At 38.7% G+C, this 70,348-nt stretch overlaps 7 protein-coding genes across 11 annotated transcripts in view; all 7 read left to right on the top strand.

The window, feature by feature from the left end:
- LOC128615744 (TBC1 domain family member 24-like) overlaps positions 1–3,543 on the top strand; it is a 5,994-nt gene extending 2,451 nt beyond the window's left edge. The window contains exons 2-7 of the mRNA XM_053638061.1: positions 1–818; positions 1,186–1,338; positions 1,703–1,766; positions 1,944–2,039; positions 2,226–2,421; positions 2,518–3,543. The exon at positions 1–818 is cut by the window's left edge and continues 209 nt beyond it. Coding sequence (XP_053494036.1) covers positions 1–818; positions 1,186–1,338; positions 1,703–1,766; positions 1,944–2,039; positions 2,226–2,421; positions 2,518–2,669 — 1,479 coding nt within the window. The 3' untranslated portion in view covers positions 2,670–3,543. The remainder of the gene's footprint in view (positions 819–1,185; positions 1,339–1,702; positions 1,767–1,943; positions 2,040–2,225; positions 2,422–2,517) is intronic.
- Positions 3,544–3,821: 278 nt separating this feature from the next.
- cfap52 (cilia and flagella associated protein 52) lies at positions 3,822–13,386 on the top strand. Its single transcript, XM_053638832.1, has 14 exons — positions 3,822–4,021; positions 4,734–4,933; positions 5,436–5,572; positions 7,454–7,582; positions 8,122–8,221; positions 8,544–8,660; positions 8,846–8,946; positions 10,037–10,207; positions 10,341–10,489; positions 10,652–10,797; positions 11,213–11,364; positions 11,691–11,793; positions 11,983–12,094; positions 12,283–13,386. The coding sequence occupies exons 1-14, from the start codon at positions 3,961–3,963 to the stop codon at positions 12,456–12,458; spliced, it is 1,854 nt and encodes a 617-aa protein (XP_053494807.1). The 5' UTR covers positions 3,822–3,960; the 3' UTR covers positions 12,459–13,386.
- Positions 13,387–13,963: 577 nt separating this feature from the next.
- grb2a (growth factor receptor-bound protein 2a) lies at positions 13,964–21,741 on the top strand. 2 transcript variants are annotated; one of them, XM_053638485.1, is made up of 6 exons: positions 13,964–14,204; positions 17,647–17,798; positions 18,999–19,096; positions 19,272–19,394; positions 20,097–20,265; positions 20,626–21,741. In XM_053638485.1, exons 2-6 carry the CDS (start codon positions 17,721–17,723, stop codon positions 20,809–20,811), a joined length of 654 nt encoding a protein of 217 aa, XP_053494460.1. In that variant the 5' UTR covers positions 13,964–14,204; positions 17,647–17,720; the 3' UTR covers positions 20,812–21,741. The 2 variants fall into 2 exon arrangements, with proteins under 2 accessions (XP_053494460.1, XP_053494459.1); XM_053638484.1 differs by having other exon boundaries at positions 13,965–14,204; positions 17,650–17,798.
- Positions 21,742–23,751: 2,010 nt separating this feature from the next.
- On the top strand, positions 23,752–28,220 carry mif4gda (MIF4G domain containing a). Of its 3 annotated transcripts, none has more exons than XM_053638482.1 (6): positions 23,752–23,809; positions 24,078–24,174; positions 24,413–24,522; positions 24,932–25,087; positions 26,684–26,776; positions 27,535–28,220. In XM_053638482.1, exons 2-6 carry the CDS (start codon positions 24,099–24,101, stop codon positions 27,760–27,762), a joined length of 663 nt encoding a protein of 220 aa, XP_053494457.1. In that variant the 5' UTR covers positions 23,752–23,809; positions 24,078–24,098; the 3' UTR covers positions 27,763–28,220. The 3 variants fall into 3 exon arrangements, with proteins under 3 accessions (XP_053494457.1, XP_053494458.1, XP_053494456.1); XM_053638483.1 differs by having other exon boundaries at positions 23,759–23,800; positions 24,932–25,042; XM_053638481.1 differs by having other exon boundaries at positions 23,759–23,800.
- Positions 28,221–37,655: 9,435 nt separating this feature from the next.
- On the top strand, positions 37,656–41,309 carry sumo2a (small ubiquitin like modifier 2a). The gene is made up of 4 exons (XM_053638359.1): positions 37,656–37,755; positions 38,833–38,964; positions 40,213–40,284; positions 40,546–41,309. Exons 1-4 carry the CDS (start codon positions 37,735–37,737, stop codon positions 40,606–40,608), a joined length of 288 nt encoding a protein of 95 aa, XP_053494334.1. The 5' UTR covers positions 37,656–37,734; the 3' UTR covers positions 40,609–41,309.
- A 1,160-nt stretch (positions 41,310–42,469) lies between these two features.
- On the top strand, positions 42,470–50,939 carry jpt1a (Jupiter microtubule associated homolog 1a). The gene is made up of 5 exons (XM_053638358.1): positions 42,470–42,746; positions 45,472–45,614; positions 48,452–48,567; positions 48,799–48,820; positions 50,573–50,939. Exons 1-5 carry the CDS (start codon positions 42,691–42,693, stop codon positions 50,707–50,709), a joined length of 474 nt encoding a protein of 157 aa, XP_053494333.1. The 5' UTR covers positions 42,470–42,690; the 3' UTR covers positions 50,710–50,939.
- Positions 50,940–52,330: 1,391 nt separating this feature from the next.
- Positions 52,331–65,158, top strand: LOC128615947 (uncharacterized). 2 transcript variants are annotated; one of them, XM_053638360.1, is made up of 8 exons: positions 52,331–52,453; positions 56,939–57,018; positions 57,646–57,963; positions 58,107–58,412; positions 58,612–58,737; positions 61,424–61,456; positions 61,875–61,916; positions 63,109–65,158. In XM_053638360.1, exons 2-8 carry the CDS (start codon positions 56,949–56,951, stop codon positions 63,165–63,167), a joined length of 954 nt encoding a protein of 317 aa, XP_053494335.1. In that variant the 5' UTR covers positions 52,331–52,453; positions 56,939–56,948; the 3' UTR covers positions 63,168–65,158. The 2 variants fall into 2 exon arrangements, with proteins under 2 accessions (XP_053494335.1, XP_053494336.1); XM_053638361.1 differs by lacking the exon at positions 61,424–61,456.
- The last annotated feature ends 5,190 nt before the right edge of the window (positions 65,159–70,348 follow it).

Raw genomic sequence — 70,348 nt, 5'->3', positions numbered from 1 at the left:
CACACATTGCAGGCCAAATCTTACCAACACCTCATACACCGCATCGAGTGCACTTCCAGTGCAGAGGACTCCGAGATGTATCACTACCTGGCAGGCAGGATATTCCAGGAGCACGGGAGGAGCACGCATCCTTTCCCCAAATTCATGAAAGATGGTGAGATCCCTCGCTACTGCCTAAACAAATCCGGCCTGAACTCGGTGAAGATGATCCTCCTGTGTGTGAGCGAGAAATTCCCAGAAATGACCTTTTGCCCCATTTTGCCGGCTCTGGTGTCTTTGCTGCTTCACTACAGTGAGGACGAGGCTCAGTGCTTCCACAGCATCTGCTCTCTGGTGAGATACACAGATCCACAAAAGCGCTATATCGATCAGAACTTTGTTACCACCCATGCATCCTGCATGACCTTTGGTGACTTAGCCAACAAGTACTGCCGTGGAATCCGTAAACTAATCGCAAGCTCCCATCAGAGCCTCTTTGAGTTCTACTCAGACTGGATCATGTGGATTTTCGCCGACCTACCTTTCATCTACGCCGTCCGAGTCCTGGATGTCTACCTGGTTGAGGGCTACAAGGTTCTGTACCGCGTAGCTTTAGCGCTGCTCAGCCTCTACAAGGTCTCGGTGAGTTCTCGAGTGGCCCATGTAGAAGATTTCAAGCAGGACATGAAGAGCTTCGTGGAGAACGTGAGCCGTCACAGTAGCACTGATGCTCTGCTTCAGAGAGCCTTTAGCATCCAGCTGCCTACACGCAAGGAGCTTAACTTCCTCTACAACGCTAACAAACAAGCGCTAATACAGAAAGGGATCGAGCACAAGAGGTGAGGAGCTTTTATGTAAATAAAGAATGCCACAACCAAATGTATGGGAACTACATGCTCTAAAGAGCTTATTACTCAACTGATATCATGTATGATACTAAAATACGAGTGACTATGAATTAAATGAGGGATTCTAAACACAGATCTTTTGAGAAGAATAAATAGGAACGGTCACATCCTGTCTAGTTGCATAATTTAGTCTTTTTCAAGACATTTCCTGTTTTTCTCGATTTCCTGGTGGTTTCATGTTCCCAGTTTTTTTGCCCTTGTTTCCGGGTTCTTAGTCCTAGTTTCTAACGTGTGCCATATATTAATAAAGGGCTTTGTGTGTGTGTGTGTGTGTGTGTGTGTGTGTGTTTCTCTCCAGCTGTTTGGGCTGTTTGGATTTGGGACGTGTTCGCTCCACTGTGGTGTCGGAGACAGAGATGCGAGTGGTGTGGGCCTGGATTCCTGAGCGCTTCTCTCTCTTCAGCCCAGAACGCCTCTACAGCACTGAAGAACACGGCGGAGACCTCACAGCGTACGCCACTACCCATCTCCCCTCCTTCTCCATCATGACCAAAAGCTATTTTGAAATAATATATCCATGTAATATGTAGTTTGGCATGTTTGGTTTATATTAAATGAGTTTAATTATATTCCTTTAATCAATAACTGTATATTAGTCATTAAAACAATCAGCTTAGTTTTGAACAGGATAAAAATACAGTGATGTAAAAATGTGGCATGTGTTGCAGCATCAACATCTTATGGCTTTCACAGAAAAAATGAAAATACTACCCCATTTTCTGTATTTTGTGACATTTTCAGTGTTTATATATATATATTATGTACATCTCTCAGACCACTGTAATTTCTTTATTTTAAATGAATTTTATTTTCAGGTTTTATGCTCATGTTGAAGGCCACGAGCCAACGGTGCTGCTCCTGAAAACGGTGGACGAGGAGGTGAGTATCAGATCAGATCAGAAGACACTGTATTTATCACACAGACATGTTTAGTTTTGCTTGGTGTGTTTGGTGCGAGGGAACATTGACAGAGCACCACCATAAGGATGTGTCCCAAACCACACTCCTGTAATATCTTTCTGCCTGTCTGTCTATCTGTCTGTCTGTCTGTCTCAGGTATGTGGAGCATTTTTGTCTTCAGATTGGACTCTGAGGAGGCGTGAGGGGGCGGAGCTGCAGTTTTTTGGCACTGGAGAGTGTTTCGTCTTCACAGTAAGAAACATTAGGAAAACATCTAAACATTAGGATTAAGACTGCACAGTACAGGAAGTGATGTAATAATGAGATGTAAAGTTCTGAGCATAAGTGTGTGTGTGTGTGCGTGCGTGTGTGTGTGTGTGCGTGGGTGTTTATGTGTACAGTATATATATTTAAAAATGACAAACATGACTCTTTCAGCTGAGGCCAGCAATGGAGCGATACCAGAAAACTGTGCTGCACATCTCAGGGATGACAGGAATAAAGGAATCCTCTACATCCTCCCCTTCATCTTCCTCAGCTTCCACTTCCTGTGACGTGATGACATCATACTGCACCACCTGCCCCGCTGTGACCCCTCGCTTCTTGAGCGGAGATGATGAGATGTTATTTATTGGTGAGCTGTCTGTCTGCTTGTCTGTCTGTCTGTCTTCACAGCTACCTGTCTTGTCTAACTTATTTATCATTGTGATGGTGTGTGTGTGTGTGTCAGGTGGAGATGGTGGACATGCCCTGTGTCTCGGCACGGGTCTCACAGCAGGACAGTCTGAACGCTGCAACACTTTCGACAGTCCTGTCCTCTGCAGGGGCAAATTCAAGATCCAGAGTCTGGAAGTTTGGGGAATTCAGTATGGTCCATTTTAAAGAGTGCACACCCACACACATACACACACACACACACGCACGTGCACACGCACACACTCACACTCACAAAAGTTGATGCTAATTTATTCGGAACATGTTTTATGATCTGTGAAGGTCGTGTGTAACTTATTTATAGAGAGTTTGTTTTCTCTAGTGAACATGTAGTGGAGTGGAAATACACCCTGCTATTATCCATCCATCCATCTTCTATACCGCTTAATCTTCAGGGTCACGGGGAACCTGGAGCCTATCCCAGGGTTCGTCGGGCACAAGGCGGGGTACACCCTGGACAGGGTGCCGGCTATTATTATTATCCATCCCATCCATCCATCTTCTACCGCTTATTCTTTCTTCAGGCTCACGGGGAACCTGGAGCCTATCCCAGGGTGCATCAGGCACCCTGGGATAGGCTGATATTATTATTATTATTATTATTATTATTATTATTATTATGGATGGCCTGTGAAATTAATCACTATAACACTGACCATTTCTGTGTTGTTGTTTTCTTTTACTCAGACATCATCTGATTTCATCAATAAAACACAAATGCAATTATATCATAACTGTTTTGTGCAACTGTGCTCGTATTGTATTATTGTGTTGTCTGAGCCTTCTTTTTTACTACTTGTACTGACTTTATACACAATGAATAAAAATAGGGCATTTAAAAACTCTGTGTCTCTGTATATTGTGATGCTTCTGATCACTCTGTGCATTAGTTATGTCTTCCTGCATTTTATTTCCTGTCCCTCTATCTATCTATCTATCTATCTGTTTTTGTTCTTTACAAACAAGTATCTGTCGGTGTCACATTGATTTGTTTGCTTGCTTGCTTTTTAATAATCCAGGTGGTATAAAAACATCATGCTATAATAACATGCTATCATTTATAGACCACATTAGTTTCTTTTTATGATCTTTTTTGTACATAGCTTATATACTAAAAAAACAATGCAGGGAGTATTATTTAGTTTATTGATTGAAAGTAAAATAGACGGTGTAAATAATAAGAATATATATAATATTAATTACTCATTAAAATTAAAATCTTTATCTTTATATCTTCATGTTTTATCTAATAAAGGTTTTCAATTAAATAATTTTTTAAGTTACGTTAATACACTGAAAATGTTTGTCGCGGGTGATGACGTCAACGCCGTCGCGTAGTTACGGCTATAAACACTGTCGTAGTTTTGCTCGGTTGCTGCGGATCCTCGGGTTTATAGACTTTTCCATTTCGTGCATTTTGTTTGTTTGTGAGTTTGTTGTTCTATTGTGAGATTCTCTGATGGCAGCAGAAGCGCAGGAGGTTTTGAAACTACAACTCGAAGCCGTTATTGGGTTCAACGGTAAGCGCTGATATTAGAACTTTACTGGAGAGAGCACACACACACACACGCACACACACGCACACAGTGAAGGTTGTAAGAATTAACTCAATTATTTAAGGTTTTGTGTAGAAGACAATAATAATAATAAAGTGTTTCTTTCTCAAAGAAGGTTCTAGATGGAGTTAACCCTGCTGAATAAGAAACAATAAAACCCATGCAAATGGTTTCCACTACAAATACCATTACAAACCATCAGCTGTTAATCATTAAAACCATTACCAAATGTCAAAGGTGTTCTACTGGTCCTTAATGGTATCCACTACACAACATTCCACCAATAGAAGGCAACATATTACCAGTAGAGACCCACAGGGACCATTACAGTTTCTATTAAAACCAATACAATTCTCATTATAATCATTAAAACCATTATAAATTCTATGAGAGATTCTAGTGGGGTTTTTTTCAGCAAGGAAGATCTTTAACCCAGGGATCTTTTTAAATTTTATTTCATCACCATGCACACACACTTATTCACACCTTGGGGCCAATTTAGAGTCACCGATCTACCCGGATGTCTTTGTGAGGTGGGAGGAAACCGGAGAACTCGGAGGAAACTCCACACGAACATGTGGAGCACACATGACTACCCGGAAAGACAGTAACCCAAGCTCAGGATTGAACCTGAAGCTTTAAAAGCATATCAGCGTGCTTTTGTTTTCTCTTTCAGGTCATGTGTTCTCTGGACTGCAAGTTCACCCGGACCGAGAGCATCTGATCTACCCGCTCGGCTGCACGCTGATCATTAAGAACCTGAGGGACTGGAAGCAGGACTTCCTCCACGGACACACCAACAATGTCTCCTGCGTCTCTGTGTCCAGGAGTGGGACGTACATTGCTTCAGGACAGGTCACCTTCATGGGCTTTAAGGTACACATCTAATCCTTAATAAAACCCTGGAGAAATCCAACTTGGAGTGCAGAATTATTTATTTATTTATGTATTATCTAACATTATTATTATTAGTAGTAGTCATAGTAGTATGATTATTATTATTATTATATAAAAATGAATATTAATTATTAATCCACTATTTGCTTTTTTGATGCTACTTTTTGCTAATGCAATTTTTTCAAATCATGTGTTTGTCGATATTAGATTTAATTTTTGTTTTAAATAATAAAGGTGATATAAAGAAACAAGCATACTGTAATAACACAGAACATTTAGAGACCGCAGTGGTTTTTACTATTACCATTGTCCCTTTCTTAATTTATCAGAAACATGTTCTCAGATTCTCATCTCTCAATGGCTAGCTTTAAACAATTTTTTTGCGTATTTTAAAGGAAGTTTTACTGTGTCAGTGGTGACGCTCCAGCATGACATTAATGCTAAACCTTTTTCAGATTTATTTTAATACATCTTTCCTCAGGCTGATGTAATCATCTGGGATTACGCTAAAAGAGACATTCACGCTCGGCTCATCCTCCACAAAGCCAAAGTCGAAGCGCTTGCTTTCTCTCCGAATGAGAAATACCTGGTGTCTCTGGGAGGACAAGATGACGGCAGGTGAAGTTACATCCTGTGTCTGTTCATCGTAAATTACTGTCTATTGTGTAAATCATTGTATATTGTGTGCAGTCAGGATTTAATTCTGAAATTACACTCATCAGTGTTCAGACCTCAGATTAATATATCCACAATATGTCATGCTGAAATGTATGATTTCACTGTAACTACACTCACACATACACACTACTCAAGGCCAATATTAAATACAGAAATATAACACTATTCATTAATGAATAATATCATTGTCATGTAATCGAGGTGCAGACAGAAGCAAATGCAGGTATGGCAGTTTAATAAAACAACAAGAAGTCCAATAATTTCAAAGGATCAGGCAGAAATTATGGTACATAGGCAGGCAAGGATTAATCGATCAGGCAAACAGTCCAACTATGCAAGGCAAAGAGACAAGGTCATAAACGTGAACAAGGTCAAAACCAGAATAAACAAACACGGTATCAAGGCTTGGGAAACACAACTGAGCGTATACTTCACAAACACTTTGTGTTCGAACAGTCTATTTTATGTGTGGTGTGATTGTGTGTGAGATTGGATGCAGGTGTGAGTGATTACAATGAAGGTGAATGTTCTGGGAATTGCGGTCCATGGCAGCCATATTTGTAGGCCACAGTGCAGGATGGGAAATGTAGTCATTGGTTTACTGTGATATGACAATCATCACTTTAAAGTGCATGAAAAGTTTTTATCTTTTCCACACGGAGGACAAGGGAGGAGACGAGTCTTCATCAGAGACATCACGTATCTGGAGCAGTGAATATTTTATGGATAAAATGATGAATGAAGTTAAAGTTTCCCTGTAAGCGTAGCAGATGAGCGCTCGGTCAGTTTGTCCTTCACACCGTGGACACGTTTTCTTTACAAGACAGCGCATCGAATTTACACACACACACACATACTGGCTTTATTTTATTCATTCAACAAATCAAATATAGTGAATTTCAACACTGACAGTGTCACAGAGTTACTCAGGACATTTCTAGTTGTCAAAATGTAAGTAGTTTTGCTGCTACAGCGAAAATTAGATCCGATGTGGTTATGTAATGACGATGTAATTGGGTTAGTTTTGTAGATTATATACCTCGCACATGTTATGATTTTATGACCTTATGTTAATATCTTGTAGAAAAATCCTCTTAGGTGATTTGAGTTAGCAAACTCCATTAGGAGGCTACAGTCTGGAGATTGCTTAGGATGGTATCTCTTGAACTGCAATTACCACATACAATTTTGCACTCAGCTCTCCTTTAGTGAACAGAGGACTAGTTCAACAAACAAATTTCATGTTAAAACCATAATGAGCTTTTTTTTACTTTCACACTATCCGTTATTACCCAGATGAGGATGGGTTTCCTTCTGAGGCTGGTTCCTCTCAAGCTCTCTTCCTCATATCATCTTACGGAGTTTTTCCTTGCCACCGTCGCCACCGGCTCGCTCAATAGGGATAAATTCACACACTTAAAATCCGTATCCTGTGTTATATGTTTCTGTAAAGCTGCTTTGTGATAATATCCATTGTTAAAAGCGCTATACAAATAAAATTGAATTGAATTGATTAAGCACAGATTTCCTCACGTAAATACTGACGTAACGTTTGGATGTATGTTACTGTCTCTGAATACGACCCACTGTGTATAAGTACAGTATATTGTGTGAATTGACTGTCTGTCGTTGACTCCAACACTAGGACACATCCTTTGTCCACTTGTTGAATAAAACCTTCTCATTCTGAGTGCAATGCAAATTTTTTCCAACATGAAGCTCAATTCTGTAACAAGTATGAAAAGTCATGTGTGTCTAATTGTTGTGGGTGTGTTCTATTATATATAGTATATGATGTGAGTATGTGTGGTGTGTGTTCAGTATCGTGGTGTGGAGCTTGGAGAAGAAGGAGGCGATCTGTGGGAGTCCGGCGTCGGCTCACAGCGCAGGTCACTGTCTCACCATCAGCTACTGCAACCTCAGTGATGACGTCTTCATCTCAGCCGGAGAGTAAGAGTCGTCTACACACACCGACAAGTTCAGAAAAAAAATAACCATAACAATGTGCCATTTGCACATGCGTTCTGGTAGGGGGCGTGGCTTAAAGTCTGTAGGCAGGACTTGCATGTTGATTCGATTGATAAAGTTGATGTTTGATTTGTACCTTTTAGTTTTTCTTAAACACAGTAATTTTTTTTTCTTAAACTGGAGGCTATACAGTGTCATGACTTGTTAGCTACATTAACATCGTAGCTCCAGGGCAGAAACTAAAGAAGCAACACTGAACAAGTCCTGAGTGATCCATTAAATTTCACGTAAGGAGGGAAATTCTTGAGGCGGGAATTTTATTCCTGGCAAAAAGCTCATCCTAAAGACTAATTAAAGAATATAAACATAGTTTTTACAGTTCAGTACATTTGTGTTTGTAATCTCAGATTGATCAGAACTGATTTAATTCACCCAGATGTTGATCATGTGGTCTGTAAAAGTGTCCATTAGTAATGTAAGTGTTGAATTTAAAATTTTGTTTCCCCTGTTTGTCCCTGCAGTGGTACGCTCCGTGTGTGGGAGCTCGACCTCCCCAACAGGAAGATTCGCCCCACTGAGTGTCAGACAGGGCAGTTAAAGAGGGTTATTAAGTACATAGAGGTCAGAGGAGTTTTATTATATTACAACGTGTCCTAATAATTTATTTTAATCATTTATATGAATATATGTTCTTTGGCTGTGTTCCCCAATATTATTGATCCGTTTTATCCATTTGTAGTTATATTATGGAAGTTGTAGAAGTTAGTTCCTGTTAGTTCCAGGGTCTGCTTTACAAGTCACTGTGAGCGAGCTGTTACTATAGAAATGATAAGATATCAGAGCAAGAGCATTAATATAAACCTGCACTACTGTCAGAGCTGCTGTTCTAGAGAATTAATCAACACCTTCTGACGAATCAGAATGCACATTTTGTTCTGTAAAGATCCCAGAGGACGACGCTTTCTTTTACTGCGGCACCACGAGCGGAGACATCCTCAAAGTGAACCTGAAGAGTCGCCTGCTGAACAGCTGTGGTCCAGTGAAGCACAAATTCAGCAAAGTGAGCGTGAAAATAAAGCGCATTAAACGGAATTAACTCGCCCGTGTTAATGCATTTAAACGGCTTTAATGTGATGAATTCATATTGTTCATTTTTATGTTGTTTAATAGATCTCAAACAGTGATGGGGTGTGTGTGTGTGTGTGTGTGTGTGTGTGTGTGTGTGTGTGTGTGTGTGTACTGTAGGGTGTAAATGCTTTAAAGATGTTGAAGACAGGAGATTTGTTGGTGGGATCAGGAGACGGAACTTTCAGCCTCTGCTCCGTGACGAACTTCAAAATCATCAAGTGAGACAGTTAGAGAGTGAAACAGTGAGGCACTGAGGGGTTGAAATTGTGAGACAGTGAGACTGTGAGAAAGAAAGACACTAAGATAGTGAGACTGAGAGAGAGTAAGACACTAAGACAGTGAGACTCGAGAGAATAAGACACTAAGACTGTGAGACTGTGAGAGAGTGAGACAGGGAAACTGTGAGAGAGTAAGACAGTAAGACACTAATACCATGAGACAGGGAGACTGTGAGAGATTAAGAAAGTAAGACACTAAGACAGTGAGACTGTGAGAGAATGAGACAGGGAGACTGTGAGAGAGTAAGACAGTAAGACAGTGAGACTGTGAGAGTAAGATAGTAAGACACTAAGACAGTGAGACTGAGACTGTGAAAGAGGGAGATTGTGAGAGAGTAAGACAGTGAGACTGTGAGATTGTGAGAGAGTAAGACACTAAGACAGTGAGACTGTGAGATTGTGAGAGAGTAAGACACTGAGACAGTGAGACTGTTAGATTGTGTGAGAGTAAGACACTAAGACAGTGAGACTGTGAGTGAGTAAAACACTAAGACAGTGAGACTGTGAGTGAGTAAGACACTAAGACAGTGAGACTGTGAGATTGTGAGAGAGTAAGACACTAAGACAGTGAGACTGTGAGTGAGTAAAACACTAAGACAGTGAGACTGTGAGTGAGTAAGACACTAAGACAGTGAGACTGTGAGTGAGTAAAACACTAAGACAGTGAGACTGTGAGATTGTGAGAGAGTAAGACACTGAGACAGTGAGACTGTTAGATTGTGTGAGAGTAAGACACTAAGACAGTGAGACTGTGAGTGAGTAAAACACTAAGACAGTGAGACTGTGAGTGAGTAAGACACTAAGACAGTGAGACTGTGAGATTGTGAGAGAGTAAGACAGTGGGGCTGTGAGAGAGTAAGACACTAAGACAGTGAGACTGTGAGATTGTGAGAGAGTAAGACACTAAGACAGTGAGACTGTGAGATTGTGAGAGAGTAAGACACTAAGACAGTGAGACAGATGTAACTTATTTTTTTTTATTATTACTGGTTTTGTATATGAATTCTATGTGCTGCTTGTCTGTGTGCAGGAGTGTGATGCTGGAGGGCGGCGTGTCGTCCGTGGCTCTGCGTGGTGAAGGTCAGCAGGTGTATGTTGGCACTGAGGCGTCTCAGATTTACAGGTTCAGCTACACGGACTTCACTCCGGAGCTCATTGCCACCAGCCACAGCAGTGCGGTTTGGGACGCAGCCTTTCCTGTGTAGGACACTGGGATTTACCTGCAGTTCTCACCATCACCACTAGAGCGTGTACTATTACTGTTTCACCATTCTGCTTCATCTGTCTCACTCTCTGTCTCACTCTCTGTCTCACTCTCTGTCTCACTATCTCAGAGGAACGTCGGAACTCTTCGCCTCTTGTTCTCAGGATGATATCCGTGTTTGGCACACAGAGTCTAGTAAAGAGCTGTTACGGATCCGAGTCCCGAACATGACGTGTAACGCGGTGGGTTTCATGAGGGACGGCCGGAGCATCTACAGCGGTGAGAAACACCTCGACTAAACACTTCTAGTTTGATCATGTGCTGGCGTTTATCTCACCTGTCGTGCACACTACCACTGGAAATCAAAAAGTTCAGTATTGTAAGTAAAAAAAAAAATGTGTAAAAGTGTTTAAAGTGTATTTTTTATGTTGAATGGTGTAGCGTGGAACGATGGGAAAATCCGCCTGTTCGCTCCCGAGAGTGGCCGTCTGATGTTGGTGATCCCCAACGCTCACAGTATGGGCGTGACGGCGTTAAAGAGCACCAGCGACTGCAAACGCCTCGTTAGTGGAGGAGGAGAGGGACAGGTGGGGTTAATATAGCTATTATTCCTCATCTATTACTGCTGTAGAAATGCTTTATTACAGCTATGATTGAGTCACTCAGCGTCACCCAAACTCTCATATGTACGTTTCGTCCTGTTGCTGAGGAGAAACATGGCGGAAACAGGAAGTGATGTGATATAATATATGTTTCCACTTTGAATTGTAAATACAGAGCATTACTGCTATTTTACACAGTTCCTTATTAATAAATACCATAACAAGCGCCTAGCTGTCACCTGGAATACCATAACCTAGTGTGCAGTGTGTCCCCCGCCTTGTGCCCTGAGTGTCCTGGGGTAGGCTCCAGGCTCCACGACCCTGTGTAGGATAAGAGTTACAGAAAATGGATGGATGTGTGTATTGGCCTGTGATGTGTTATTGTGCGTTGGTGGTGTAGGTGCGAGTCTGGGAGATCCTGCAGAACACACACAGACTTATTGCCAGCATGAAGGAGCACCAAGCTTCAGTCAACGCCATCAAGATTAAAAGTAATGATGAGGAGTGTGTGACGGCGAGCTCAGACGGAACCTGCATCATCTGGGACCTGGTGTGAGTGCAGCTACACAAATCACACCAAGCTCTCCTGCAGGATGTGTACCATTTATACTCTCTCACCTATCTCTCCCTCTATCTCTCTCTGTCTCTCTTTCTCTATCTGTCTCTCTCACTCTGTCTCTCTCTCACTCTCTCTCTCACTCTGCCTGTCTGTCTCTCTCTCGCGCTGTCACTCTTTCTCTCTCTGTCTGTCTCCCTCTGTCTCTCTCTCTCACTCTGTCTCTCTCTCTCTCACTCTGTCTGTCTCTCTCTCTCTCACTCTGTCTCTCTTTCTCTCTCTCTCACTGTACCTGTATCTCTCTGTCTCTCTCTGTCTCCAGGCGCTTTGTGAGAAATCAGATGGTTTTGGTGAACACACTGTGCAAAAGCGTCTGCTATCATCCTCAAGAATATCAGATTATCACCAGCGGAACGGACCGGAAGGTACCACCCAGAGACAGAGTGTGTGTGTGTGTGAGAGAGAGACAGACAGAGAGAGAGAGAGAGAGAGAGAGAGAGAGAGAGAGAGAAACAGAAGGACATAATAGGACAGGATGGAACAGGATGGGATCATTGGACCATTGAAAGGTTTCTGTCAATGCATAAACCTTTGACCTTTGACCTTTATGTCAGGTTGGCTACTGGGAGGTGTATGATGGAGCAGCCATTAGAGAGCTAGAGGTCTCACAGTCGGGGGCCATTAACGGCATGGACATCAGCGCTGAGGGAGGACATTTCATCACCGGTGAGACAGAGAGAGAAAACATGTCTCATGTCATTGTGTTATTAACATCTATAAAGCAGTAATAACATCACTGTTAATTATTCCAGTTATAATAACAAAACTATTAATCCCGTCTGCTACAACTGCCATTAGGATTTTTTTAAGTGTTTTAGTAAATAAACATTCTTATCTCTTCATGTCTGCTCCAGGTGGTGATGAGAAGCTGGTGAAGGTGTGGCGTTACACTGATGGTGATGTCACTCACGTGGGCGTCGGCCACAGCGGCAGCATCAGCAGTGTCTGTTTGTGTCCCAACAGCAGATTTATCATCAGCACCAGCACAGATGGAGCTGTGCTCAGATGGAGATTCCCACACCTCACATAAACCACACCCACAAACATAAGCACACCTACAAACACATAAACCACACCCACAAACATAAGCACACCTACAAATACATAAACCACACCTACAAACATAAGCACACCCACAAACACATTAACCGCACCCATAAACATAAACCACACCCACAAACATATAAACCACACCTGCAAACATAAACACACCCATGAACATAAGCACACCCACAAACTCATAAACCACACCCATAAACATAAACCACACCCACAAACACATAAGCCACACCCACAAACATACAAACACATAAGGGACACCCACAAACACTGAGACCACACCCAAAAACACAGAAATCGCACACACAACTTTGTCCACAGGACAAAACATGGACATACACACAGTTATGCACTAAAGATAATATTTTCTAATATATTTCTGCAAGGAACTCTTTTTCATTTTCTCCAATCCACCAAATAAGTGCTGCCATTTTGACAATTTAAACCTCCTCAAAAGTAAGTTTAAATTTAATCCCTAACTGAAATTTAAATCTGAGTTTAAAGTGATTGAGCAACAAGATTATATTTAATCCAGGTGAAATGTGATGGTTTAATTGTAAGCCTGCTTATTTTTAAACAAGGTTTAAAGTTTGGTGCAACAGAATTATTAGATAAACCTTGATTTAATCTAGATTTAAGCTTAATCCTTGTTGGTGCAACCCACCCTGAGTTTAATTATTTCTGACTTTTATCATATAATATTAGTTAGTTTAGTGTGAGTTTTGAGTTCCTGTTAGATTTTATTTTTATTTTTATTTGTCTTTTCCATTTTTCTTTATCACCACACACAGTGTCTAATTATCAGAAATCACCTTTATTTGGTTGTCTTTTTTCTTTAAATTCAGGATATTCCCTGAAATGCACAAATGTTGCTTCAATAAATGCAAAAAGAAAATTCACTGTGTTTTTAATTTAATTTCAGTTCATTTCCAGGTTTTCATTTAGTTGTCAGTTTAGTTTGTTTTTAATATCATTTTAGTGTTTTATTTCAGGTCACAGAAATTATTTTGTATTTAAAAAACAGGATTATATCTGTTATTACATCATATAATCTCCAGTTTGTGATTCCTGTTTCTGGTAGTTACTTCCAGATGTCAGTCTGATTCAGTTAAATTTAAAAAAATATTTTCTTATCAAACTATCTATCAAAAATGTTTAAACTGTATTACGATTGACAGAATTAAATAAATTTAAAACAATACAGTTAAGAAATCAAATACATTAAGAGAAAACAATAGGGAGACAACAAAAACAAAGATAGTCAGCTATTATAGGTTCTTTTTAAATAATAATAATATTGTTAACAAGAAGAAGAGGAATAAATAATAATAATAATAATAATAATAATAATAATAATTAGATAATAAAAATAATTTTATTACAAACACATGGGGGGAGAATCACACGGTACAATGCGACCCCGTATTTGCGCATGCGCACTTGTACCCTGGCGACACGCACCGCGCAGGCGCACTGTGTTCACGCACGCGTATTGAGCCTCTCGGGCAGTGACAGGTTCGGAGACAGAAAGAAGCTCGTGCTGTTCCCGAGCACAAAAAAATCCAACACAAACTGTTTGGATAAAAAATATATAGAGAGAGATAAATATTCCATCTTGAAGTGTTCATTACTCGGTGTTTGTCGTCATTCAGTGTTTAAAACACAACCGGAAGTGAATCTAAAGCGCTGTTTGTTTGCGGAGGCTCCTGATTTCAGGGTGAGTGTTTTTCCTTTTCACTCAGTGCTGATGAAGAAACGCGGATTTTTCTGTTTCTTCTGTTACATTTCTACACATTTCTATACATTTCTACACATCTCTACAAGTTTCTATACATTCCTATATATCTCTACACATCTCTATATATTTCTACACATCTCTACAAGTTTCTACACATCCCTATATATCTCTACACGTCTCTATACATTTCTACACATCTCTACAAGTTTCTACACATCCCTATATATCTCTACACGTCTCTATACATTTCTACACATCTCTACAAGTTTCTACACATCCCTATATATCTCTACACGTCTCTATACATTTCTACACATCTCTAGGTTTCTACACATCCCTATACATCTCTATACATTTCTACACATCTCTAGGTTTCTACACATCCCTATACATTTCTACACATCTCTATACATTTCTACACATCTCTACATGTCTCTATACAGCTCTACACATACATATCTCTACACATCTCTGTACATCTCTACACATTTCTACACATCCCTACACTTCTCTATACAGCCCTACACATACATATCCCTACATATCTCTACACATCTCTATAAATCTCTACACATTTCTACAAATCTCTACACATCTCTATACATATCTGCACATTTCCATAACTGAGACATAGAAAAATTTGTCAAGTGAAGTGAAGTCAAATTTATTTATAAAGCACATTTAAAGACAACAGAAGTTGATCCAAAGTGCTGTACAAAACATTAAAATTCATCACATTATAACACAAAGAATAAAACAAAGTTTTAAGAGAAGATTTTATAAATGGCTAAAGATGGACCTCACATGAAAAGGGAGACTGTTCCAAAGTTTGGGACGAACCACAGAAAAGGCTCGATCAACGTTTGTCTTAGTACAACAGGGGACAGATAAAAGAAGTTGATTACATGAGCTCAAAGTAGGAGAGTAAAGGTGAAGAAGGTCAGTGATGTACTGTGGAGCAGAACCAGAAAGAGCTTTCTATACATAAATTACAAATTTAAAATCAATTCTAAACTTGACAGGAAGCCAGTGAAGAGATGCCAGAGTAGGGGAAATATGATCCCTCTTTTTGGTCCCTGATAAAAATCTAGCTGCTGCATTTTGCACAAGCTGCAGGTGTGATAAGGCAGATTGAGGAAGGCCAACATAAAAGAATTACAGTAGTCCAACTGTGATGTAACAAGAGCATGAACCACGGTTTCTAGGTCTTTTCTAGAGAGAAGCTGTTTTAACTTTGCTGTAGATCTTACATGAAAGAAGCTTCCCTGGTTTGTTTCTCAAAGTGCAAATTTGATTAAAAAATAACTCCCAAGATTTTTGAAATATTTTTTAACAGAGAGAGGACCTAACTTGGCCTCAAGAGCAGAAGAAACAGTAGGGGAGCCCAAAGATTTGATTTAACTGCAGACAATTGTTAGCCATCCAACATGTAATATCCTCAAGACATTCAGTGCGTTTACATGGACAACAATAATCCACTATTAACCCGATTAAGACAATACTCTGATTAAGAAACTACCATGTAAACATCAACTTTTAATTACCTTAATCCGATTAAGGTCATTCTCAAAGTAAACACAAATCGAATTAAGACATGTGGAGTACTACTGTTTTAGTCGCATTATGGACGTGTATTACAGACATGTACACACCTTAATCACACTATTAACGTCGTGTGAGAGTTTTCACCACATTTTGCGACAGGACACAATCACACACGGCAGTGCTCAACTGTTTTACGGCAAACAAGAGAGCATGGCTGCGTCCCAAACCGCGTACTTTCCTACTATAGGCCTGTAGTAGGAGAAATACATGTATCTCGGCTACTATACAATAGGTAAATATGTGGTTTGGGATGCAGCCCATGGCTTCAAGCAGTCATTAATTACCACGTACAGAATGACAAATAATTAACCACGCTTGAAGCGTTCGTAAAAAAATTTACATAAAAACACCCAAAACTGTATATGGTACCATAACGAAGACGAACTGTGTGTTGTTACGTGAAATTCTGGAGGGAATGTTGGATGGTGTGGTGCAGTGACGTAATGACGTGTACTGTTCGAACTATGAATCGAACTATGTTCTAGAACATGTAAAACGGGTACATGAAAGGAGTATTCTAAAAGCGACTCATGTAAACACTTTAATCACAATATTATCTTACTCAGAGTAAGGTCAATAATTAGATTCCTGCTGTTCATGTAAATTAGTCATTTTAAAAGGGACCCAAAAGGACTGATGACATTTGACCTAACTGGCAAATATAGTAGGGAATCATCAGCATGTGATGATCCCTTTTTGTCCTGATGCTTTAATGAATGTCTTGTGAAGTGAAGTGATGAAACCTCATCCACTTATTTAATCTGTTTTTTCATTTAGTTTACATTAAATGAATTAAAATTCTGTTTTTCAGAAATAGTAGTAAATTCCAGTTTTAAAGGCTTTATGTGCAGTGTACATGATTATTTATTTAGGAATTACTGTGAAAATTGTGAAAAATATTTCATGTATGTTGTCTAAATATCTAAAACTGGATATTATGGTTAATCTGTCTGTCTGTCTATGTATGTATCTATCTCCTGAGGAATATCTTCACTCTGTACATTTCTGAAATCTTTAGGATATGATCTTTAAACTGTTACTGCAGTATCTCTTTACAGCGTTAAAGCGAATGGAGATATGTCTCCGATTTTACCACACGACCTGCGTCAGTGTATGTGTGTGTGCTTTGATGTTAGCCCCACCCTCATCATTAACCTGAGGTCACAACAAAACTGTATTCCATATTCACTAAATTCATCCGACTGCTTTAAAATGATCCACTGATCAGGAATGAGAAATAATTTAAAGAATTTATTTTGGTTCTGTTTTATTTCTTTAGTGCTTTTAACAGCAGACATTGTTACAGAAATCCGGCTGTAGAGTTATATTTAGATTCCAATAAACAAACCCGAGAGGATGGAAATAAACCTCAGCTGTTAAACACTTCAGAACTCTCATTATCATATTTACTGTAAACAATGCCAACAGATTTGGATCACCATTACTTTAGGACGGAATAAATAAATAAATAAATTCCTGTATACCAAGTTATTTGTTTGTTTGTTAGGATGTACGGGGGTGTGTTTAAAATTGTCCTCGCTTGCTCAGTTTTAGGCCCCAAAATAAAACGACGCATACTAAAACTGTAAATAAATAAACGTTAGTTTTAGTTGAGCTTCTTGTTGGACAAATTGTATACAGTGGACAGAAGGATGCTGCTGTTGCCTAGCAACACATAGAGTCATCTACTTTCAAACAGATGAATAAATGTTTAATGTTGTTATGGCATTAGGAAAGAAACTATTGTCCGACTGCAGCTTTTCAGTGTGTGAAGCGACTCGTCTGTTTTTATTATTTTTTATCTGTTTTCTAACAGCAGCTGCTGAAGCTGAACATTCACTCCTCCAGCACGCGATCAGCACACCAGTGACGTGTGTCTGAGCCTCTGTGATGGAGGCCATCGCCAAGTACGACTTCAATGCCACTGCAGATGATGAGCTGAGCTTCAAACGTGGAGAGATACTGAAGGTGGGAGACACAGGGAGAGGGAGAGAGAGGGTGGGAGAGTAAGGGAGAGAGAGAGGGCAGGAGAGAGATAGCGAGAGGGAGGGAGGGAGGGAGAGAGAGAGAGTAAGGGAGAGAAAGGGCAGGAAAGAGAGAGAGAGAGAGGGAGTGAGAGGGAGGGAGGGAGAGGGGGAGGGAGAGAGGGGGAGGGAGGGAAAGAGGGGGAGTGAGAGAGGGAGGGAAAGAGGGGGAGGGAGAGGGAGGGAAAGAGGGGGAGGGAGAGGGAGGGTGGAGGGAGAGAGAGAGGGGAAGTGAGAGAGGGAGAAAGAGGGGGAGGGAAAGGCTGAGGAGAATTTATGTTTATTCTTCTCTCATTATTCTGTGGTAAAGAAAGCTTGCAGCTCATTGTGAGTGTGTGTGTGTGTGTTTATGTGAGAGTATATATATGTGTGTGCATGTTTGTGTGTATTCATATGAGAGTGTGTATTTGTGTTTGTGTGTGTGGTCATATGAAAGTGTGTGTGTGTGTGTGTGTGTGTGTGTATTCTTTTGAGACTATATGTGTTTGTGTGTTTGTTTGTATGTGATTATGTGAGTGTGTGTGTCTTGTTTGTACAGAAACTGGGTCAGGTTTTGCATAAATCTTTTCCCCATCTCTCTCTCTCTGTCTCTCTCTCTCTCTGTCTCTCTCTCTCTCTCTCTCTCTCTCTCTCTCTCTCTCTGTCTTTCTCCCTCTCTCCCGCATCTCTGTCTCTCTCTCTCCTCCATCTCTCTCTTTCTCATGTAGAAAATGGGATTATGTTAATTGAGGTCTTCTCTCTCAGCTGTTTTTACATGTCATGACGCTAAAAAAATTCGTGCCTCCGACAGCCAGCGCCGCCTAATCCCAAACCACTTCCTGTTCACTACACTCGCTCACTACACAGGTGCACTCTACCTAGTTACTGATCTCAGCCATGTTATTTTTCTTTCTGAATATAGTTAAAGAGAGGTGGAGTGTGTTGGGGGCGTGTTTATAAAATGATTGACAGGTGGCCCATGTAAGCCAAAACAAGAATTCTGGAGCGTTACGCAGTTTTCTGAACGTGTTTTCTCACAAACGTGTGTGTGTGTGTGTGTGTGTGTGTGTGAGAGAGAATTGGTAAAGAGGACGTGAGGGCCAGGTGAATGTTTTTTTGTAAACAATGTGTTTATTCTCGGCTCTTCTCTCTGTTTATGGTTCAGGTGTTAAATGAAGAATGCGATCAGAACTGGTATAAAGCCGAGCTGTACGGGAAAGAAGGCTTTATCCCCAAAAACTACATCGAGATGAAGCCACACCCGTGAGTGCGAGAGGCCCGCTGCACCACTGCAACATTTACTACATCAGTCATTAAACATTAAACAATGAACCTAATCAGTTATCACCGGCAAAATCTCTAAACTCATGTCACGGTGTCTCATTATAACCTCAGTGTGGTTTGTCTGTGGCTTTTTCCCAAACACACACACACGCAGGTGGTTTTATGGGAAGATTCCGCGGGCGAAGGCGGAGGAGATGCTGAACAAACAGAGACACGATGGAGCTTTTCTCATCCGAGAGAGCGAGAGTGCACCGGGAGATTTCTCTCTCTCCGTCAAGTACGCACTTTATTATTCTACTCTCACCTCTATTCTTTACTTCACCGCTATTCCCTTATTCTATTTTCTACGTTCTTTTACTGTTTATTATATTGTAATAGACACAGTATATTACAGTCTTAATTCTGCATTTTATTTCTTACTGAATTCAGTTCTATTTTCATGTCCTAAAATATAAAGCTATTTGGATTATAAAGCTGAGTTATTTGGATTTTCCAAAGTTTGTATTTATTTTAATTTGTGTTTTTATTTTTGTTATTTATTCTGCATTTCTATTTTTTGTTATTATCTTATTATTTTGTTTCTTTTTTAAGTTCTGTTCTATTCTGATATCCTGATTAGAAATGAATCAGAATTACTGACTTTATTTTCTACGTTCAGTCTGAAAATCATTCTACGTTCTAGATTCTACTCCGAGTTTAATGCTTAATTCCCTATTCTTTAATGACTTCAGTTCCCAGCTCTTTCACATCCTAAACACATTTAGTATCAAAGATCTAATTGTATTTCTAGATTCTGTTTTATTTCTAATGATTTTATTCTCCATATTTCATTTTTTAATTTTGTTCCAAATCTATTCCATTTTTATTCCAAAAGTGTTCTCTCTCTCCCTCTCCCCCCATCTTTTTCTCTGTCTCTCTTTCTCTCTTCTCTCTCTCTCTCCCTCTCTGTCTCTCTTCTCTCTCACTCCCTCTCTCTCAGGTTCGGGAACGACGTGCAGCACTTTAAGGTTCTGAGGGACGGGGCAGGGAAGTACTTCCTGTGGGTGGTGAAGTTTAACTCTCTGAACTCTCTGGTGGATTATCACCGTTCCACATCCGTCTCCCGAAACCAGCCCATCTTCCTGCGTGACATCGAACAGGTGCCACAGGTGAGCCGGGCCACGCCCCCTCGTCATCAGATCACATATTGTGGGAGGAGTCGGGAATGGGGACGGTCATGCATAAAAAAACACCATCATCGAGAGCTGGATATTCTAGAATGTTCTGATCAATAATTCTGGAGTTCCGAACTCTAAACTTGACATTCTAGAACGGTCTGTAAGTGCACTGTTTAGTGCCTGAGTGTAGGAAGCAGGGAGGGCATTAGGGATATTCTAACACACAGATGATGCACAGCACATCTCTAATCAGAAGATTGACTAAGGCATCAGTCAGGGTTTTTCTCATATTCCCTTCAGATTAATGGTAATAAATGGTGTTAATAAAGTGTGTGTGTGTGTGTGTTGCAGCACGCATCCTACGTGCAGGCTCTGTTCGATTTCGACCCTCAGGAGGACGGCGAGCTCGGGTTCCGACGCGGAGATCTCGTGCAGGTCCTGGACAACTCTGACCCGAACTGGTGGAAGGGGGCGTGTCACGGGCAGACCGGAATGTTCCCTCGGAACTACGTCACTCCCGTCACACAGCACATGTAAACACGTGTACGTGTAATGACAATAACAATAATCATTTTTTAAAAAATCACACACACAAACACACAAACAGTCAGAGCAGCGGAAATGCAGGAGTGTGAGGAAAGCAAATCAGGACTTCCTACTGGATCACCATGGAAACAGAGTACCTCAGCAGAATTCTGCTGTGTGATTGGTTGGAAGGGAATTGCTGCAACTTTCTGCTACACTACACACTCTGCACTAAACCTAAGAAAAGAAATACACAAAAAAAGGACGTGAAGCGAGCAGTGATTCTGCTCACAACTCCGAATAGTGTGTGTGTGTATGCGCGCGTGTGTGTTTCTCCTGTATAATCACTAATAACATAATTTTTAATGACCGTCTCATCAGCATGCGTCACTTCCTACATCCATCTCTCTGATGATGTCACTGCCATTGAACAGGTGAGTCAGGCCACGCCCACTCATTATTATTACTCCATCACAACACATCACCTGCTGTCAGTGTGGACGTGTCCCAAACCACACACCCTTCTTCACTACAACACATCACATACAGCTGTTTTAATGCCACCGCATCATGACTAATCACTCCTTCGTGGTTCAGGATCAGCAGACGTGTGATGTGTTCGTCTCTTTATCATTCTGTCAGAAAAGAAAAAATGATCTCAGATGATGTCACGAGGCCAATGATGTCGTAATGTTTACTGTACAAATCCTGGCTGATGATCTTGAAGGTACCATCTGACTTGAGATTTTAGTAGTTTAATATTTTGTTTTGTATCAAAGTGAAATATTTATAGCTCAGATACGGAAGTTCTTTTTTTTTTTGCACTGTCATATAGTGGAACAGCAGTATTAAAATACAACAATATACTTTTATTGACTCAAATAAAAAAAGGGAAGAAAAAATAGTAAAAGAAGACTTCACAATAAAAATTTTTTTACTTCTTTTGAGTGTGTTATGACTTTTCAATGGGATGAATTTCTGTTAATCGTTTATTAAATGTAAATATATTGTTGATGTCATATAATTGTATGTATAAATTCCCGTATTTTTAATCCTTAATCACAATCACCCCATGATTATTAATGTTATTTTACTTAACATTAAAGCTCCATTACAGTAATCAATAATAAGAGAAACATAATTTCTGAAATGTCGCCCCCTGCTGGCATTTTATACTTACACTTTAATTTCAGATCCTGAAATGTGCTTTCTTCCGTGAAATAGAGTGAATCTGATGAATTAATTACTCTATTTGACTGTTAATAATCATTTACAAATGATAGAAGATGTGAGTATTATTAAACACTTAACTAGTTCATGTTTACTGAGCACTCACACGACTTATACACCACAATATGATAATATAATTTGTGTCTCATTTAAAAAACATAATAAGAGATAATTGGGGGGAAATAATGATATGTAACAGTGCAGTAATATTTACAGCGGCTCTTCACTCGGTTTCCTGATTTATTTAAGTTTTCTGCCGAGTTCATAGCTGTCTCGAGTTAAATGCCACCAACCAGCCAATCAAAAATTAGAATTAGTCGTTTCCGGGTAAATTACGTAATCCCGCTTCAACCACGTTCGTTACGATCCGATGAATGCTGTAGGTAACCCCTTCATTTATTATTATTATTATTATTATTATTATTATTATAATTATTATTAAAAAGATTTGATAATTTTATAATTCCTGGATGAAATCACTTGCCTGTGATCAAAGAGAGTGAGAGCTGATGTTGGGGAATATAGCCAAATTCGAGCTAAATTATTATTATTTTATGTCATCAGTGAAGAAGAGGGTAAGAGATATATAATTGGCATTTACTTAATCTTAATTTTAAAAAATTGAGAGAGTAATTATGCGTCCTTGGTTCATTATTTTTAAAGGTGACCGGTTTGAGCAAATTTGGAAGGCTGTCTAAGATTACCAGACTGGTTTGAGTTCTTCCCCACTGTAATACGGATGCAGAGAGAGAGTTGGTGGGTTTGAGTAAATCCACAACTAGGAACAGTTTGGCTCTGGACGGAACGCTATCATCCATCATGACGGTGAAAATGGCTGGCCTTGAGCCACAGTGCTTTAAGTGGGAGCCCCTTACCCCTGTCACCAAGGCATCAAAATGTGCAACAAACACTTACAATACCAAACACCATGTGTACACACACACACACACAGACAGTTTGACATACATGCCCAGGGCAAATTCCTGTAATCCCACTGTTTGCTTACATTGAGCACTGCTGATCAGTTGGCTCGTTTGTGGCCAAATTTCTTCTTGTTTTTTATTTTTATTTTTTTTATATACATTTGTATTTTTGAAATATATATATATATATATTAAAAATATATTTTATTTGGATGAATTTATCTGTCTTTTGTCAGATTTACCAATTGTTATCATTTATATTTGTGATGGTTGAACTTTGAACTGCTAGCAAAAATTTGAGAGAATTGGGTGGGCCGAGTGTCTCCTCCCCTAATAGATAATCTCACTCCACACTTTTGATGAAACTTGAGAACCCTGTTAAAAAATCGTTATATATACATCTTTATTCACAAAAATAGTAACTAACTGTTTCATTTTTTATTAGATAAATGGAAGTTTAATAAATAAATGTTTACATACTTAATCGATACGCCACACAAACTATAAGAGAGACCACTGCGCATGCGCAGAACATGTTTGCACCTCTATGCGCTGCCATCCAGTTTAGATAAGTGTTTAGATGCCTGTTTTCGGGCAGCTCGGTATGAAATTATTTACATATATTCCCAAACAACCCAATATATTTCTTCGCAAACAAACACAAAAACATCTATTATTTGACATTCATTAACTTGAATTTAATTAATAAACAATATATTCACGGTAAGTTTCTTAAGTGCGTTTATTTTAAAGCAGGCGATCGTTATAGTTACCTCTAGTTACCTAGGGGTCCTTATGAGCTGCAATACGGTAAAAACGCCGGAGTGGGTAAATAAAGCGGTCTCCAGGTACTTTTAGTGAGTTGTTACATCATTCATAACGTTTTAATCGAACTGTTATAGGTCATTAATTGCCATGTCATACTTTTTGCTGTCTGATGAACCGTGAGGTGTTTTTTTCTGTTAAGTTTGTAACAGAGCAAGTTCGCGCACCTTGTTTATTTGGGAGAAATTGTGTGTGTGTGTGTGTGTGTGTGTGTGTGTGTGTGTGTGTGTGTGAGAGAGTGAGAGAGAGAGAGAACTAAGAATTAATCATGTTTTTGTGTGGGTTTGTTGTGTGTTAAAGGGAAAGTGATTGATTGTCAGGATGGAGCAGACAGAAGAGTGGAAGATTCAGGCTTTAAACCCAGAAACACAGCAGATGCTCAAAACAGCAATGGCAGGTACCTGGGCAACATCACAGTAACCCTAAATTAACATCTGATGGTCAAATAATATCAGATTTACACCTCAGTAACACCTAACTAACATTCAAATAACACCTGAGTGACAGTGTGTCATCATCTTATTGTGTTTTGGTGTGTATGAGATGGTTTGATACTAAATTTGTTTCTGAAGTGCATCAGTATTTATGGGATTTTTATTTATTTGACATATTTGTGTGTGTGTGTTTTCTCACAGACCCCGGTGCAGTAGACTTGGTGAAGCTGTGTGATTTGATAATGGACCAGGCTCTGAAGGACTCGTCCCTGTGCAGAGACATAGGACACGTCTGCTGTACTTTAGTGCAGGTAGGAATCCAGCATCCCACTTTACTGCACTTAAACACTGACATGTTAAGGCCGTGGGCGGAGCTGAGCGATGTGTTCGGGGCGAAGCTTACCTCCAATCAGTAAAGTGTAACTATAGCTTGGACCAGAGTAAGGAGTGAGACCTGCTGCACTTTAAACCACACATTAACCAATTTCATTTTAAATTTTATGACTTAAACACACACACACACACACACACACACACACACATATATATATATATATATATATATATATATATATATATATATATATATATATATATATATATATATATATATATATATAAAATATTGCTGGTTTTAGTCTTGTAGTTTGTACTATCAGCTTTTTATTTCCATGCATCATGTCACCTTCTTCTTATGATGATGTAATGTGTGTATGACAGGTGGAGGCGAAGCGGAGCAGCACGAATGTGTTCAGGAGCAACATGCTGACTCGGCTGCAGCAGGAGTTTATGAGGCGAGAGGAGACGCGGCGGCAGTCGCTGCACAAGTGGGTGGGTGTCGTCTCACTCCTCTGTAACGTCTTCGACAGTCTGAAGGTGTGTTTTCATGGGCACAGTGAGTGTGAGTTGCTGCAGTAGTATTTAATCAGTGAATTCATCATCTTAAATTACTGACCATGATCTTCCTGGTCAAAGCACAAATTTTCTAATTACTGCTATGGCAAACACGTTAATAATAATAAGAAGAAATGCATAAAAAAATACATAAAATCATAAGCAGAGATGGGTGTAACGCGTTACTGTTACTGACGCTTTCTGATAACGAAGTAACACATTACATTTTAAATGCATGTAATTTGATTACAGTTACTGATGCCAATAAAATTACGTTACAAATTTATCGTTAAGAAAACAATATTAAGTAAAATGCATTTTTAAATAAATCACATTTTGTCCCAAAGATTTTTTCTTTAGCCCCGAATAATTCTCCACTGGGAGCGGTTTATCACTACGTAACTGAACGTCAGTAAAAGAAGAGCGCCTGTAATTTTATATCTTCAGTGAACGGAGGCGAGACCAATCAGACAGGGTTTACAGGAAACATTCGTGTCTTGTTGGCTGACAGTCTCTCAATTCTGTCAGCTAGCTCAGTCAGTGTGTGAAAAAATGGATATATGCCGTTTGTTTTTTAAACCAGTAAATAGGTTGAAACTGAAACAGTAACGTCCTCTGATGCTGAGCAGGAAAACAAGGTGTGTAAATGTCTATATGAGTTCCAGTTTATGTGAACATGATATGAGCAGAGCATAAGGAAATATTATGTACTTTGTATGGCTCTGTAGTAGCTAAATCCATACAATGATAGCTTAGCTGTGCCTCCCCTTGACTAGTGACACCAAACTAGCCTAGTTAGAAAAGTTTTCTTTTTTTTTTTTGTCTGGTAGTCCTAATTTTATCGGTCTGGTAGTCCTGCAAACAGTGACTATGTTTACAGACAAGACAATATTGTGATTAAGGTGGTTATATGAGTTGCTTTTAGAATACTCCTTTCATGTTCAGGTTTTACATGTTATAGAGCAATTAACAGCACATGTCATTACGTCACCGCGTTAATAATATGATTAAGGTGTGTACGAGTCTGTAATACACGTCAATAATGCGACTAAAACAGGAGTACTCCACATGTCTTAATTCGATTTGTGTTTACTTCGAGTATGACTTTAATCGGATTAAGGTAATTAAAAATTGCTGTTTACATGGTAGTTTCTTAATCAGAGTATTGTCTTAATTGGGTTAATATTGGATTATTGTTGTCCATGTAAACATACTGAGTGATAACACCCGAGGCAAGTGTTATTATAAATCCAACTTTTTCTGATCATGTCATACATTGACGTGCAATAAAATGACTGAAAGAACTATGAGTTTCACTTTGTAGTGTATTTTTGTAGGTTTGATAGGTTTTGGAAGTAATGTGAAAGTAAAGTAATTAGTAATCTGATTACTTTTTACATGCATTAATCAGTAATGTAATTACAATTTTAAAGTAGTCATTAGTAATCTGTAGTGGATAACTTTTTTTGAGTAACTTGTCTAACACTGATCATAACCAGTACAGGATAATTTATGCATTACCATATTGGTGTGACTAGTGAGTGGTGTGTATTTGTGTGTGTGTGTGTGTGTGTGCAGGTGAATAACAGTCCGATGGCTGCGCTGGTGGATCCGGTGTATGATTGTTTGTTCAGATTGGCTCAGCCTGATGCGCTCGTTAATGAAGTGGAGGTGAGGGATCACACATTTACTCCATGTTCACTACACCTGCTCACTTTTATACACACACACACACACAAATACGACTACACACACCATTTCTCTTCTTTGTAAGTAACATTTTACAATTATGTCTCACTTCCTGTTTATTTACTTTCTATTACATGTCTATTAAACATAGTAGTTTTATGCTATTTGTGCTTTTTAAATCCTAAATCTCGGAAGTGCCGAGTGTCTCAAACGTTATGTGGCTAAACCTGTAATAATAACATCTTTTCAAAGACTCTTTTTCAGACCTGTGAGTTGCAGTATTGCCATGCATCTTATTCAGTTCTTCATTTTACACTTCTGCTTTATATTGTTTCTGGCCCTGAAGTTAGTGGGTGGGCAATGTTTTTATTAATAACAGAGACTCTAAGAAATTACACACTGCTTCATTAATACCATGATAACTAGGAGCCGTGTGACATTGAGAAGTGGAGAATGCAATTGTTAGAGCTTTTATATCACAATAACATGTTCTCCATTTATAGGACACCGTTACATTTGTCCTAATTGAATGTCTAATCTTATTTAAATACATGTGTAATTGCAATAAATAAGTGGTTTAAACATGACGGCGTAATCTGTATATAAAATCGCAGCAACTTAGTTATACAAATTGAAGCTGATCAGTTGAAGTTCTTATTAGTGAGTTCTTGTACAGAAACTCAGGAGCGACACGTAGGATATGAACATTTTTCTAAACATTGCTTTTATTAATTGGACAGGTGGACTGCTTGGCTCTGCAGCTCCACCGTGTTGGCGAACAGCTGGAGAAGCTGAACACCAGGAGGATGGACGAGCTCTTCTTCCTGCTGCGAGATGGTTTCCTCCTGCAGGACGAACTGAGCTCCATGAGCCGCCTGCTGCTGTTGGAGCTGCTCGAGTACCGCGCAGCTGGCTGGAACCTGAGCAAAAACGCTCAACTCTACTACTACAGCGAGGTGGTGGAGTGAGGAAGATGAGGAGCTTGGCTCTGAACGTGATCTAGCTTCAGGAGTAGAAGATCAGGACTGAGGAAGGAGGAGGAGTTCCAGGGATTCACCCTGCTGTCTGGACTGGATGGAGATGTGATGATGTGTGTGTGTGAGTGTTTAGGTGGTGTTTAGAGATGAACACAGTTGTGACTGGTTGTGGTTCAGGTTTAGAGGATTGTGCCAGTGATGTGGATCTGCTGAGAAAGACACGTTAATCATCTTTTTCTGAGTTGCATCCTCGAGGTAGACAGTGTTTGCACTTCTCACTGTTGGATAGTTATTGATTTCCGTTAAAACTTTATAATAAAGTGATTTTTAAAAACGTTTGTTTATACTGTGATACACTGATCATCACCAGCACTGACAAACTGACTGACACATTTCACTCAGATTCAACGTGAAACTGCTGGTTTGTTTAATAAACGGTTTTAACAACAGTTTTGTATATTTGTATTGTTTCAAATAAATACATTCTTATTTACTAACCAAGTGCTTATTGTGAAATTTATCTCAAATGAAGTGTCTTTTCACTTTCCCTCGCGCAGCTAATATGGTGGATTGTGCGAAGTGAGTAAACTGACAGATTAGCATCAATTTACTGATTTTATACCAATCTTGTAACAATTTATTTTCATGATGACAGCTGCTTTGTGTCTGAAATGATTTCGATATCTCGTTGTAGTGTCAATGTGTAGCTAGTTTTGCTAACATAACTACCTGGACCATAACTACCTAGTCCTTCCTTGGGGCTTTTCCTCACATTTATTCATAAAATTTTTGCATTTTGAGTCGTGATTGGCTAGTAGCTCATACGATCAATTGGTAGCCAATTGTAGCACAGCTCCAAATCCTATTAGCCAATCCGTATTCGGGAGGCGGGATTTGTCTGGAAAAGTAGTTATTGTATTTTAAAGAATCTTTTTAAGAAGATTTTTTAAGCCTATCGATATTAATTTGTCAAATTCACTTAAATTCGGAGGTTTATCATTATTTCGTTAAGGTAATATCTAAATAAGTTGCATATAGCTACCAAATTGTGGTTCATTATTTTAGTAATTCCACTGGCAGGCAGCAGAGGGCGCTGAGATTACAGAAACACTGATAGATTTTTGATTATTTCCACTTTCCCCATTATAATATACAACTATTATATCAAAATCTTCACTTCAGAATATAACCATTATTCCCCTACTCCAAAAAGCAGTTTGGCTACATAGTACAGCCATTTTTGCCTTTTGTTGGTGTTGGATGGGGACAAAGTGGACTTTAATTTCTTTATTTGGATATAAGTTATTAAGTCATATTAGATCAGTCTCTAACACAAATGATGAAACAGGTATACCTTCAACAAAAATAGCCTTATTTCTATAGGTTTTACACCCATTGTTACTTTAAAATATACATGGCTAGAAATATATTTTGGTGCCTTTAAAAAATGTTGGGGGGAGTATGCCCAGACCCTAAAAGAGGCTTAGCACCCCATTCATAAATCTCTGGTGACGTCCCTGGTCCCCTTTATCCGTGTGGGAACAGGCTGTCTTGCTGTTCTGGACAAAATAGCAAACAGAACTGCTAAATATATTAAAACATATTGTCATGCTGCTGTTATGAACAAGATCAAATGTTCATACATTACTGAGAAATGAAAGTTTTATATCAGTACATTTAATCAATCATTTATTTAGTTATATTGATTCATGATGAATGAGCCTGTATATTTATATATAAACAATGAAATCATGTGGATTTTAACAGTTAATTACTGTCAGCTGATATAAATGTGATCAAATGTGATACAAATGTGACAGCTGAGCATTATGTAAGACACGTTTCCTGTTTTTCCTGAACTTTCTTTGGCTTGAACATAGTTATTGTGAAATGAAAGTGCAATACCAGTATGTGTCCATTTCATTAAGTTGATTTGGGGCAATGATTTGAGTAGCACTGATTCATTAAGAAAGAACCTTTAATATAAAAACTTGTGATTTAGACGTAGATTTATTGTCACATGACATTTACCGTTTATAAAAAGTATAAAAAGACATTTTTAAGTCTTACAAGTTTTACAGCTCCAGAAACCAAACAGGAAGTTACATAGAATAAATAAAATACAAAAAAATATAAAAGTACAAAGTAAATAAATTAGTATTAGCACTGCATAGTGAAGGGTGCAGCATGGTATAATAATCCACTATATACATGGCATAATATCAGAATTGATTTTTGAAAACATTTGCGATCAGCTGATGATGTAATAAGTGTGACAGGTCTTGGTGAGACATGACCTTGTGAATGAGCTTTATGTAGGCCTGTTCTACTTTCTTTCAGAGAAGAAGGAGGTGTAATGACAGGAAAACTAAAAATACTTTAACGGTTGTATAAACGACAACCATTTGTAAACAGAGTTCTGGCCTGACCTGATGAACAGGTTTACTGTGATGGAAAAACACCGAAATGCAGAGAGAGATACTTTATAAAAAGAAACTAAACAAACACTTTACAATCCTTCAGTTAAACCTCTACTGGTTTTTATCATGTAACAGCTGAAGGTTTGTTGTTTGGGATTTTCACTCGTTCTTCCTGGCAGACTTGCTCCAGCTTCTTCAGGTTGATTGGATCTTGTTTGTTGCCTGCAATTTTCTAACAGTGCCACAGATTCTCAGTGGGATTCAGATCTGGACTTTGACTTGACCACTGTAGAACATGTGCCTTTTTTTTTTATTTTTTTTTTATTTTTTTTTTTATAAATATTTAGTCTGAAGCAGGTTCCATTGTAATATCCTCCAGAATTTTTCTCCATCCGGGCGCACGGTGGCTTAGTGGTTAGCATGTTCCCCTCACACCTCCAGGGTCCAGGGTTCGTGTCCTGTCCGTAGTGTATGAATGATATGTGAGTGTGTATGTGATTGTGCCCTGTGATAGACTGGCACCCTGTCCAGGGTGTACCTTGCCTTGTGCCTGATGCTCCCTGGGATAGGCTCCAGGTTTCCCTGTGACCCTGAAGAAGGAGTAAGTGGTAGAAGATGGATGGATGGATTTTTCTCCCTTCAAGTAAAAGTAGCCCAGGTTCTGAGGATGAAAACCATCCCAAGAGCATGAAGCTAACACCAATATGTTTCACTATAGGGATGGTGTTAATTGAAGTATGGCCTGCATTAGGTTTGCACCATGCATAGCACTTTAAAACTTGTCTTGAACAAATATCTCGATCTTAGTCTCACCAAAGAAAAAGCCCACATATTCACTGGGACATTATTGTGCTTTCATATAGCTCTTTATGAGAAATGTTTTCCTTTTTGTGGAATAAACCAGAAGGTGCATAAGTGCTCTCCCTTTCATCAGGAGTAGAGGTTGGCATCAGAGAAATGATGAAAGTTATGATCAGAGAAATGATGGTGTTGAATGCATTTGGCCAAATATCTTCGGTTTCATGCATCTGTTGGTGTGTACGCTGGATAATTCACTGAGGTCCAAAAGCCACCTTTGGCAGGGTTTCAGTAAGAGTTTTAAAACAGTCTCATCCCATCCATAATTCGTTTTACAAAGCTCTTGAAGGATGTGTTGTATATTCGGGACAAGTGGAGCAAGAATGCCAAGTGGACCATACCCAGATTGTACAATTGAGAGAATGCCTCTTCTAGTAAAACCTCTGTCTTTCATGAGAACTAAAGTTAAAGGTATCCCTTTCTGTGTTCCACTGCATACCTAGTACTCTTTCAATAGGCAACTTTTCTCTGTCCAAACTCAGATCTTTTACTACATCAGCCCTATCATCTTCTGGAACTGATGTCATTACTGCTTTGCTATTGCTCACAAGGGCAAGCCACAAGGGCAAGCAACACAAACCAAACAATCTCCTAACAACAAATCACACATTCTCACTCCGTCTTCCTCTTTCAGTATGGCTGCTAATCAGTGAGGTCATCCTGGAGGCCGGAGCAGGCTGGAAGGTCTGGGAGGGAGTTCGGACCTGCACACAAAATGTCACAGCACAAAATAAACTTCCCTTCCCAAGATAGCGGGTTGTAACAGTATGGATAATCTTCTCATCATACTTGTCACAATTATCTTTGCTGTCTTTCTCTATGCAAAGTTGGTACAACTCGGAGATAATACATTTCCAATCAAACGTAAAGTTATTCTGTATTCTTCCATTTCTTTATTGATGTCTCCATCTGGCCACCACAGAAATCACAGAGCATAAAAATACTGACACATGCTTTTGCAATGTACCCGATAAAGCGTTCTGCCAAAACTGAAATAGCTTCAGGTGCATCATTCCCAATTTGACCTCTCAGTTTGCTGCTGTCACCATCAGCAAAGAAAGATGGCATAAAGAAAGATGAGTGTGGCCACTCAATTTTCAACCTCTCTGTATGATCAAATCAGTTTTGTCTTGTTTCATAAAGGCTTGCATAGTCCATGAGTTGAGCTTCATAATCAGTTTGTGTATATGTCAAAAGTCCTTGGTGATTCATTCCTAGAGCCTCAACATGTGAGCTCATGAGCTTAGCCCAGCTTGGCCAAGAGTCTGGGGGGTTCTGAATCCAGGCTTTTTTTTTTTTTAACTGAAGAGGCACAACTTTCAGCTGCCTAAGAGCAGCTGGATTATCTGGCAGCTAAAGTGTGCTTGCAAGCATCAGTCTATCCCCAAAGGAACAGTCTTCATTTCCAGTGGATGTTTTTGGAGAAAGGGGGCCAGCCATTTACATTCACCCACTCAAACTGGAAAAATTGAGATACAATTGTCAATTCTAAAGGCACATTATGCTTTTCCACACTGCTGATAACCTCATGACAGTCCACTTGGGATGGATAAAACACTACTGCTCATATGAATTTAATTTATGATGTCCAATCTTTATTGAACTACTACTGCCACATATTACACATGCCTCTGCAGATTTTGGTGACCACGTACTAATGATTGTGAGGGCAGTACTAAGGCAAGGCAGCCTTACAGCAAACCTGGACAAGTGTGCGGATGTTACAACTTGTGAGTGTACAGAATTAAGTGAGCAGATAACAAAAGCCAATTAATATTTTTCTGCCACTATATTCAGATGGAGTTACTTTACAGATGAACTGTCCACCACTTGCAGGCATTGGTAAAACATCCCTATATTTGTCTAGGAGCATGGTTCAATAAAAATTCCATTACTTTTCAATTTTTGTAATTTCAAACTAAAGAATGCTGTTCCTAATCCATGAATTCATACAATAGAATTTTTCCAGATCAACTTTAAGGGAATATATTCACATAAAACCTTAAGTACAAAGACTCCATTGCACATGTCTAAAGGTTGTGTGCTTGCTGTACATTTCTTTAGATGAAAGGCTGGCATTTCCACCATTCCCACCCCAATCCCAGTACTTTTAGTATTACAAGAGACCCAAAATTTAACAGTCAGACTTTATTATGCATTGTGTAGCAACAGAGGCACAGATCAAGCATTTAAGCCTTCGTTTTATCAGCTTTGTCCCAGAAGAGCTCCAATTCGGCATAATTCAGGACTTCTGCCCTTGATTTCTGTGTGGGTTGGTCACTCTTAACCTCCCAGGCACTGCTGGAGACTGCCTCCACACTCACTACATCAGAAGTTAAACAGGAATAACAGTGAGGGGAAAAAAAAGCCAGGGTTCAACTACTCAACAAATAAATCATACTTCATCCCCATTTAAGTGGGGAAAAGGACAAAATGGGATAATGACCAACCTGAGGGATCTGGGGCAGGACAGGAAGCATCACAGCAGGCACAAACCGAGTCGTTTCCATACAACTCAGACCACCTAAAAGCACAACAGGTCATTTAATATTTGTGCAAATCAAAGAAAGTTTGTTCCATAATGCAACACCATGAACCTCACCCTTGTGCATCTGCCATGTAGGAACATGATTTTGTGCTTAAAGTTGGTATTTCTGGTCCCAGAAGCATTTCACAATGAATGAACATTTCCTGGGGGTGGAGTAGAAGAATGAATAAAATCACAGGTCTAAATTGTACGAAAAGTTATCTGCAGTACATTTTAAGTTGTTTTAGCATTACTGTTTTGGAAGTAGCATGTGCTAAAAAATCTCTATGCCACACAAACATACAGCATGTTATTTAAATTCCATACTAGGAGGTTATGGAGACAGTCTCAGCTTATTACGCACGTTTACCTTCTTGTCTGTAGGATGGGAGACCATGTCCTTAAACATGAGGGCTCCCACAGAGAACCTTAATGTGGCCTTATCCTCACTAGGGTAAAACTTGCTTTGAGGAGTGTTCTTCCCATCCACCATGCATCTGCACAGAAGGATTATTTAAAGCTGCCAAGTACACCACATGGAACTACATATTAAAGCAAAGGCTAGCATTATCCAATTATTTACCCATAGTTGTCAATCACTGTGTATTTAGATGTAGTGTCAGGGTTCTGAGAAGCAGTGATGTAGCACTTGCTTAAGTAGAGCCTCTTTCCAGCATGACCATGGGGAGTCATGGCCTCAAAGTACATTGGCTGGCCAATCACATAAGTCTGCCAACTAGCAAGAGGTTCCCAATTCTCTGTAAGAGAATTCATCTTTAGAATGAAGCACGTCTCCCCTAAAGCATCAGTTCTTCCACAAGACAACTCTTTAAATGTACTCTAGTTTGGTTTTCTGATGACCATAAGACAAAATGGTCTCTTACACAAAGTTATCCAGACACCCAGTTCACCAGCCAACATGGTCACTTGCCATTTTTATCTTACTGGGCTTGAATTATGTTCACATCCACAGATGACCAGTAGCTTTCCAGAATGGAAGCATGTGGGAAAGAATGGTCAGGCAATGCTAACAAGGCTAATGTTTCTAACCACACTAACATTGTTAAACCAGTCCAACAAGTTTAGGCTCAGCTCATCACTGCACTGAAAGCAGCTTCACAGTTCAACCAAATGACACAAAGTGAAAGTTGAACTGGTTTAACATACACGTTTGAATGAATCCAGAAGGATTAACACGAGCACTGCCCAACACTGATTTATTACTAGGCTTATGAGATCTGGCCTTACATATAGGGAAGGTTGAGTGGATTTACCATCTACAGCTGTGAGGGAGACGCCACCTTGTAAGCTCAAGAAAACAGTCCCTGCTTCCACTTGAGGATGATAGCCAACATTGTAGGAGCGGAAATGCCTATAAAGCAAGCATTAACATTTAGCCATATCAGAAGGAGCACATTCAATTATACATGCTGAAAGAGAAGAGTTCTAACTTGTTGTAACGACACTCCAGTGGCACAGAAAATGGTAGCTCACGAATAACTGGTTCATTGGTCAGAGGCTCATAGAACAATGTGTTTGAATACAGGACACGGTTTTCATTTTCCTGTAAAGATATAGAAAATTGTTTAATTGTGGCAAATACACAGTTCTTAAAAAGAATACTTTGAGCACAACATACAACACAATTTCTCCCCCAAAATTTAACCAATTAGAAATACATACATGGCGTTGTACATTACAGCTGTTGATGGGATATAGGAAGTAGTAATACTTAGGGGTGTCTTTATTCACAGGACATGTTCCCACTTTGAGATAGTTCCCAGCATCTGGACTGGTAAAGAGACTCTTCATAACCCTCACATAAATCCGGTCAATGTGGCACAAAAGCTCTATATTTCTTGTTTTAGAAGGCAAGGGAGCTGCTGTTGCAGGAGGTGGTGATGGCAGCAATATAGACTTCATCAAAGCAGGTACTGGCCTAAGGTTTCGTGCAGGTTTAAAAATAAGCTTATGGACATCTGAAGAGCGGATTTGCTGAAATTGTGGTAATTTCAAGGGGGGACACGGAGTATTAAGAGTTGGGTTTACTGGAGTCTGAGCCTTGTATTTGGGCAATGATTCCTCCAGATCAGGCCATAGGTCATCTGATGCAGCTTCATCAATCATAGAAGGATAAGCACTCACCATGTAAGTTGGCACCACAACAAATAACACCACTTTCAATAACATTTTTCAAGAGTTGTTTTTGTTGTTGTTTTTTTTTTTTTTTTTTTTTAAAAAAAAAAAAAAAACCCTCCAGGACTGCCTTCCAAACCAAACTTAGCCTATTTATAGCAGCTCATGAGGTGGCAGAGGCGTGGTTATGGTGTGATTGGGTGTGCTCTGCACCTGGTGTTAATTGGCTCAACCAAATTATGATTGGCTTTAAAAGGACTATTTATTCTATACAACGTATGATCTCTGCTGGTTAACTTGCTAGTGTGCTGTGTGTAACTTTACATACAGTATGTTCTGCACTATTTACTATAGATAGATTTTAGTTAGTAATGTATTTAAGGCCATCCATCCATCCATCTTCTTGGGATTTCAGCAGCACTGTGGTATAATATTCATATAAGGTGCTAGTACGTTCATCCATCCATCTTCAACCGCTTATCCTTTTCAGGGTCATGGGGAACCTGGAGCCTATCCCAGGGAGCATCGGGCACAAAGCGGGGTACACCCTGGACAGGCTGCCAGTCCATCGCAGGGCACACTCACATACACATTCACACACCCATTCATACACTATGGACACTTTGGACATGCCAATCAGCCTACCATGCATGTCTTTGGACTGGGGGAGGAAACCCCTGCAGCACGGGGAGAACATGCAAACTCTGCACAGAGGCGAACGTGCTAACCACTAAGCCACTGTGCGCTATTTAAGGCCATTAAGTTATTTAATCACTTTGAGGGATTTCTAAGAAAAATTACAGCAACATTGTCAATAAAAGCAACAGATTCTTGAGGCAAATAGAGAAGTTTTCTTTTTATTTCACATTATGGCTGCTAGTATATTTAATGCAGAATGTAGGGTTTGTCTTGGCAGGAGGTCCCCCAAACCTACCGAAGACACAGTGACCACTCCAACTCAGCATTAATGACGGGTCCAGTTATAGTCATGCATTTTCTAAAGCCAATGAGTACTTCTAGAACAGAGGATCTCAACCTTTTCTAACTAAAGCCCCCCTAGCCTCCCCTATCATGTGGCATGCCCCCCCATATATATATATATATATATATATATATATGTCAGCTAAGTTTTAAGATGATTCCTCATCATGCTGTACGAGATCCTGTACAATAAAGTGTGTAGTGAATTCTATAACAGACTGTGTGATAGCGTGTCTCAGTGTCAGATTATATGATGAAGATCCTCTAATGATAGACCTGCGATTAAAGACAACACTATGTTCTGCTCATGTCTTCAATCTGCGTTATCCAAAAACCAGCTGGTGCAGAAATCGGGCTGAAACATCTTAAATATGTTCAGCAATAAAAACTCTGGTAATAATTTATGATGTCAAATTTGCTGCCGAAATGTGACATGACAGCATTTTTACTATAATTGTACAATTTTTTTCTGTAAAATATTTAATTTTCTATATGTGCAAAGTCTTCAGAGCTTATACTTGTTTAAATGAAAAAGAACATTTTTTACAAACTTTTATTGACTATTTAGAACTATTCATTGTCCATTTATTTTTATAGTATTTTTGATCAAATGCATTAATGATTTATAATTAGAATTATAAACGTTTAAGAATGATTTACAAATATTTTAAAAAGTCATTATAAGTAACTAAGTAACCAAATAAATAAATTAATATTTTAATGTCAAAATCAATACATTAAACTATTATTAAATTGTACTGTAACACTATCCAGAAGTTTACGTCATTTCCTGCGACTTTTCGCGCAAGGTTTTGAGGCGTATTATTTTTCCCCTACCCGTTTTCCGACAAGTCCCGCCTTCTCTTCGTTTCAATTAGTCAAGTGCACGCTCCATTCATAGAATATGCACGTATAACCAATCAGAGTGCTGGAGGCGGGAAACTCTCAGTCAATCGCAGTGCAGGGACTGGGCGATTTATTAAAATATAGGCGGGAAAAGAAGCGAGCTGTGAGAAAGAGCGACGCAGAGACACAACAGCAATGGCGGACGAGAAACCCAAGGTGAGGTGAATAAAAAGAAGGCGGAAAAAAACACGACATCGTGTGTGTGGATTTATTTCTGATTATTATTATTATTATTATTATTATTGTACAGTTATGCCTTTGCAACACGTCTCTCATTTAGCCGCATTGCAGACAAAATAAAAAGAAATAATAATACTTTTACAATTGCTATAATGCTAAGTGGCTAACAAGCTAACGGTCCGGCTAGCATCCATGCTAGCATCCATGCTAGCTTCCATGCTAGCTTCCATGCTAGCTTTTGTGGCTAGATACAATATAAATCAGGTTTATTTTAGCAAACTCTTTAAAACATATCAGAGCTAAAGTTTTATTCATTGTTAAGCGTTTTTCTATTATTACAAGGTGCACGTATTTTAATATTCTAGCGAACATTAATGTATTTAAGAAATATATATAATTTTAAAGGCTAATGCTACTAATACTACAGCTAACTGGGTTTAATGGCTTAGCATGCAATATATAGAATTTGTTTATATTTCAATATTTTCCGCATATTTATGTATTAAATAAAACAGAAGCTTGTAATATGCAAATGAGCTCATTAATAAACTTGATTTATTAATAATTTATTCAAATATTACTCATTGTGTGCATTGTTATTACTTATTAATATTATATTTATTAATTACTTATCTATTATCTGTATTTATTGTGTATATATTATAAGTGTATTACATGTTCTATTTTTTGTGCGTATATTGTTTATTATATTCTGAGTCACAGCGTCAACAGTTATTTAAAATAAATTATACTATTTCGTCTTGGCTTGTGATCATTTTGTCTATTGAGTTGAGATGTTTAAATGTAAAAGCTGATTTATTTAGAGGATTTATTTGACTTTGGGTTGTCGTTAGAGCTTTCAGTAGAGTTCTACTTTATTTGCAGTAAAGTCTATAGAAATGTTATTGTGTACTGAAAGGTGTAAATTCTCCAGTGTTTTTATGGTTTCAGTTTGACTCGTGCTCTTGGCAGAATCGTACGCAGCGATATTTCCGTTTTAGTAACCCAGTGACGGCCTTCTTCATCGCTCTGTCTAACTGTACCCCTCTTTAGGAAGGTGTGAAGACTGAAAATAACGAACACATCAACCTGAAGGTTGCGGGACAGGACGGCTCGGTGGTGCAGTTCAAAATCAAGAGGCACACGCCGCTCAGTAAACTGATGAAGGCCTACTGTGAACGACAGGTGAAAAAAAAACCCCACTACTTCATCCTCTTCATCATCATCAGCATCTCTGTGGTCCATTTCCTCAGGAGTTAAACAGAAAGCAGGGTGAAGATGGAGTTTGTTTTAGAGGGGTTTAGAGTGCTGCTCTGAGGAAACGATCGCAGGGGTGTGTCGGGGGCGTGACCTAGCACACATTTTACACCAGTATGTGAAACAAGTGTTGAGAGAAAATTCTGCAGTTTTATCTTAGTGGTTAGCACGTTTGCCTCACACCTCCAGGGTTGGGGGTTCGATTCCCACCGTAGCCCTGTGTGTGCGGAGTTTGCATGTTCTCCCTGTGCCGCGTGGGTTTACTCTGTGTACTCTGGTTTCCTCCCCCAGTCCAAAGACATGCCTCCTAGGCTGATTGGCATGTGCAAAGTGTCCATAGTGTATGAATGGGTATGTGAATGTGCCCTCCGATGGAATGGCACCCTGTCCAGGGTGTTCCCCGCCTCGTGCCCGATGCTCCTTGGGATAGGCTACAGGTTCCCCGTGACCCTGAAAAGGATAAGCGGTATAGAAGATGGATGGATGGATGGATGGATTAATTGTCGTTGTTCACAAAGCGTTAATGTTACTCGGACAACTAATAAAACTGCGAGGAGTGTCTTCTTGTAATGATAATCAGTCAATCTTCTCGATATGTTAGTGGTTTCATATTTGTACTAAATCTTTGGACAATTTTTTTCCAAGTATTTTTATTGTGTGAATATTTACTTTCTTCAGCAAGATTTAATTTGATTTGCTGATCACATTGTACCTGTAGCATGAATCCGTTTCCCTTAAAATACAATTAAATATTTAATTAAGCATACAGAGGAAAGAGCTGTGTACCCTCTTCCACATACATGCACTCAGACTTCCACGATTGGTTAGTTGTCTCTGTGATTGACAGCAGGGGGTGGGGGTGCCCCTCCCTCCCTGAGTGCACGGCCAGTTTGGTTTTGCTCTCTAAACTTGAATTTAACATTTTAAAATTTCTGAAATTTAAACATTACTCACACGTGTGTTTCACTGGACGTGGGATAAAACAGTGCGATATGTCGCTTTGAGGTGATGTTTAGTAATCAAGAGCGTCAAATTTGGTGAATATGAGGAGTACAGGAATAATTGTGGGCAGAGTTTACTTAACTAAACACTGCTGATTGGCTTGCTGCCAGCTTCACAGAATGGTCAATGTTCATCTTGTGATGTAAAATCTTTGTTTTGTTTTGTTTTGTGCAGGGACTCACGATGAGGCAGATCCGCTTCCGGTTTGATGGACAGCCCATTAACGAGACGGACACACCTGCTCAGGTACGAACAAGAATGTTCACTGAGAACAATAAGTAGCGATAAACGGATGAAATGCACTATATTGTGATTCTGAAATTATAAACAGCAGACTGCTGTGGTATAAGAGGAATAAAACACTTGGGAAAGTGCTGTTGTGGGGGTGGAGAAGGGCAGAGCCTTATATTGCCTTAATAAGGGCACTAGGTAGTGATCAGCAGCAGCTGTAATATTATAGACAAGGCAGATTTTACTGTACTGGTTCTTTGCGCTTGCTTTTTGCAGTTGGAAATGGAGGACGAGGACACGATCGATGTGTTCCAGCAGCAGACAGGGGGCGTGATGTAAAGCAGAGTCGAGTTCCGTTCCTCCACCGTTCCCTCCATCAGTTGTTCATGCTTACGTTTGAAGCGTCACGGCAAAACCACAGACTGAAACATGGCTGCTCAGATCCTCACAGACAGTGTTTAATTTCTCTCTCACACACTCCCCCCCTCTCTTTCTCGCTCTTTCCCTCTTTATAGTTGTTATATGGAACATTTTTCACCCTCTGTTCTGACCCACGTGGACCTGTGACCAAGAAACCCTAAAACCATGTTGATCAGGGCGTTGTATGTTTATTTTTGTTTTATTTTTCTTTTGTCGTCATTGTTGTTGTTTTCCACTATGAATGACCTTCACAGTTTTTGTTTTATTCACGTTTCAGCTTTTATATCTTTTATAAATGTAGTAGTTCTCTTTTTTGTACCTTCTCAGTTTTATTCAGCCACATATACAATGTGCAGTGTTGAGAAAGTAGATTTTTTTTTGTGTCCTAATAAAACAGTTGTATAAAATTAACCACGGCCTGAGGTTTGAGTCCTGCACGTTAAGGTGGGGGGGGGGGGGGGTGTTAATTGTCCATAATGTTAATTGTCCATGATTTACACCACAGTGTTGTTAAATTGTGGATTGTGATTGGTCAGATGTCACCTAGTTACAAAATGTAGCAAAGAACTGTTTTTTTTTTTTAACCGTTACATTAAAAAAAATTTTGATTCAATATTAAATCTTTTTCAAGAGTTTTACATAACAATATAAACTTCTCCTGCACTGTAAACTGTATATTTCATACCATACATAGTGCATTCCTGCACACCTTACAGTGCTGAAACTCTAAAATCCTCCTAATAGACATAACCTGTCCACTATGTAATGTCTAGCCTACTAGGGTGTGTAAGATTTGGAAGCTATTTTATGGAATAAAAAGCTGACTTGGTCATAATAGTGCACTACACGGGCTGTGTATGAGACATTATGTACCGATGTAGTGCACTTACATAAGGATGTATGGCTCTCAATGCCAAAGTGAACACTGTAGTGCACACTTGTCATTGTTATTCCCTATTTAGAATGTTTATAAGGTTAAGAGGGAGCAAAATAATCAACTGGATGTATAGTGGCCTATGTAGTGTGTAGAAGCCATTCTATTCACCATAAGTAGTGTGTTAATATAGGAAGAAGGGATCTAGTCGATATGAAATAGGCTACATAAGGTGTAGAAGTTATTATAGGGAGTAAAGAGCTGACTTGGTCACAGTAGTGCACTACACAGGATCCATGATACATTATGTACACTATGTAGTGCAATTACATAAGGATGTATGGCTCTCAATGCAAAATGGAACCTCTGGAGGTAAGTGCTCTAAATTGTCAACTGGACGTATAGTGCCCTATGTAGTGTGTCAAAATAGGAAGTAGGGTTAGAGTGGATATAGAGTAGTCTACATAAGTGTAGAAGTTATCATAGGGAGTAGAGCTGACTTGGTCACAATAGTGTACTACACAGGTTGTATAAGACCTAATGTACACTATGTAGTAAGGATGTAGCCCTAAGCACCTAAGATTTAGTGCAAAATGGAACACTACATAGTGTGCATTTACCATAGTTGTACCATGTTTAGTGTATTTATAAAGGTAATAGGGCGCTAAATCGTCAATTGGATGTGTAGTGTGTAGAAGCCATTCTACATGCCCTATGTAGTGCACTTTAATAGGGACTAAGACCAGCCATTTCTGAATGTCCCTAGTTTACCTCAGAACTAGCGGCTTCCTTCTTCCTCTCTCAACGGCAGTCATGACGCTGGCAGATATATTATTTCAGCCAATCACAGCGAGGATATGAACCGTCTCGACCAATCAGAGCTCAGAAAACGGATCATAAGGCGTCTCCGCAGTCAGAATGGAGAGGTTTGGACCTCAGTCGCCTGCGGTGGGGTATTTTTTTTTTTTTGGTGAGGCGCTGATGGTGGGTTTTAATCGATAAAATGAGACTGTGAGGTTGTTAGGGAGCTAGCTGGATAGTTGTGGCGATTTCTAATTTTGTAATCAGTGCGTGATTTTGTGTTAAAAGTCGTTCAGGAATTTAAAAAAGAAAAGAATAGAAAAAAGATGACGACCACTACCACGTTTCAAGGCATGGACCCGGATGCCAAAAGCAGCTCCAGGTAAAAAAAAAAATGATAATAATAATTAATTAACTGTAATACATGACTAAATAAGATGATTGTCTTGATTAATATGGTACAAAGCTTATTATCTAAGCCAATTTTGTATTTTTTATGAATTTGTCAGATATTTGCAGGTGCAGCTCATTAAGTCATTAGATCCCAGAGATCTGCAGTGATCTCTATTGTTCCTCAAAGCCACCTCGGTGTACACTATAAACCCAGTTCTTTCTAAAACTACATATAAAATCAGCTTTTATTGTCTAGATGGGTTGCTGCAGGTGTTACTTTAGCTTCTCCATTGTTTCCTGAGAGACTGCTGCATTGCTTTCACTCTCCTCCATCCATCCATCCATCATGTTCCTCTTACTCTTTTAAAACCGTCATAACATAAGTGCATTCATCTCCTGGCTTTTAAACTCAGTAATATTCCTGTCTGTTTAGCTGAACTGCAGTAAGCAGCCGCTTTGCACAGGATGTGGTTTGTGTGTTTGGTTCTGTCCTGACTGGGTGGGGTTCCGCCTTTGTCTACATCATGATGTTCTTTTGCAAACCTGAATTTGCCTTGAATTTTAGTCATAATATGTCGCAGTGTTTGCTGAGGGATGTGTATTCAGGTGTGTGTGTGTATATGTGTGTATTTCACAGGTTTATAGTGGTTTATTCACTGACGGGTGATCAGACATCAAACCTGGATCTGCATTAACCCCTGTGCTCTCACACACACCCACACACGTGCTCCATCCAGTGATTTTCATAGCCTTATTCAGACAGGGTTAGTTTTCCCATGTAGAGGAATGGTAATGTGAGCATTCCCGAAGTATCTCTGTATCAGTCACTTTCATTCGATCGGTGTTGGTACATGTGGGTAAAGACTTATATCTTGTAAAGAGGTTTTATGCTTTTTCTTCAGTATAAAGATTCTCCAGGAAACACTTGCTCTTTTTTTTTTTTTTTTTTTTTTTTTCCCCCCCTCCAAAGCAAAAAGTTGAGCGTTAATAAAACACAGATGAGATGTGAAAGGGTGTGTCAGAGAAGTGCCACTTTTTAGGGACGTTATTGAGTTCATTGCACTAGTACACTACAGCCGTTATGGTCATGTGACCCGCTAATGATCAAGCTTGGCCACACCTCCTACAACAAGCATTATGATGTAATAAAGGTCACAGAAAAACAATTGGTGTGTTTGAATGAGGGGTGTGTGTAGAACAATCTTAAGTATGCCATGTGAACAAAATGAGAACTCCTATCTTTTGTGGGGGGAAAAAACAACCCCAGAACCTTAATCCCATCCAATAATAACGTCTGATCTTTGTGTTGCTGTGTTCAACAAGCAATTTGAGTTTCATTTCATTACACACGAGCTCATGGAGAAATCTGTCCTGGGATCAGGTCATGACCTGCTGCTGCTTTTCTAATCATGTTTGAAATGATTTATTGTGACATTTGTGTGGATCATACTTTGATACTCTATTTCCTTTGTGAAGTATGGTTTTCACTTCACTTTGAAATGCCCAAAGGTCATTCCTAGCGCACACACACACACCTGTAGCACACCTGTCAGCCACAGAAAGCACTAAACAATTCAATCATAAAGGCTTATAGGGTTGGGTTGTGTCGTATAATATGATGAAAATAGATGTGTATATGCAGTATATTGTGAAATTCTGCTTCTCATAATTATAGTTAGTGCTGTTATAATACTGACAAACCTGTTATTTACACCGGTGAGTATTTTAACTGATTAGATTGAGTCATTTCTGGTCTTTGTGAAGAAAGGGGGAAAAAAAAAGAAATCTGTTTGTATATTTAAAATAAAAAATGCAGCGCTACACTAAAATGTGACCGTACCTATGACACATTTCTTAAAGCATGCCATGTTTTGTCCATGAGCAGGGAGCAGAGGGTTATAAGGTGCTGAGTCAGGGTAGCAGTAATTCAGTATCTGTACTCTTGAGTTACTTAATGACTTTTAGTACAGTCATACAGCATTAAAAATTGTTCATGTCTACTAAAGTAAATAATTTAACACTGAAGAAGAAGGAACAGAATAGTAATCTTGCTAAGTGAGCATTGTGTATGGCCACGCCCACACAAGATGAAACGAAAGCAACATCGACACCAATGACTTCAGCGAAACCAGCGTTTCTGCAGTCATTCTGTTACTGTCACTGCAGTTATCTTGCTGCTCTCAGCTGTGTTGTCAGTTCATGAGCTACTCTGACTTCCCCAATGCTTAGAGTACTTGGAGGTTGATTCTAGTTTCAAAGTTCTAAAAAGTCCCAACACTGTTCCAGCGTTAACCTAATATATGGGTTCTAAGGAAAAGAATCTGTACACACTCTTTAACCCACTGAGATTCTTATTCAAGTCACTCAAAGTCTAAAGTTCAAAGATTCTCTTTAGAATCTTTTATAGGCTATAGAACCATTCAACAGAGAGTGTCTTCCCAATAGATCCCCTTTTTAGGAAGCTTGGAAAACTCTAAATTATTGCTCGAGTTTCTTCTTAATACCTAGGACATTGGGAAATGGTTCAAGGGTTCATTAAGAGTTCATTGGATAATTAAGGATTCAGTTATAATTGGAACCCATTTTCCTAGGGAAGCGTTCTGTTGTAGGATTCTACAACCTCTATGGATTCCCCTAGAGAAACAACTGACAGACTGTGTAGCTGTGACATCACTGATCTCTTTGTCCGAACATCTTTGTGTCTGTGTGTTCAGGGTTCTCCGTCCACCAGGTGGAGGCTCCAACATCTCCTTTGGTTCTGACGAGGAGAAACCCACCACTCGCAAAAACAAAATGGCTTCCAGCATTTTCGCAGAACCTGAGGATCCACATGCTCATCGAAGGAACAACCCTCCAGGTGAGCTTATACAGGAAGTACATGTATACAGGAACATGTAGGTTCTCTCTACACATGTAGGTGTAGTATCAAAGATTCTCTCGTTATGATGTGGGTGGTTTTTTTTTAATTTTTTATTTATTTTTATTTTTTTATAAATATATAAAAGTGGCAGGTTTTTGATGTAAAACCAAGATAAATGTCGAATGTTTTTCTACCTTTTATTGTTTAACCTATTAAAGGGAAAAACAATCAATTTTTTAATCTTTTTAAAAAATTCTTTATTTTTTAGTTTTTTTATTTACAAAAACCTGGTTGCATAAGTGTGCACACCCCTACACTAGTACTTAGTTGAAGCACCTTTAGATTTTATCACAGCTTTCAATATTTTTGGGTTTGAGTCAGTGTGACACATCTTGACTTGGCAATATTTTGCCATCCTTCCTTGCAAAAGCATTCTGACCATCAGATTGGCTGGACATCTCCTGTGCACTGCCCTCTTCAGGTCACCATACAGTTTTCTGATTGGATTTACGTCTGGACTCCGGCTGGGCCTTTCCAAAACCTTGAACTTGTTTTGGTGAAGCCATTCCTTTGGTGATGTGGAGGTTTGCTTTGGTTTGTTGAAATGCTGAAAGGTGAAGATCCTCTTCATCTTAAGTGTTTTTAGCAGAAGCCTTAAGGTTTTGTGCCACAATTGACTGGTATTTGGAGCTATTCATTATTCCCTCCAACCTAAATAAAGCCCCAGTTCCAGCTGATGAAAAACAGCCACAAAGTATGATGCCGCCACCACCATGCTTCCTCATGGGGATGGTGTTCTTTTTATCTTCATTTTGGTTTTTTTGTGCCAAATGTATCTTGTGGTATTATCAGACTATAACACATAATTCCACATCGTTTTTGGGAGTCAGGATGTTTATTTTTTTTTGGTTAAAGGTTTCCGTCTTGCGACCCTACCCATAGTCCGGAGATATGAAGAATTCAGGAGATCGTTACGTGTAGGGAGCAACCAGTACTTGCTGCAATTCCTTTTAATGTTGCTGTAATCCTCTTGACAGCCTCCCATTCCCTTTTAGAGGGATGTCCTGTTAGTGTCACTGTCGTGCCATATTTTCTCCACTTGTTGATTTGTCTTCAGTGTTCCATGGTATATCGAATGCCTTGAATCTTTTATTTTTTGCAATCCTCTCCTGATATTTTTCAACAATGAGATCCCGTGCCTTTTCTGGGGCCCATGGCTTTTATGGTTGGAGGTTACCAAGATGTCAGGAAAATCCTATAGGAACAGCTGTATTTTATTTGGGGTTAACCAGTTGCTTTGGCCGGTGTATACTACTTAGTATTTAACATGAGTTTGAATGTGATTGGGTGATTCTGAGCACTCTTGGGTGTTTGACTTGATATAAATATTTTTAAAAATTTACATTGCAAAAACCTGCCATTTTAAAAGGTCATGAAACACTAAACTACATTTTCTGTGACTTTTACAGAGGTCTTATGATGCGTGACAGAAACACAATGTTAGTATACATTAATTTTAATTGTAGGAGAAATCTGGTTAATTTTGAGCTTTTTTCCACTATTTTCATCTTCCGGGTTTAAAATCTGCATTGTCTGCGTCACTGGCAGTGATGTACTATAGTACGTTGATGACTCGTCAGTGTCTGATAATTATTCGTGAGACTGTGTTCTTATTGTGTGAGAAGATGCTGTCTCTGAATTATTCATGACAGCATGCTGTGCTTTCTTATGATAGTTGCTCCCCCCCACCACCACCTTGCCATGCCATGCCATATATAATATAATATAATATAATATAACATAATATAACATAATATAATACAATACAATACAATACAAAACCGCTGTGCTCAGAGGGAGAACCTAAGAAAACCATCAAGGTGCTTCTTTGCCCTGTACCAGATGTTTGGAGAAGGTTCTAGAACCAGCTTCTAAAAGCCTGGGATGTGTTTGGGAACATTAAGTGGTGGATAAATTGGACTCTGCACAGAAGAGAATCTCTGGTCCTTCTAGTGTTCGAGTGTAAACAGTCATCCAACCAGTCAGGATGGCTGTATATGTGGGGGTGTGGCCTTTTTATCATATGAATCTTTTAAAAAATCTTTTCTTTTTTTTTGATGGGTTCTTTGGGTGATTTTAATGCTTTTTTTTTTTTATCTTCCTGAAAATGCACACAAATGAGAACTGAAGAACCTTTTAAGTGTTCTAGATTTTGTTTTTCTAAGAATGTATCTTTAATCTGATTTCCTGTTCTTAAAAAAAAAATAATGTTCTGGTTAAAGAATGACATTAACGAGGAAACAGACAATGTTTTATTCTGGGTTCCAGTGCTTCCTTGTTCCAGTTCCCCTTTTCACTTAAATGTCCTGAAAGAGGCAGATCAGTTTGTTCTTTCCGTCTGTTTTTCTGTCTCTTCTCATTTGTCCATCTGTATGTCTCTTTTTGTCTCCATTTTGTCTGTATGTCTCTTTCCATCTCTTTGCTTTTGTCTTTTTGTCTGTCTATCTGAGTTGGTATAGTGTGTTGAGTATTCTGAAAGCTGGATTGTGTTCAGATTAAGCAGGGAGAGCAGCATTCCTTTATGTGTGTTCAGGGTTTAGAAATGCACATCGATGTCTCCTGATTGCTTTATTTTCTTAGAGATGGTATGCAGATGTTCAGGTTGACCAGAGATTTACATGTGTGTAATCTTCACCCATCCAGTAGTAATGGAAGAAACATCACTACCAGTAGAACCTTTCTTGATTTAAGGGTTTTACTCTCCTTGCCTGTACTGTACAGAGTTTTTTGTTCCTCCAGAGGTGTGTCCATAACTTTCGTTCTCTGTCCTGTAGGTGGGAAGCCCACAGGTGTGCTATGTGGAGAACCTTCAGCGCCACTCAGGAGGTGTGTCCAACAACCTGCTAATCAAACCAGTGATGCACAAGATGAGCCTTCATCTTCAGTTGTGGTGAGACCACACAGTGTGTATATATACACATGTATGCACATATGTACACGTGCATACGTGCGCGCATGAACATGTACACATGCATACACATATGCGCACGTATATGTACATGCATACACACACGTGTGCGCACATGCATGCACACAATCTCTATACTGTACACACACTCCTCAGCACCACGGTGTGATCATTTGTTCTTCTAATGTCACTTTCTTCCACTTATCTTTACAGAACGGAGATGACAGAAAGAACGGTGAGTGAAGAGCAAAACTTTCTTCCGCCATCTGTCCATTTCTTTCTCGTCTACTTTCTCCATCTTCATTCTCATCTTCTCTTCCTTCACCTGTTCCTTTTTCTTTCTCCATCTATTCATTTCTCATCCGTTTTCATTATTGTTCCTTGCATTTCTGTTCCTTCATTATCTTCTTTTTTCTCCCTCCTTCATCTTTGTCCCTCATTTTCTTTTGTCTTCATCACTCTCTCCCTGTTTGGTTTTTTTATTTTATTTTTTTATCTTTCCATCTTTTTTCATCTTATTCTTTGTCCCTTGTTTTCTTCTTCTTAACTCTTATTCATCTCTTTTGTTCTTCTCCTCTTGTCATTTTGGTCCCTCATTTTTCCTTCCATCTTTTTTCCCCTGTGTTCTTCTTTCTTCCTGTTTGTTGCTTGATATCTTCATCTTATGTAGGGTGGGGTTATTATTTTTTTTTATTATTATTTTTTTTAGGTCCTTGGTTTTTCTTTCATCTTTGTCCATAGTTTTCTTTTTTCCCCATCATTTTCATCTCCCCCTCCCCCCTTCCTGAACATTTCATCCCTTTCTTTTTCTTCCTTAGTTTTTTTTTTATTGTTTTCATCCTCTTCATCCCTTGCTGTCTTCTATTATCTCTTGTTCTTAATTTTCTTCCTTTCTCCTCTTTGCCTCATTTTTTTTCTTCATCCTCCTTCCATCAACTCTCTCTCCTAATCTTCTTTCCTTGTGCTTGTCTGTTTTACTTGTCGACGTCCCCCCTCCACCTCTGTCCTTCATTTTCCTCCATGTTTCTCGGGTACTCCTCTCCCTCCATCGTGGTCTGTTTGTTTTATCTGAGTGATGTCTTGTGGTGATGGATGGAGCTGCACATGAGCTGCAGGTGGCGCTGTTCACGGGCCGATCCTCAGTCCTCTTGCTAAAGCCACAGCTGTGTTCTTACCCTGAAACCAGATGTGTGGCTGGGAAATGGGTAGATGTAATGTGATACATGTGTGTAAGCAGTGTACTTTGTCCCTGCTTGGGGGGTGTGTGTGTTCTATATTTGCAAGAATGTAAACGATCAGTGACTGTTTACCGATCCCCCCCCCCCCCCCCCCCCACTCTCACTTTCACACAGTCTCTTGTGCCCTTCAAGTTGAGAAAACTCTCATGCATTTTTTTTTTTTTTATAGCTGGGGTTTTAGATTTTAATCCAAACTTCCGCTCCAGTTAGAAACACTGCTGCACTGAAGCGGATTTAGATGAATAAGCAGCATCACTTTGTTTTATTATTATTATTATTATTATTATTATTATTATTAAAATTATATAGTACTATAGACAGATTAATAGAAGGGGAAGGAAAGAGGGGAGAGACAGAAGGAAAGAGGGAGATGAGGAGGGTGAGAGAAACAGGAGAGTGAGATGGAGGGTGAGAGACTGAAGAAGGGTGAAATACAAGAGTGTGAGATGGAGAGAAGGATGGTGTGTGTTTGCGTGCTCAAACATGCAAGAGAGTAGGAGGCAAACAGAAGGAGGGTGAGAAAGACCAAACATGGAGTAATAAGAGACTGAGAGTAGGAGAGGGAGTTTGGACAGAGAGAGGAAGTGGACATTAGAAGAGAGAAGGAGTGGTGTGCATGAGAGGAAGTGTCATGGGGTTTTGTGTGGGGGTTGTTTTTTTTTTTTTTGTTTTTTTTTGCATTGTATTCCTGATCCACCGACTCACAGCTGCATGAATGTTTTGTGTAATTGATCACTTCCTGTCCATAGAGTCTGTGGAGGCGGTTGAGGCAGTGGAAGAGGCAGAGGCGACTCAGACGGAGAAGTCTGCACCGAATGCCTTGTCTGAGAAATCATCAGGACGCAGAAACCCTCCTGGTGGCAAATCCTCCCTCATCCTGGGCTGAATCTCTCTCTCTCTCTCTCTCTCTCTCTCTCTCTCTCTCTCTCTCTCTCTCTCGTCACATCCAGAGCAAAGTTTACAAGCATCTGGTCTGCAGTGACCAAACTGTGTGTGCTCTCACGCATCTGTGTTTGTGTGTTGATGCCTTGTAAATCCAGGCCTTGGTCCTGATTGTTGTCTGTTATTCCTGCTCCCTGTTTTTTCTCTTGTCATTACAGAAGTGGATGAATTGAGTCTCTTTTCCACTTCCTGTCTTTGTTACTCCTGTGTGCGTGTGGTTGTGTTTGGTCCTGCACACACCTTGTCTGATCATGTTTCATTTCAACAATGTATTTCTCCAAAGCGGTGTAAAGCTGCAGGTTCCTGCCTCATCTGTCTCATTCCTGGGTTTATACAGATTTCAAATGTTTGTGTGCATTTCTACGTATAATAAAATATTGCTATGAAACTAATAACTGGTGTGTGTGTGTGGGTGGGGTGGGGTGGGGGGGGGGGTTATCTGGTGTGATTAGAAAAAACAACAAACCAACTGGAATCCTCAGAGTTGTTGTTATTATTATTATTATTATTATTATTATTATTATTATTATTATTATTATTATTATTTAAAAAAATACACTGCCACCTGAACAAGGACTTTATCCGGGGGGTTGGGCTTTAGACCCAACTGAGCCTCATTTCACCTCCTGAGGAGGAGACTGAAGGGGGAAACCACCTGAAACAAACAACTGAAAGATGCTGCAGTGAAAGCCTGGAAAAGCAACACAAAAGAAGAAACCAAGTTTGATGTCAGTGAGTCACAGGCTTCATGCAGTTATTGCAAGCAAGGGATATGCGACTAAATATTTACTTCAAGATTTCAATGTCTGTTCCTATACTTTTGCTCACCTTAAAATTGGGAGGTCTGATGCAATAAGTGCCATGTTGTAACTTGTTGAACACGTCTAGATGTAAATCTCATAAAATGAAAGCAAAAATGCTGATCTATTGTCTGATAGTCATCTTTCCATCTCAATCTTTACTATATAGCCCAAATAATAGCATTAGCCTTGCTGTTCCAGTACTTTCAGAGGGGACTGTATTATGTTAGCATTATTGTACATGATCATGTTGTGTATGAGCTTAACTCTGTTCTACTGAACTGAAAGTAGAATAAAGCAGAGGACGCACTCCTCCTGTGTGTGGTAGTGAGGATGAGATGGCATTTAGTGATGAAAATGATGAAAAGCTACATGGGGGAAAATGATGAGGGGAAGATTGAGGTGCAGTGAGGGTATTAAATCTACAAAGTGAAAGTGAGGATCAGTGGTTGGTTTAAATGGAGTAATGGAGAAAGTTTGTGTAAGGGAAAGTACAGGGAGAAAGTGAGTGTTGTGGATGATGAAGGTGAATAAGGAGTTCGAGTAGCAGGTGTGAATTTCTATTAGTCTTATTTTAATCCCAGTTATTATTCACGTTTGTAATGGTTGAAATAAATCTCTCTCTGAATGAAAAACTGTGGGAAAATAATAAATCAAACCCGCCAGACTGGGTTTGTGTGCACTATTCTTGTCAGTATGAATGCGGGCGTGGTTTAATCTGATCTGGCAAACCAGAAGAAAATCTCATAATTATAGCTCTTCACTCATACTCATACTGAAACCGAAAGTGTTGTTGCACTCCTGAAGTAGTTCAGCTCTCACACACTCTCTCACACACACTGCCGATCAGCCACGAGAGAGCCTGGATCTCCTGTCTAAACTTACTCAGTAAGTATCTGTCTCTCTCTCACACACACAAACAAACACACACACACACACACACACAATTTCAATCGACGCAGTTGTTGTTTTGCTGTTGTTCAGATCTCACCATAACGAGACTTATTGCCCTTCAACTGGAACTGGACCTGGACCTGATCCTGAGCCGTGACGTCACAGCTGTTAGTTATTAACCTGTAGTTTAACCTGATTCACTTCATGCCATATTTCACTTTTTACAAGCAGCCTGTTTTCTTTCTTTCTTTCCTACTTTCTTTCTTTCTTTCATTTGCATTTTCGTTCATTTCCATTCCTTTCAAACACGTAGACATGTGACTGGATTGCAAATGAGATGGAAATCCTAGCAGGATGGCGTTATCAAATGGCTTGTGTATTTTTGTTTTAAAGAAACGACCAGAGCATTGTGTGTGTGTGTGTGTGTGTGTGTGTGTGTGTGTATGGGGGGAGCTGGAAAAACTGGACTTTTGTTTATGGTCCTGTGATCAATAGCTGTGAATGAATATATAATGGATGTAATACGGGTTGATTTTTGAATGTATCTGTATCCTCTTGGTTTTATTTTGGATTTAAAAAAATTGCGTGAATTACAATTAATGTGAAATATGAGAAGTCGTGAGTTGTGTTACATCCCTTGACTAGAACTCAGAGCAGTTTCAGTTAATAGCGAGAGTCAGTAACACCAAAGCAGATAAATAAAAGCACTAAAATAATTAAGATAAGAAATGACCATGGAAAAGGTCAAGCGAAAGAAGAAAAGTATGAGCATTAAAAACGTGGCAGCGTCATCGTAATAGGTACTCTCCAATCTAGAGATGGCACGATAGAGCTATTTTTTTTTTCCTGGAGCAGATACTTAAATTTTGAGTATCAACTGATATTTACATCACTTACTTTGTAAATAGTTTAAAGTATAAATATAATGAAATCAATTCTAACAAATGAAAAAAACTGTCAAGTCTCTTAATATGAAAGCATTTCCAGTTCCAAAAAAATCAGTTTCTTTACCAAATCCAATTCCATTTTTTTGTCATTTGTTACAGGATCCAATATCTGATGTGTCTCCGATATGTGATCCACCATTTTTAAAAACGATTTTTGATTATCAGATTTTCAGGTTATCAGACCTCTCTGCTCAAATGTCTTTTAATTGAGTCTCAAATCTTGTGACTGAGTCTAACAATGAATGTTAAACATCTAGTTTGTAAAAAAGTCCCCCTAGCTGGGAACTTGACCACACGCTGAGTTTCTAGCAGAGATGGAGCAAGGCAGGAAATAAACCAAAGAAATAATAATAGTGTTTACAGCTCAGAGTAATCAGATTGCTCTTTGTGCAGTGTTTTGTTCTTGAGCAAGGCCCATTATTAATGCTCTGAAAAGTGAGCTGGAGAACTCTAATAGTAAAAGTTTGTGTAGATGTCTTTGTTGTTATCTTTCCAGGAAGAAATACATTCACCCTGCTAAAGTGACCATATCCGGGTTAGCTCCAGGAAGCTGAAATGTGTTATTTGTTTAATTCTGTGCATACGTAGCAGAGAGAGAGAGAGAGAGAGAGAGAGAGAGAAGAAGAAGAAGAAGAAGAAGAGAAGAAGAAGAGAAGGGCAGAGCTTAGGCACTCATTGTGGCTTAAAAGTGTTTAAGGTTTTTACAGGTCTGAGAATGATTTGTTCTGGTTGAAGCTACTGAAGTGTGTGTGCTTGTTCCACTGCAGTATGTGGATTAGATGTGAGTGATAAGAGTGAGCGCTGGACTATTACTTACATGCTCTCTGTAATAGCCTCTACTATGGAGCAGAATACAAAGCCAGAACACCTGCATTACACATGTTTATTATATTTCAGACCCTTATACACATAAACTCTGACTCTTATCTAACACATCCCTGTCTGATTAGTGTTTGTTAATCTGTTAATCAACATCACCTACATCTCCTACATCGTCTAAATAATCACAAATTTATACATTAACTTAAACACGTATAAAAAAAACAAGTGAAGACTGGCCTTGTTGTGAAAACTTGATCTCCTGAAATAAAACATTACAATGTGTTCACTACTGTAATACAATATTATGAATTCTTTATGCTTTAGTTATTCACTGTCCGTGTTTTAGCGCATTGTTATGGGAAGAGCGTATTCACAACGTGACTTACCATTCCACCCATCGCCTTACTTAAGTTCAAGTTCATTTGTGCATTCACGTCATTTTGTGCATAGGATATGTGTGGGTGAGTTAATTAACCCATTAGTAAGGCACTTCAGTTTACACACCTTAAGTGGCTCAATCCCCCACATTTTGGATTATCCCTCCTTTTGCTGTCTGCTGATTGCCTGACCTCTGCTTGTGTTCTATTTGCTGATTATGATTCACGGTTTGGATTTGTCCGCCTGACTCTCAAATAAAATGCTTAAACTGCATTTGCGTCCCTCTCTTCTTACATGACCAAACGCGCATGTAAACACAATGGGCGATATCGAGATCAGCAAAAATGTCTAGATATCGTACAATAGGTTGATGATAGCTACATCATGTACGTCATCTACATCACCTTTATCGTCTACATCACCTACATCACTTACATCACCTACATCATTTACATCTACATCACCTATATCATCTACATCATCTACATCACCTACATCAGTGGTTTTCAAAGTGGGGGCCGCCAGTGGGGGCCCGGGGTGCCTCAACAATTTTGTGTGAAAAATAAATAAATGTATGCTTTCTCTTTCTCACTCTCTCTCTCTCTCTCTCTCTCTCTCACACACACACACACACAGTCAATCCCTAATGTAATGTAAAGATGTAAGATGTAATTATTAATAAAAAAAAAAGGGGGATATATTGTTTAAAGATATATGTTATATGTAAATGTTTTAAAGACATCTTGCAAAAGGGGGGCCTTGGTCAAATTTTAATGCCATTTGGGGGGCCTTACCCTGAAAAAGTTTGGGAACCACTGGCCTACATCATCTACATCACCTACATCATCTACATCATCTACATCACCTAAATCTACATCACCTACATCACCTACATCATCTACATCACTCACATCATCTACATCATCTACATCACCTACATCACCTAAATCTACATCACCTACATCACCTACATCATGTACATCACTCACATCATCTACATCACCTACATCACCTACATCATCTACATCACTCACATCACCTACATCATCTACATCACTTAAATCTACATTACCTACATCACCTAGATCATCTACATCACTCACATCATCTACATCACCTACATCACCTAAATCTACATCACCTACATCACCTACATCATCTACATCACCTAAATCTACATCACCTACATTACCTACATCATCTACATCACCTAAATCTACATCACCTACATCATCTATATCACCTACAGTCCTGTGGTCATGTAGTACTCATAAAAAAAGAGTAAAGACAAACATGAAGGTAAATTCAACATCATGAGGTTGAAAGACTGAGAGAGAATGAAAGAAAGAAGGAATAAAAATGAGGAGGTAAAAAGAGAAAAAGACGTGCAAGAAAGAAAAACAGAAAAATGAAGGACAGGCGAAAGAAAGAAGGAACAAAAATGGTGCTACAGGTTCTTAAAGATTAAGTTTAAATGAAAAGGAAATGTTATGGGGGAAAAGAAACAAAGAGAAGAGAAGTGAGAGAGAAAAATGAAAAAAGATACTTCAAAGCTGCTGATTGGTCGGCTGCAGCCAATCAGTGTGTTTCAATGAGAAACCACTCTCAAAGATGTTTGAGTGATAAATGAAAGGAAAAGCTGTACAGGAAAAGAAAGAAAGCGAAGAAGTGTGTTCCCCCCTTATGTGCACTTCACTGTAATAAAGATTTCGTACACAGTAAAAATAGCATGTTCGTCTGAAGTTTCCAGAGAAATAGCAAGTTTCAGACTTCCTCCTTTATCTGTTGTATAGGATTAAACATCCCTGAAAGCTTTTTCTAATGTATTTATCTATCTGTCCTGTCTATCTGTTTATCTTTCTGTCCATGCATCAATCTGTAGAAGAGGCTGTGAGACTGATGTGATATTTGAGTCATTCTGAAACTCACTGAGATACAATAACATGACTGTGACTCCTGATCTTGGGCGTATTTGCAGCTGTAGACACAATGTGGCCTTTATAACCGTCCAGAACACAGAAAGATAAATGCTGTTGACCTTCTTCATTCCCAAGAAAAAAAAGAGAAAGAATTTAGAGACTCAATTCAAATACTCAATTCAAATACCTAAGAAGTGCTATACTACAAAATTTCAATGACATGACATGCAGAGTTGAACAAAGAACATGTGGTGTCATGACCTGATGAATTGTGTAACACTTTGTGGTTATCTTTCTGCTCTGTCCCTGAAATCAGGGAAATAAAACATTTTTCTTCCTCTTTTTCTTCCTCTTCAGCCAGATCACTGTGACGTTAATTCCTCTTTTTTTTCTTTTTCTTTTTTTTTTTACAGAAACAGAGACATGGCTTCAACGACTCTCCTGTTCTTTGTGCTGATATTGTCGTCTGTACGTGTTGGAAAGTCGGCTGAGAGTAAGTGGAATTTGATTCCGATTTGTTGTGAAAACAGCAAATCTTCACTAAAGTGTTGAACAAATAGAAGAGTTTAATTCAAGCTAATGGTAAAACATCAAAAAATAATGCAAAAGCCCATGAGTAATGATTTAGGGGTTAGAGGTTAGGGTTCAGACTTTAGGGGTTTCAAAGTTCAACCGGAAACAAAACACAAGAGAATAAAATAAATAAGCCAAAAGACCATATGATTTACACACACAGACATTCTTAAGCTCTATTCAGACTGCATTAGTTTTACATGTAGGGGTGGCTAATGTAATTATTAGGGATTAGTGATTTGTCAGAGAAACATCCAAGAGCACAAGGAGAACTTTGAAGGAGCTGGAGAGAACCACAGCTCAGAGTGGCAAGAAGAAATTACTGAAACAAAATACACAGAAATAGTTCTGAGGTCAGATCAGATGACAATGTAACATTTTTGCCAGGCACTGTTCATTAAACACCATCCTCACTGTGAAGCATGATGGTGGTAGCATCATGTTGAGAGTGAATGCCCTCCTTCTGCCCTGTGTGATTTACATCTCTGGTGTATTTATCAGTTTTTTTAAATCATATTTGTTTTTGCTGTTTTTTTTTGTTCAACAGGTCTGTTTAAACTGAAATGCCAGCCTGCAGTAGGAGTCATCGGTCAGACCACTCACATCTCCTGCAGTATCGAGTTCCTCACTGATTCTAAGCTTATCAGCATTAACACAGTGGTTTTAACTAGGAGTGGAGAGAATAAACCCTGTTTCACTTTTCAACCATATGTGAACAAAGTGACAGGAGACTCTCGATTTAAAGTTGAAAACGGGCCATCGTTACAGCTTCATAACACCGCGATCTCAGATGAAGGTGGATATTGGTATTTCATCAGGACCAACCTGGGTAATGAGGAAGTAAAATTCACCATCAATGTCACAGGTAAGAGAAAAATGTCCTCTTGTTCACATTATCTCAATATTACAGAGTCTAATCTGCACCATTATTTCTGTGACTTTCTGAGATTATTTGTATTTTCCTAGCATGTGACCCTGTGATCTTTTAACGAGAATCTTTTTTTTTAGCCAAGTACAGCAACCCGCTCATAACCACCGTGCAGAAAGAGATAGTGAATGGTGAACATGCTGATCTGTACTGTAGTGCTAGTGGTGGATATCCAGCAGGAACCATCCACTGGTTTGATCAAAGCAACACAAACTGGACAAAAAGCGCCACACTTCAAAGCACGCAGGGAAATGACGGTCTCTTCACTCTGACCAGCAAACTGAGCTTCCAGACGTTCGACACACTCTGGGCACCTTTCAGGTGCATCGTCCTCAACAACAAATATGAAGAAGAAGGCGGGACCATGTCAACTCTGGAGATAAAGGGTAATTATTGTCTAGTATTATACAAATAAATGTCAGAACAGTGCTATTTCAGCAAAGTAAAAAAAAAACTTAATTTGTATCAAACTGTGATTTTTGGTTATCAGTGTACACAAATATAACATCAACAAACACAATATATTAGAGAGTATTTCTGTTCACATTTTCAAAAAAAGTAAATATCTCTCGCTCTCTCTCCAAGATAACCCGGCGAATTCCCCAGCTAGTGACAGCACGGTGAAGAACATCATTGCTCCTGTGATAGTTATCGGGTCTCTCATCATCGGGCTCCTGATTGTTCTCTTGTTCAAGCGAAGACGCGCTCAGCGTAAGTAATAAAGTTCATTTAAAGACAAAACAAACAAGTGTGCAAAAATGCAAAGAAATACAAACTCGTAATGTTTACATACAAATAACAATAGAGGAAGATAATTAAATGGTCATGAATGATAAATACAGTATGTACTGGTAATTAAGCAAAACCAGAGAAAGGCTAAAGATTCTAATTTCAGATTGAATAATTAATTATAATGTTGTATATAGTATATAGTCAGCAGTGTGCAAGTAAACCGTTGAACAAGTTTTAAAGATGTGTAATTAGGGAACTAGTAACTGGAAAAAAAAAGGAAATGTTAAAATGCCAAAACAGCAAAGTTCTGTATTTTATGTTTTTCTTTTTTTATCTGCTTTAATGCTGAATTCCTGTATGTTCTTGTCTGACCCACATCATTACACATAAAAGCTTTTTCCACACTAAAACAAGCACTAACACACCTAACATTTAGAGTCACACTCTTTATAGCCATGACCTTTTTTTTAAAAACTTTTATTTCACACAAGCATGATGAGAACCGTTGCTCAATTACAGTGGAGCAGTGACTTATCATTCCTTCAACAAATGTTAATCTTCAAAAAGTCCTCATTCACAACTTATACAATCAGTACATATTAAATTCTGTTGAAATGCCAGTGACATCTTTTGAGTGACCACTGATCATTCTCTGACAGACAGATATAACAGGACGTTCTGTTGATTTGTTGGTCTTTCAGGATGGTGTGTGATGGTGGTGCAGCGCTCTCACTGCCCCATTTAGCTTTATAAAGTTTTTACTACACCTAGTGGTCAAACATGGGAACTGCAACAAGCTCTAATAGAAGCTCATTGGGGCAGGAATCATTTAAATCTAAAAGATCTCTACAAAATGTCAGAGTGTAAATGCCTACAGTGTGTGTATGACGTACAGAAGCATCTCTATTGTAAAATATATTGTAAAGATTGAGTAATGATTATGGAGTGGATAATGTATGTACATTAGAAATGCGTGCGCACAACGGTGACCTCATTTCCCAATGCAAAGGCTGAGAAAAAGAAGAAAAGTGTAGCTTGCTGAAAACTAGCAACACTGGTTAATGATCACAGGAATTTTAATGAACTCAGGAATGTACGCTGGATAACTGCATGCTGTCGACTCCCAACTGACTATTACAGATTTACTCTTTTACTCATTCTGTCATGCGTAATAGACTCTTCAGTTCTCTGTTCTTGCTTAAGTCCTTATACTGTAAATGTCATCCTGCTCCAAAAAAAATCTGTGTTCATGTGCCACAGGGGCATAAAAGAGATAAATAGAGAAATTTTTTTATATGTATGAACATGTTTTTTTTTTTTTTTATGTGTGAATGCATAGATAAAGATCCACAATCCAAAACAGAGAAAATCTGAAGGAGATCCAAGAGCAACAAAGCCACCATGTAATAGCATGAAAAAGAAACAAAGGATTCGCAACATGAATATAATCTCTATTCTCTAATCAAAATCTAACTTGTAGCCTTCTCAGGCAGAGATGTTTTACACAATCCCACTTTTTTTTATCACAAGTTTAGCAGTTTGGTGTGTTTGGTCAAGAGCGAAAGCCGGGATTCACTTTAACTTGTGGCTTGGCATTAAATAATGGGAACGTTTGAGGTTGTTAGGTTCCTTTTTTAGGTCTCGCAGTGGTGAAAAACAAGTTGATGTCTACATCAAAGACACGATAAAGCACCAGAGAGCATGAGTTACAGTGATTTTATCAGGGGTAAGGGCGTTCCTGGCACAACGCAAAGTGTAATCAAACTCCCTTAACTGTGATTAGATCACATTTCTTCCTCCATGGCACAATGTAGTCTGTTAACACTAAACAAAGTTTGCTAAGCAACATAATGGACAAAGATTAGAGTATCTATGGGCTGTTGTTAAACACTTTTATGGTGCATTTATACAGAATTCAGTTATTGAGATGCACTCACTGGTGTGTGTATATCAAGGATTTTAAAAATGGCCTTGAACGCAGCTCATCCAATCAGATTTTAGAAACAGAATAAAGATAAGAATTCAAACGTAAGTGTATACAATTCAAAACTGCATAAAAATATAACATCACTAGCAGAGGTGTCAGCATTGTGGATTCATAAGTCAGTGACGCAATATTTGATGATACCACTGATATCTGCTACAATATGATACGATTTAAAAGCCTGCAATCGATATGTTTATTGTAATAAAAAGAACCGATTTATAATCAGTTATAATAGATTTATGATTGCCGTATTGATTCGGTTTCATCGTTGCCTTTTAAATCAAACTACAGATTCACGTTGATTCACTTCTAATTTTTATTCTTTTTACACAAAGGAAAAAATAACTGCCCAGTCCTCGTGCACAAGGAAATTCCACTCATCCTTCATTAACCGTCGTTCCTAGCCACCTCACTGATGGTAATGGAAACAAGGGAGACAATAGGAGTGTTACTTAGAATAATAAAGAGATATATCTCATTATAATCACAGAAAAAACAGCAGTGATGCATTCAGTCTGCGGTTTGGCACTCATTACATAAGATGATGATAACATTCTTTCCAAACAAAATCACCAAACAAGTCCAGACTTGATGCTGGGTGTGCACTTAAATACTCAGATCAAAGATTTCCATTCTGAGAGATGGGTAATAATTAAAAATAATTTTGTTTTTTCACAGAGCAAAGAAGAGCATCGACTCTTCCCTTTCTGAGTATGTCCACTATTCAGATTTGGTGTGTTTATGGTCTAGTTATGATGCTGGTTTTATTCAGTAACTTTACAGATCTCAGTGCATGGGCACTCATATTTACATGGGAAAGCCGTGCTCTTTACTCTCTATGCTGCTGCTTGGTTCTGATTAACTGAATACTCTGTGTGAATTAGTTTATGAGAAAATTCCAACATTTTACAAAACACTCTTTGTTTTCTTTTCTTTTCTTTTCTTTTTTATTTACATTTGGACTTTCCACTTTCCATTTTTTTTTTTACTGGACTTTCCACTCGTCAGCTTTCTTTGGGAATTTTTCCTCGGTCATAGAGTAGTCCAAAACTGAAAGCTGTTCTTGTATCCTGTTACAGATTGCACACTGACAATGGAATGTGTCATTTCCTTTCTTTATTTTTTTCAGACTCCAATTCCACAGAGCACACTTATCCTGAAGAGGGAGAAGGTAATGTTCATGATCCTAATGTTACACTAATACTAGAAATCTTAGCAGCTCCTTCACACACACACACACACACACACACACACACACACACACACACACACACACACATGGTTTGACCTCAGTGTGCGGTAATTTTTAACAACTTACATTCCACTGAAGCTGTACTCCCAACGAGTGGGTTATAAAATAGAAACCATAACATGCATGGCTTGCAATGTTTACTATAATGGTAGCTTGTGGGTTGCCATGTTTGCTAAAATGCTAGTTTGTGTGTTAGCATGTTTAAGAAAACCCTGTGAGGTCCCACCAACATGATTTCACCAAAATCAGTCATCTAATCGTTACAAAACATGGGCTGAAGCTTCAATGGTTAAGACTCTGGGTCAGTGATCAGAAAGTCAGGGGTTCAAGCCCAGCACTGCCAAACTGCCACTGTTGGACCCTTCCTTTTCCTTTTGTTGCTCTGAGTTTAACAGGAAGTCTAAAATAAACATCTGAAAATAATGTACTGTGTTATATGTAATAATAATAGAAAGTACATGTCACATAATGATATTTTTTCAGTATCACTATACTACATGGTGATTTAATTTTATTACATTAGAAGTTTGTAGAGATGAAATATCAACTAGAAAGTATATCATTTAATCATACGCTATAATCACAGTATATTATACTATAGTAATATTAGTACCTACTAACACTATACTAATAATATACTGTAGCATTAATACAATACTATATCATTTAGTAATAATAGTAATTTTAATATTAGTACAGACTCCTACTAATACTATAGTAATATTACATCCATTGTATAATAAACTATAATAATATTAATAATATTAATATATTATACTATAGAAATATTACCTACACTATAATATGCTGCAGTAATATTATTAATATTAATATAATAGTAAATTTTAATTCTATACTATACTAATATTACATACTCTATATAACTATATAATATACTCTAATAATAATAATAGCAATTACATATACACATTTATACACACATAATATTATTTATAAAGCACACATTAGTTTGTGTAAATTGTATTTTATATATAATATGTATTGTGTATTGTATTATTATTGTATGATTGTACAGTAGAATATTATTACAGTATAAAAATGGTTATAATATGTGATTTGTAAAGTTTTATATTATTGTTGTTTTTTTCAGCCCTGAATGAACCTGTTTATAAGAAAGCAGCTGATGCTGAAGAGAAGATCGCAGTGTAATGTCATTAATTACTCTGTAAATATTTAATCACATGATGGTAATTTAACAGACACAGCCATCAGGACATTCTACAAAATGGATTCTTTCTCCATTACTGACTCAACGAACGAGTTTGTGTTCAGTCCCATGTGACACTGAGTGTGATTTTAAATGATGTAAGATACAAGACCAGGCATTTAGGGGAAAGTTCCTGATTGTGGAAAGTCCCAGGCTGGTGGGACATTTAAAAAAAAGAAATCAGCCAGTCTGACAAAAGAGAAAAGTGAAAGATAATTGTATCTTTAATGCAGTTATATGTGTATAATTTGTCTTTCACTCTTTTTTTATTTTCACAAAATTATCTGTCAGAATTATCTAGCATGTCTGAGTGTGCTGAATTCACGAATAACAAATCTTTTTATATAACAATACCAATCTAGTTTCCAGGATCTGTCAGCTAGTTAATTCTACTCACATTTTTTATTATTCTCTTGGGTAAATAATAAGCCAGGATGTTAAGAGCTAGTATCCGTGTCTCACAGCTCCAAAGGTGGAGGTTCAGTCCTGATCCTGAGTGCCCATGTTTTGCTGTGCAAGTGCTAATCTTTATTATTGACATTCTCTACAGGGATTTACTTCTCCATGGACACCAGAGGGTTTTTTTTTTAGCACCATCTGTCATGGTTACTTCAAAATAAACCTCAGTTGCTCCACAAGACTCAGGTTGAATTACATGTGTTTAATTATGTGTGCAAAATATGAACACGTCAGCCAGTACGTTTACATGGACAACAATAATCCGATATTAACCCGATTAAGACGATACTCTGATTAAGAAACTATCATGTAAACAGCAATTATTGATGACCTTAATCTGGCTAAAGTCATACAATTAAGATGTGTGGAGTACTCCTATTTTAGTTGCATTATCCACATGCATTATAGACATGTACACACCTTAATCACACTATTAACGTCATGTGGGAGTTTTCACCGCATTTTGCGACAGGACACATACACAAAAATTTTCTTTCCATTCGCCATCATCAAATTCCATTAAAACAACTCTCTCCCACCAGTCCTTACTCTCATCCAGTACCTCCGAGTTTGTTGCAGTGGCATGAATGAAATGTTGCCGAATGAAAGTACAGAGGAGGCCTGTTGCTGGAGAATTTGTATCCGCCGTCGTTTATTTGCACATATTGCATGACAAATATTTAACTGCACTTAAAGCTTTCGTAAAGTTAAAAATGAAAAACCCAAAACTGTATACGGTACCATAACGAAGACACACTGTATGTTGATACGTGAAATTCTGGAGGGCACGTTGGATTGTGGGGCGCGGTGACGTGATGACTTGTGCCGTTAATCGATCTATGTCCTATAACATATAAAATATGAACATGAAAGGAATATTCTAAAAGCGACTCATGTAAACACCTTAATCAGAATATTGTTTTATTCAGAATAAGGTCAATAATTAGATTATTGCTGTCCATGTAAATGTAGTGAGTGTGAGGGAAATCCTCTGAGTTTAATCAGGAACTTTCTGTTTTAATCAGGAATATTCCAGAGAAAGTTATTTATCACTAAAATTATTTAACTCCTGGAGTAAAAATATCCATTTTTAAGATTTTATATTTTGGGGAAAATTCTTTCAGTAATAGCGGTCTAAATATGTGCTCCTTTTAAAGGAATTTTAAAGCAAAAAATCTGAAAAAAAATCCTTTTTGTATATAAAGACACTGCATTGAAAAATATGCATGTTATACTTATTTCTGAGTGACTTTTAAGTCTTTTTTGCACTTTAATAATATTTAACAGACTTTATTATGTAGCAAGGCCTAATCACATTAAGCATCTACATGATCAGGTGTGTATTTTACTGGCTGTCATTATTACTTACAGATTTTTTGTGTGAGTTATTTTGTGTATTGATCATTCTGTTTTCTTGAATGTAAATAGAAAATATTAATAAATAATTACCGAACAGAATTGAGTTGGAGATTTGTAAATGTCAAAGTGGATCACACAACCAAGTATCACAGTAACCATAGAAACACTGAGTGCATTTGAACAGTGTTCGTTTGTTCCAAGACGAGACAGAACAACACGGAATATTAATGCACGCACGCAGAACTTCACAAACACACAGGGTTTAAACATACAAAGTAAAAAGCAGAGACACGCAACAGCTGGAAAGTCAATTAACAAAGACAGGAAGCTGTGATCTATATAAGGAAGGTGCAGCACAACCTGGACAGATGGACACACAAATTATATAATCATGGTATAAGAACAATATAGTAATTTTATATGAAATATACTATATTATGCAATGTGATACTATACTACATTAAGCTATACTATACCATACTATACTATACTGCATAATATAATAATAACAACCAGATTGTAGTGCATCACTGGTTTTAAAAGTGGATAAACTTCACTGTACTGTACTCTACCACATAATATAATAATAACAACAAGATGATAACGTAGTGTCTCAGTGTGTTTATGAGTAGATGAACTATACTATACTACCATTCCATACCATGCTACATAATATAATAGAAACAACCAGATTGTTGTGTGTCACTGTTTCTATTAATAGATGGACTATCCTGTACTATAGTATACTACATTATACTATACTACACAACGTAATATAAAAATAACCTTGCTTGTAGCATGTCAGTGTTTTTATGAGGTCTTTTTATGTACTATACTATACTATACTATATTATGCAGTGCTAGGATATACTACACTATACTGTGCTATGTTGTGCATTAATTCACGGTACAATTAAACCAACACTTTGAGTCGTATGTTGTATGATACTATAATATACTACACACTATAATAACTGTTTAATAAATATATAGATTATCTTACGCTATACTATACTTTACTATAATATACTATACTATAATAATAATTAGGCTAAGCTGTACTATGCTGTAACACACTATACTGTGCTATGCACTGCTATAATACACACTAAATATACACTTAATGAACACTTTATTAGGAACACCTGTACACTTATTCCTTCATGCAATGATCTAATCAGCCAATCGTGTGGCAGCAGTGCAGTGCATAAAATCATGCAGATACAGGTAAGCAGCTTCACGTAATGTTCACATCAACCATCAGAATGGGGAAAAATTGTGATTGCAGTGATTTTGAGCGTGGCATGATTGTTGGTTCCAGACCGGCTGGTCTGAGTATTTCTATAACTGCTGATCTCCTGGGATTTTCACACACAACAATCTCTAGAATTTACACAGCATGATGGAATAAAAAAAACATTCAGTGAGAGGCAGTTCTGCAGATGAAAACGCCTTGTTGATGAGAGTAGTCAACGAGAGTGTGTGAGTGAGAGAGTGAGTGAGCGAGTGTGTGAGTGAGAGAGTGAGTGAGTGAGAGAGTGAGTGAGTGAGAGAGTAAGTGAATGAATGAGAGAGTGAGTGAGTGAATGAGAGACTGAGTGAGAGAGTGGGTGAGTGAATGAGAGACTGAGTGAGAGAGTGGGTGAGTGAGTGAGTGAGAAAGTGAGAGAGTGAGTGAGTGAGTGTGTGAGTGAGTGAGAGAGTAAGTGTGTGAGTGAGTGAGAGAGTGAGTGTGTGAGTGAGAGAGTGTGTGAGTGAGAGAGTGAGTGTGTGTGTGACTGAGAGTGTGTGTGTGTGAGAGAGAGAATGAGTGAGAGAGTGAGTGTGTGAGTGAGTGTGTGAGTGAGAGAGTGAGTGTATGAGTGAGTGATTCAGTGAGTGAGTGAGTGAGTGTGTGAGTGAGTGATTCAGTGAGTGAGTGAGTGAGTGTGTGAGTGAGTGAGTGTGTGAGAGAGTGAGTGTGTGTGTGAGTGAGTGAGTGTGTGAGTGAGTGTTTGAGTGAGTGTGAGTGAGAGAGTGAGTGTATGAGTGAGTGAGTGTGGGTGGGTGTGTGTGAGTGAGAGAGTGAGTGAGTGATTGAGTGATAGTGTGAGTGAGAGAGTGAGAGTGTGTGTGAGTGAGTGAGAGTGTGTGTGAGAGAGTGAGTGAGAGAGAGAGTGTCTGTGTGTGAGTGAGTGAGTGTGTGAGTGAGTGTGTGTGTGAGTGTGTGAGTGAGTGTGTGAGTGAGAGAGTGAGTGTGTGTGTGAGTGAGTGTGTGAGAGAGTGAGTGTGTGATTGAGAGAGTGTGTGTGTGAGTGAGTGAGAGAGTAAGTGAGTGAATGAGAGACTGAGTGAGAGAGTGAGTGAGAGAGTGAGTGTGTGAGTGAGTGAGTGAGAGTGTGTGCGTGAGTGAGTGTGTTAGTGAGAGAGTGAGTGAGAGAGTGAGTGTGTGAGTGAGTGATTGATTGAGAGAGAGTGTGTGTGTGTGAGTGAGTGTGTGAGTGAGAGAGTGAGTGAGAGAGTGTGTGTGTGAGTGAGTGAGTGTGTGTGTGTGAGTGAGAGAGTGAGTGTGTGTGAGTGAGTGTGTGAGTGAGTGTGTGAGTGAGTGAGTGAGAGAGTGAGTGTGTGAGTGAGTGTGTGAGTGAGAGAGTGAGTGTGTGTGAGTGTGTGAGTGAGTGAGTGTGTGAGTGAGTGAGAGAGTGAGTGAGTGAGTGTGTGAGTGAGAGAGTGAGTGTGTGAGTGAGTGAGAGAGTGAGTGATTATTATAATAATAATAATAATAATAATAATAATAACAACAACAACAACAACAACAATAATAATAGTTAATTTAGCGGCAATTCGGGTCGGCAATTGCTTGAATGAGCAGAGCAGCAGTGATCAGTGATTGTTGTTGAGAGCAGCAGTGATCAGTGATTGGTTGTTGAGAGCAGCAGTGATCAGTGATTGGTGTTGAGAGCAGCAGTGATCAGTGATTGGTGTTGGGAGCAGCAGTGATCAGTGATTGTTGTTGAGAGCAGCAGTGATCAGTGATTGGTTGTTGAGAGCAGCAGTGATCAGTGATTGGTTGTTGAGAGCAGCAGTGATCAGTGATTGGTTGTTGAGAGCAGCAGTGATCAGTGATGGGTTGATTGTTAAAAATATTTTTAAAAATTACTTTAAGAAGTAGTTTATGACTTGTTTTATGGCTCCACAACTCCACAATTGTTTTGAATCTGATGTTTTATTTCCATAAATGCCTTCATAAATATTTTATAATCAGTGTTTTATATGTGTTTTACTCTAAATATTTGCCTATGGGGATGCATAAATAACTTATCCTGTTTACAGAATAGCATACATCATATATATGTATGTATATAAGTGTTGTTGTGTGTAGATGGTGATGGCTGTTGTGTACGCCTGTTTGTGCGCGTTGGGGAAAAAGCCACCAACAAGCGCAGCATCACAAACCCAGATCAGGACGGAGTTTTCATGCACAGACAGCCAGAGGAGAAGTAAGCTGTGTGTTTTTCTTACTACATAAAGAGTAAGAATGATCTAACACATCTAGAAGGCCACACACACACACACTCCTACATTAAGGTATAAGAACAGTCCATTTTTACTTTCATTCATATTCTACTACAGTACAACTAACTCAGGACACTTCAGGATCTTGAATTTTAGCCCCAAATTGAATGTCTGTTTCTGGAAGACATCACCCAACACATAACAGCCGTGACAAAAAAAGAAAATGTCTTTTTTTAATTATATAAAAAGGGTAAAAAATGTTTTTTTAAAATATATTTGTACATATAGACTGTAGATATATATTTTTAAAAACAGGAGTGATTCAGTGCCATCATAACTGAAACTGTTTATAATTTTTTAAATAGCTTAGTCATGATAGTATGTCCAAGTGGAGTCTCTTACACTTTTAACACAGGATCTAAATGATCTCAATCCTTCTTCAACTTCTACAGCAGCAGAGAGGAGTCGATGTTGTACTATTACAAAGACGGAAGCTTGACTATTGAGGAACCCATAAGAGGCTGAGTGGAGACGAACAAGAACTTCAGAGATTTCTCAGTGTCTATCAGCAACGTGAGCGAGCACGACGACGGAGTTTACTGGTGCAGATTTAACAGACGTGACGTATATATCATCAGTGAGAGGACGTGTCTGATAGTCCTGCTGGGTAAGCATGTTTATATTTTAACTTTATCTTGAAAAGCATGGATTCAAGCGGAACACATTTACTAGCAGTATATTCAGTATGTCTAATGTGGGTAAGGTCTGTAACGGTGTCTGGCATGTTTTTGTTACTTGCTAATTTAAAGGCTAAAATTTCATGAGTGTAAAGGTGAGTCGCATGGACAAACCCATCACAAAGCTGCGTAGTAGAAGTGAGAATTTTTGCCATTAGTGCGTCACCAGTTCTGCTAGTACTGGACCATCAGGTCTGTCATTAGTGGAATACCAGTTTTGCTGTCACTGGGCCACCAGTTTTATCATTACTGGGCCACCAGTTTTGCCATTAGTGGACCACCAATTTTATCAGTAATGGACTACCAGTTCTGCCATTAGTGGACTACAAGTTTGGCTGTCACTGGGCCACCAGTTTGTCATTATTTTGTCTCCATCTTTACCACCAGAAAGCTACTGTTTTTGCAATGTTTGTTTTAAGATGGCATTAGATGATTGTGTTAACTTAGCGTGTAACACACACCACTGATCATTGAACTGACCGGCACTGTGTGCATGTGTATGTGTGTGTGTGTGTTTTTACAGGAATCATACCGATATGTACAGAGAAAACTGAATGGAACCTGTTCATCTACCTGAGTGTGATTGGTGGGCTGTCATTCATCATTCTGTTCCTCGTGGTTGTACTGGTATACACACACACACACACACACACACACACACACACACACACACTGTGCAGTTACTGAACTTTTTTCTTCTTCTTGCATTTGAGTGATCTTCCCTCTCTGTGCAGGTGAAGCTGTACTGTAATCGTGGTAACAACACAGCCAGAGATGCGAATGTTCTGATTTAAGCTGATGGACGTAAGATTTGGAAATTTGTCCAAATCACACAGTGTGCACTAAGTACAATAACTAAATGACACCAACTGTGTACTGACATATTTAGTACAGTACTTCACTGCTTTGAGATTTGTTGCTGTTATCACATGTTACGGAGTATGTTAATTAGCTTGTTAGCAATTGATGCTAAGTGTATTTAGAGTGTAATTTTATTCAAACTAAGTGTTTTTAGTAATTATCAACATACCTGCAATAAATGTAAATTTTCCGGATGGTTCTGTCTTGTTTCCACT

This window comes from Ictalurus furcatus, chromosome 12 (assembly GCF_023375685.1).
Source record: "Ictalurus furcatus strain D&B chromosome 12, Billie_1.0, whole genome shotgun sequence".
Taxonomy (NCBI): domain Eukaryota; kingdom Metazoa; phylum Chordata; class Actinopteri; order Siluriformes; family Ictaluridae; genus Ictalurus; species Ictalurus furcatus.
Note: the sequence above shows the minus strand (reverse complement) of the source record. Positions and strands in the feature narration are given on the sequence as shown.

Bases quoted from the DNA above. Each gene is read 5' to 3' on its own strand.
- cfap52 (XM_053638832.1), top strand. From the start codon at position 3,961: ATGGCAGCAGAAGCGCAGGAGGTTTTGAAACTACAACTCGAAGCCGTT. The intron at 7,583-8,121 runs GTAAGAGTCGTC...TTGTCCCTGCAG, and splicing joins GTCTTCATCTCAGCCGGAGA to TGGTACGCTCCGTGTGTGGG. The intron at 8,222-8,543 runs GTCAGAGGAGTT...TGTTCTGTAAAG, and splicing joins GGGTTATTAAGTACATAGAG to ATCCCAGAGGACGACGCTTT.
- LOC128615947 (XM_053638360.1), top strand. From the start codon at position 56,949: ATGGCTTCAACGACTCTCCTGTTCTTTGTGCTGATATTGTCGTCTGTA. The intron at 57,964-58,106 runs GTAAGAGAAAAA...CTTTTTTTTTAG, and splicing joins ATTCACCATCAATGTCACAG to CCAAGTACAGCAACCCGCTC. The intron at 58,738-61,423 runs GTAAGTAATAAA...GTTTTTTCACAG, and splicing joins CAAGCGAAGACGCGCTCAGC to AGCAAAGAAGAGCATCGACT.
- jpt1a (XM_053638358.1), top strand. From the start codon at position 42,691: ATGACGACCACTACCACGTTTCAAGGCATGGACCCGGATGCCAAAAGC. The intron at 42,747-45,471 runs GTAAAAAAAAAA...CTGTGTGTTCAG, and splicing joins GATGCCAAAAGCAGCTCCAG to GGTTCTCCGTCCACCAGGTG. The intron at 48,568-48,798 runs GTGAGACCACAC...TTATCTTTACAG, and splicing joins AGCCTTCATCTTCAGTTGTG to AACGGAGATGACAGAAAGAA.
- mif4gda (XM_053638482.1), top strand. From the start codon at position 24,099: ATGGAGCAGACAGAAGAGTGGAAGATTCAGGCTTTAAACCCAGAAACA. The intron at 24,523-24,931 runs GTAGGAATCCAG...TGTGTATGACAG, and splicing joins TCTGCTGTACTTTAGTGCAG to GTGGAGGCGAAGCGGAGCAG. The intron at 26,777-27,534 runs GTGAGGGATCAC...TTAATTGGACAG, and splicing joins CGCTCGTTAATGAAGTGGAG to GTGGACTGCTTGGCTCTGCA.
- grb2a (XM_053638485.1), top strand. From the start codon at position 17,721: ATGGAGGCCATCGCCAAGTACGACTTCAATGCCACTGCAGATGATGAG. The intron at 19,097-19,271 runs GTGAGTGCGAGA...ACACACACGCAG, and splicing joins ATCGAGATGAAGCCACACCC to GTGGTTTTATGGGAAGATTC. The intron at 20,266-20,625 runs GTGAGCCGGGCC...TGTGTGTTGCAG, and splicing joins ACATCGAACAGGTGCCACAG to CACGCATCCTACGTGCAGGC.
- sumo2a (XM_053638359.1), top strand. From the start codon at position 37,735: ATGGCGGACGAGAAACCCAAG. The intron at 38,965-40,212 runs GTGAAAAAAAAA...TGTTTTGTGCAG, and splicing joins AGGCCTACTGTGAACGACAG to GGACTCACGATGAGGCAGAT. The intron at 40,285-40,545 runs GTACGAACAAGA...TGCTTTTTGCAG, and splicing joins AGACGGACACACCTGCTCAG to TTGGAAATGGAGGACGAGGA.